This window comes from Triturus cristatus, chromosome 4_1, assembly GCF_964204655.1.
Source record: "Triturus cristatus chromosome 4_1, aTriCri1.1, whole genome shotgun sequence".
NCBI classification, from domain to species: domain Eukaryota; kingdom Metazoa; phylum Chordata; class Amphibia; order Caudata; family Salamandridae; genus Triturus; species Triturus cristatus.
This window is the reverse complement of record NC_140585.1, coordinates 1,213,667,139-1,213,738,884: the sequence shown is the minus strand read 5'-3', so window position 1 is coordinate 1,213,738,884 and position 71,746 is coordinate 1,213,667,139. Positions and strand designations below refer to the sequence as shown.

Sequence of the window (71,746 nt, the reverse complement as noted above, 5' to 3'; positions counted from 1 at the left end):
AGTCCCCTAAGTATTTCCAATACAAGTGTGCAGTCCCCGAAGTATTTTCAATACAAGTGTGCAGTCCCTAGAAGTAAGTATTTCCAATACAAGTGTCCAGTCCCTAAAAGTAAGTATTTCCAATACAAATGTCCAGTCCCTGAAGTATACTAGGTATTTCCAATAAAGTGTGCAGTCCCTAGAAGTGTAGTAAGTATTTCCAATACAAGTGTCCAGTGCCTAGAAGTAAGTATTTCCAATACAAGTGTCCAGTCCCCTAAGTATTTCCAATACAAATGTCCAGTCCCTGAAGTATACTAGGTATTTCCAATACAAGTGTGCAGTCCCCGAAGTATTTCCAATACAAGTGTCCAGTCCCCAGAAGTATACTAGGTATTTCCAATACAAGTGTCCGGTCCCCAGAAGTATTTCCACTACAAGTGTCCAGTCCCTAGAAGTATACTAAGTATTTCCAATACAAGTGTCCAGTCCCCAGAAGTATACTAGGTATTTCCAATACAAGTGTCCAGTCCCAGAAGTATTTCCAATACAAGTGTGCAGTCCCTAGAAGTATACTAAGTATTTCCAATACAAGTGTGCAGTCCCTAGAAGTAAGTATTTCCAATACAAGTGTGCGGTCCCCAGAAGTATTTCCAATACAAGTGTGCAGTCCTCAAAAGTATTTCCACTACAAGTGTGCAGTCCCTAGAAGTAAGTATTTCCACTACAAGTGTCCAGCCCCTAGAAGTAAGTATTTCCACTACAAGTGTCCAGTCCTCAAAAGTATTTCCAATACAAGTGTCCAGTCCCCAGAAGTATACTAAGTATTTCCAATACAAGTGTCCAGTCCCCAGAAGTATAATAAGTATTTTCAATACAAGTGTCCAGTCCCCAGAAGTAAGTATTTCCAATACAAGTGTCCAGTCCCCAGAAGTATAATAAGTATTTCCAATACAAGTGTGCAGTCCCCAGAAGTATACTAAGTATTTCCAATACAAGTGTCCGGTCCCCAGAAGTATTTCCACTACAAGTGTCCAGTCCCTAGAAGTATACTAAGTATTTCCAATACAAGTGTCCAGTCCCCTAAGTATTTCCAATACAAGTGTGCAGTCCCCGAAGTATTTTCAATACAAGTGTGCAGTCCCTAGAAGTAAGTATTTCCAATACAAGTGTCCAGTCCCTAAAAGTAAGTATTTCCAATACAAATGTCCAGTCCCTGAAGTATACTAGGTATTTCCAATAAAGTGTGCAGTCCCTAGAAGTGTAGTAAGTATTTCCAATACAAGTGTCCAGTGCCTAGAAGTAAGTATTTCCAATACAAGTGTCCAGTCCCCTAAGTATTTCCAATACAAATGTCCAGTCCCTGAAGTATACTAGGTATTTCCAATACAAGTGTGCAGTCCCCGAAGTATTTCCAATACAAGTGTCCAGTCCCCAGAAGTATACTAGGTATTTCCAATACAAGTGTCCGGTCCCCAGAAGTATTTCCACTACAAGTGTCCAGTCCCTAGAAGTATACTAAGTATTTCCAATACAAGTGTCCAGTCCCCAGAAGTATACTAGGTATTTCCAATACAAGTGTCCAGTCCCAGAAGTATTTCCAATACAAGTGTGCAGTCCCTAGAAGTATACTAAGTATTTCCAATACAAGTGTGCAGTCCCTAGAAGTAAGTATTTCCAATACAAGTGTGCGGTCCCCAGAAGTATACTAAGTATTTTCAATACAAGTGTCCAGTCCCCAGAAGTAAGTATTTCCAATACAAGTGTCCAGTCCCCAGAAGTATAATAAGTATTTCCAATACAAGTGTGCAGTCCCCAGAAGTATACTAAGTATTTCCAATACAAGTGTGCAGTCCCTAGAAGTAAGTATTTCCAATACAAGTGTCCAGTCCCCAGAAGTATACTAAGTATTTCCAATACAAGTGTGCAGTCCCAGAAGTATTTCCAATAAAAGTGTCCAGTCCCTAGAAGTATACTAAGTATTTCCAATACAAGTGTGCAGTCCCTAGAAGTATACTAAGTATTTCCAATACAAGTGTCCAGTCCCTAAAAGTATTTCCAATACAAGTGTGCAGTCCCCGAAGTATTTTCAATACAAGTGTCCAGCCCCTAGAAGTAAGTGTAGTAAGTATTTCCAATACATGTGTGCAGTCCCTAGAAGTAAGTATTCCCAATACAAGTCCCCAGAAGTGTAGTAAGTATTTCCAATACAAGTGTCCAGTCCCCAGAAGTATACTAAGTATTTCCAATACAAGTGTGCAGTCCCTAGAAGTAAGTATTTCCAATACAAGTGTCCGGTCCCCAGAAGTATTTCCACTACAAGTGTCCAGTCCCTAGAAGTATACTAAGTATTTCCAATACAAGTGTCCAGTCCCCAGAAGTATACTAGGTATTTCCAATACAAGTGTCCGGTCCCCAGAAGTATTTCCACTACAAGTGTCCAGTCCCTAGAAGTATACTAAGTATTTCCAATACAAGTGTCCAGTCCCCAGAAGTATACTAGGTATTTCCAATACAAGTGTCCAGTCCCAGAAGTATTTCCAATACAAGTGTGCAGTCCCTAGAAGTATACTAAGTATTTCCAATACAAGTGTGCAGTCCCTAGAAGTAAGTATTTCCAATACAAGTGTGCGGTCCCCAGAAGTATTTCCAATACAAGTGTGCAGTCCTCAAAAGTATTTCCACTACAAGTGTGCAGTCCCTAGAAGTAAGTATTTCCACTACAAGTGTCCAGCCCCTAGAAGTAAGTATTTCCACTACAAGTGTCCAGTCCTCAAAAGTATTTCCAATACAAGTGTCCAGTCCCCAGAAGTATACTAAGTATTTCCAATACAAGTGTCCAGTCCCCAGAAGTATAATAAGTATTTTCAATACAAGTGTCCAGTCCCCAGAAGTAAGTATTTCCAATACAAGTGTCCAGTCCCCAGAAGTATAATAAGTATTTCCAATACAAGTGTGCAGTCCCCAGAAGTATACTAAGTATTTCCAATACAAGTGTCCAGTCCCTAAAAGTATTTCCAATACAAGTGTGCAGTCCCCGAAGTATTTTCAATACAAGTGTCCAGTCCCTAAAAGTAAGTATTTCCAATACAAGTGTGCAGTCCCTAGAAGTAAGTATTTCCAATACAAGTGTCCGGTCCCCAGAAGTATTTCCAATACAAGTGTGCAGTCCTCAAAAGTATTTCCAATACAAGTGTGCAGTCCCAGAAGTATTTCCAATACAAGTGTCCAGTCCCTAGAAGTATACTAAGTATTTCCAATACAAGTGTCCAGTCCCTAGAAGTATACTAAGTATTTCCAATACAAGTGTCCAGTCCCCTAAGTATTTCCAATACTAGTGTCCAGTCCCTAAAAGTAAGTATTTCCAATACAAATGTCCAGCCCCTAGAAGTAAGTATTTCCACTACAAGTGTCCAGCCCCTAGAAGTAAGTATTTCCAATACAAGTGTCCAGTCCCTAAAAGTAAGTATTTCCAATACAAATGTCCAGTCCCTGAAGTATACTAGGTATTTCCAATAAAGTGTGCAGTCCCTAGAAGTGTAGTAAGTATTTCCAATACAAGTGTCCAGTGCCTAGAAGTAAGTATTTCCAATACAAGTGTCCAGTCCCCTAAGTATTTCCAATACAAATGTCCAGTCCCTGAAGTATACTAGGTATTTCCAATACAAGTGTGCAGTCCCCGAAGTATTTCCAATACAAGTGTCCAGTCCCTAAAAGTAAGTATTTCCAATACAAGTGTCCAGTGCCTAGAAGTAAGTATTTCCAATACAAGTGTCCAGTCCCCAGAAGTATACTAAGTATTTCCAATACAAGTGTGCAGTCCTAGAAGTATACTAGGTATTGCCAATACAAGTGTCCAGTCCCTAGAAGTATACTAAGTATTTCCAATACAAGTGTGCAGTAGGTATTTCCAATACAAGTGTCCAGTCCCCAGAAGTATACTAAGTATTTCCAATACAAGTGTCCAGTCCCTAGAAGTAAGTATTTCCAATACATGTGTGCAGTCCCTAGAAGTAAGTATTCCCAATACAAGTCCCCAGAAGTGTAGTAAGTATTTCCAATACAAGTGTCCAGTCCCCAGAAGTATACTAGGTATTTCCAATACAAGTGTCCAGTCCCAGAAGTATTTCCAATACAAGTGTGCAGTCCCTAGAAGTATACTAAGTATTTCCAATACAAGTGTGCAGTCCCTAGAAGTAAGTATTTCCAATACAAGTGTGCGGTCCCCAGAAGTATTTCCAATACAAGTGTGCAGTCCTCAAAAGTATTTCCACTACAAGTGTGCAGTCCCTAGAAGTAAGTATTTCCACTACAAGTGTCCAGCCCCTAGAAGTAAGTATTTCCACTACAAGTGTCCAGTCCTCAAAAGTATTTCCAATACAAGTGTCCAGTCCCCAGAAGTATACTAAGTATTTCCAATACAAGTGTCCAGTCCCCAGAAGTATAATAAGTATTTTCAATACAAGTGTCCAGTCCCCAGAAGTAAGTATTTCCAATACAAGTGTCCAGTCCCCAGAAGTATAATAAGTATTTCCAATACAAGTGTGCAGTCCCCAGAAGTATACTAAGTATTTCCAATACAAGTGTCCAGTCCCTAAAAGTATTTCCAATACAAGTGTGCAGTCCCCGAAGTATTTTCAATACAAGTGTCCAGTCCCTAAAAGTAAGTATTTCCAATACAAGTGTGCAGTCCCTAGAAGTAAGTATTTCCAATACAAGTGTCCAGTCCCCAGAAGTATACTAAGTATTTTCAATACAAGTGTCCAGTCCCCAGAAGTAAGTATTTCCAATACAAGTGTCCAGTCCCCAGAAGTATAATAAGTATTTCCAATACAAGTGTCCAGTCCCAGAAGTATTTCCAATACAAGTGTGCAGTCCCTAGAAGTATACTAAGTATTTCCAATACAAGTGTCCGGTCCCCAGAAGTATACTAAGTATTTCCAATACAAGTGTCCGGTCCCCAGAAGTATTTCCACTACAAGTGTCCAGTCCCTAGAAGTAAGTATTTCCAATACATGTGTGCAGTCCCTAGAAGTAAGTATTCCCAATACAAGTCCCCAGAAGTGTAGTAAGTATTTCCAATACAAGTGTCCAGTCCCCAGAAGTATACTAGGTATTTCCAATACAAGTGTCCAGTCCCCAGAAGTATACTAAGTATGTCCAGTCCCTAAAAGTATTTCCAATACAAGTGTCCAGTCCCCAGAAGTATACTAGGTATTTCCAATACAAGTGTCCGGTCCCCAGAAGTATTTCCACTACAAGTGTCCAGTCCCTAGAAGTATACTAAGTATTTCCAATACAAGTGTCCAGTCCCCAGAAGTATAATAAGTATTTTCAATACAAGTGTCCAGTCCCCAGAAGTAAGTATTTCCAATACAAGTGTCCAGTCCCCAGAAGTATAATAAGTATTTCCAATACAAGTGTGCAGTCCCCAGAAGTATACTAAGTATTTCCAATACAAGTGTCCAGTCCCTAAAAGTATTTCCAATACAAGTGTGCAGTCCCCGAAGTATTTTCAATACAAGTGTCCAGTCCCTAAAAGTAAGTATTTCCAATACAAGTGTGCAGTCCCCAGAAGTATACTAAGTATTTCCAATACAAGTGTCCAGTCCCTAAAAGTATTTCCAATACAAGTGTGCAGTCCCCGAAGTATTTTCAATACAAGTGTCCAGTCCCTAAAAGTAAGTATTTCCAATACAAGTGTGCAGTCCCTAGAAGTAAGTATTTCCAATACAAGTGTCCAGTCCCCAGAAGTATACTAAGTATTTCCAATACAAGTGTCCAGTCCCCAGAAGTATAATAAGTATTTTCAATACAAGTGTCCAGTCCCCAGAAGTAAGTATTTCCAATACAAGTGTCCAGTCCCCAGAAGTATAATAAGTATTTCCAATACAAGTGTGCAGTCCCTAGAAGTAAGTATTTCCAATACAAGTGTCCAGTCCCTAGAAGTAAGTATTCCCAATACAAGTCCCCAGAAGTGTAGTAAGTATTTCCAATACAAGTGTCCAGTCCCCAGAAGTATACTAGGTATTTCCAATACAAGTGTCCAGTCCCAGAAGTATTTCCAATACAAGTGTGCAGTCCCTAGAAGTATACTAAGTATTTCCAATACAAGTGTGCAGTCCCTAGAAGTAAGTATTTCCAATACAAGTGTGCGGTCCCCAGAAGTATTTCCAATACAAGTGTGCAGTCCTCAAAAGTATTTCCACTACAAGTGTGCAGTCCCTAGAAGTAAGTATTTCCACTACAAGTGTCCAGCCCCTAGAAGTAAGTATTTCCACTACAAGTGTCCAGTCCTCAAAAGTATTTCCAATACAAGTGTCCAGTCCCCAGAAGTATACTAAGTATTTCCAATACAAGTGTCCAGTCCCCAGAAGTATAATAAGTATTTTCAATACAAGTGTCCAGTCCCCAGAAGTAAGTATTTCCAATACAAGTGTCCAGTCCCCAGAAGTATAATAAGTATTTCCAATACAAGTGTCCAGTTCCCAGAAGTATACTAAGTATTTCCAATACAAGTGTCCGGTCCCCAGAAGTATTTCCACTACAAGTGTCCAGTCCCTAGAAGTATACTAAGTATTTCCAATACAAGTGTCCAGTCCCCTAAGTATTTCCAATACAAGTGTGCAGTCCCCGAAGTATTTTCAATACAAGTGTGCAGTCCCTAGAAGTAAGTATTTCCAATACAAGTGTCCAGTCCCTAAAAGTAAGTATTTCCAATACAAGTGTGCAGTCCCCAGAAGTATACTAAGTATTTCCAATACAAGTGTCCAGTCCCTAAAAGTATTTCCAATACAAGTGTGCAGTCCCCGAAGTATTTTCAATACAAGTGTCCAGTCCCCAGAAGTATAATAAGTATTTCCAATACAAGTGTGCAGTCCCTAGAAGTAAGTATTTCCAATACAAGTGTCCAGTCCCCAGAAGTATAATAAGTATTTCCAATACAAGTGTGCAGTCCCTAGAAGTAAGTATTTCCAATACAAGTGTCCAGTCCCTAGAAGTAAGTATTCCCAATACAAGTCCCCAGAAGTGTAGTAAGTATTTCCAATACAAGTGTCCAGTCCCCAGAAGTATACTAGGTATTTCCAATACAAGTGTCCAGTCCCCTAAGTATTTCCAATACAAGTGTGCAGTCCCCAGAAGTAAGTATTTCCAATACAAGTGTCCAGTCCCCAGAAGTATACTAAGTATTTCCAATACAAGTGTGCAGTCCCAGAAGTATTTCCAATAAAAGTGTCCAGTCCCTAGAAGTATACTAAGTATTTCCAATACAAGTGTGCAGTCCCTAGAAGTATACTAAGTATTTCCAATACAAGTGTCCAGTCCCCAGAAGTATACTAGGTATTTCCAATACAAGTGTCCAGTCCCAGAAGTATTTCCAATACAAGTGTGCAGTCCCTAGAAGTATACTAAGTATTTCCAATACAAGTGTGCAGTCCCTAGAAGTAAGTATTTCCAATACAAGTGTGCGGTCCCCAGAAGTATTTCCAATACAAGTGTGCAGTCCTCAAAAGTATTTCCACTACAAGTGTGCAGTCCCTAGAAGTAAGTATTTCCACTACAAGTGTCCAGCCCCTAGAAGTAAGTATTTCCACTACAAGTGTCCAGTCCTCAAAAGTATTTCCAATACAAGTGTCCAGTCCCCAGAAGTATACTAAGTATTTCCAATACAAGTGTCCAGTCCCCAGAAGTATAATAAGTATTTTCAATACAAGTGTCCAGTCCCCAGAAGTAAGTATTTCCAATACAAGTGTCCAGTCCCCAGAAGTATAATAAGTATTTCCAATACAAGTGTGCAGTCCCCAGAAGTATACTAAGTATTTCCAATACAAGTGTCCAGTCCCTAAAAGTATTTCCAATACAAGTGTGCAGTCCCCGAAGTATTTTCAATACAAGTGTCCAGTCCCTAAAAGTAAGTATTTCCAATACAAGTGTGCAGTCCCTAGAAGTAAGTATTTCCAATACAAGTGTCCGGTCCCCAGAAGTATTTCCAATACAAGTGTGCAGTCCTCAAAAGTATTTCCAATACAAGTGTGCAGTCCCAGAAGTATTTCCAATACAAGTGTCCAGTCCCTAGAAGTATACTAAGTATTTCCAATACAAGTGTCCAGTCCCTAGAAGTATACTAAGTATTTCCAATACAAGTGTCCAGTCCCCTAAGTATTTCCAATACTAGTGTCCAGTCCCTAAAAGTAAGTATTTCCAATACAAATGTCCAGCCCCTAGAAGTAAGTATTTCCACTACAAGTGTCCAGCCCCTAGAAGTAAGTATTTCCAATACAAGTGTCCAGTCCCTAAAAGTAAGTATTTCCAATACAAATGTCCAGTCCCTGAAGTATACTAGGTATTTCCAATAAAGTGTGCAGTCCCTAGAAGTGTAGTAAGTATTTCCAATACAAGTGTCCAGTGCCTAGAAGTAAGTATTTCCAATACAAGTGTCCAGTCCCCTAAGTATTTCCAATACAAATGTCCAGTCCCTGAAGTATACTAGGTATTTCCAATACAAGTGTGCAGTCCCCGAAGTATTTCCAATACAAGTGTCCAGTCCCTAAAAGTAAGTATTTCCAATACAAGTGTCCAGTGCCTAGAAGTAAGTATTTCCAATACAAGTGTCCAGTCCCCAGAAGTATACTAAGTATTTCCAATACAAGTGTGCAGTCCTAGAAGTATACTAGGTATTGCCAATACAAGTGTCCAGTCCCTAGAAGTATACTAAGTATTTCCAATACAAGTGTGCAGTAGGTATTTCCAATACAAGTGTCCAGTCCCCAGAAGTATACTAAGTATTTCCAATACAAGTGTCCAGTCCCTAGAAGTAAGTATTTCCAATACATGTGTGCAGTCCCTAGAAGTAAGTATTCCCAATACAAGTCCCCAGAAGTGTAGTAAGTATTTCCAATACAAGTGTCCAGTCCCCAGAAGTATACTAGGTATTTCCAATACAAGTGTCCAGTCCCAGAAGTATTTCCAATACAAGTGTGCAGTCCCTAGAAGTATACTAAGTATTTCCAATACAAGTGTGCAGTCCCTAGAAGTAAGTATTTCCAATACAAGTGTGCGGTCCCCAGAAGTATTTCCAATACAAGTGTGCAGTCCTCAAAAGTATTTCCACTACAAGTGTGCAGTCCCTAGAAGTAAGTATTTCCACTACAAGTGTCCAGCCCCTAGAAGTAAGTATTTCCACTACAAGTGTCCAGTCCTCAAAAGTATTTCCAATACAAGTGTCCAGTCCCCAGAAGTATACTAAGTATTTCCAATACAAGTGTCCAGTCCCCAGAAGTATAATAAGTATTTTCAATACAAGTGTCCAGTCCCCAGAAGTAAGTATTTCCAATACAAGTGTCCAGTCCCCAGAAGTATAATAAGTATTTCCAATACAAGTGTGCAGTCCCCAGAAGTATACTAAGTATTTCCAATACAAGTGTCCAGTCCCTAAAAGTATTTCCAATACAAGTGTGCAGTCCCCGAAGTATTTTCAATACAAGTGTCCAGTCCCTAAAAGTAAGTATTTCCAATACAAGTGTGCAGTCCCTAGAAGTAAGTATTTCCAATACAAGTGTCCAGTCCCCAGAAGTATACTAAGTATTTTCAATACAAGTGTCCAGTCCCCAGAAGTAAGTATTTCCAATACAAGTGTCCAGTCCCCAGAAGTATAATAAGTATTTCCAATACAAGTGTCCAGTCCCAGAAGTATTTCCAATACAAGTGTGCAGTCCCTAGAAGTATACTAAGTATTTCCAATACAAGTGTCCGGTCCCCAGAAGTATACTAAGTATTTCCAATACAAGTGTCCGGTCCCCAGAAGTATTTCCACTACAAGTGTCCAGTCCCTAGAAGTAAGTATTTCCAATACATGTGTGCAGTCCCTAGAAGTAAGTATTCCCAATACAAGTCCCCAGAAGTGTAGTAAGTATTTCCAATACAAGTGTCCAGTCCCCAGAAGTATACTAGGTATTTCCAATACAAGTGTCCAGTCCCCAGAAGTATACTAAGTATGTCCAGTCCCTAAAAGTATTTCCAATACAAGTGTCCAGTCCCCAGAAGTATACTAGGTATTTCCAATACAAGTGTCCGGTCCCCAGAAGTATTTCCACTACAAGTGTCCAGTCCCTAGAAGTATACTAAGTATTTCCAATACAAGTGTCCAGTCCCCAGAAGTATAATAAGTATTTTCAATACAAGTGTCCAGTCCCCAGAAGTAAGTATTTCCAATACAAGTGTCCAGTCCCCAGAAGTATAATAAGTATTTCCAATACAAGTGTGCAGTCCCCAGAAGTATACTAAGTATTTCCAATACAAGTGTCCAGTCCCTAAAAGTATTTCCAATACAAGTGTGCAGTCCCCGAAGTATTTTCAATACAAGTGTCCAGTCCCTAAAAGTAAGTATTTCCAATACAAGTGTGCAGTCCCCAGAAGTATACTAAGTATTTCCAATACAAGTGTCCAGTCCCTAAAAGTATTTCCAATACAAGTGTGCAGTCCCCGAAGTATTTTCAATACAAGTGTCCAGTCCCTAAAAGTAAGTATTTCCAATACAAGTGTGCAGTCCCTAGAAGTAAGTATTTCCAATACAAGTGTCCAGTCCCCAGAAGTATACTAAGTATTTCCAATACAAGTGTCCAGTCCCCAGAAGTATAATAAGTATTTTCAATACAAGTGTCCAGTCCCCAGAAGTAAGTATTTCCAATACAAGTGTCCAGTCCCCAGAAGTATAATAAGTATTTCCAATACAAGTGTGCAGTCCCTAGAAGTAAGTATTTCCAATACAAGTGTCCAGTCCCTAGAAGTAAGTATTCCCAATACAAGTCCCCAGAAGTGTAGTAAGTATTTCCAATACAAGTGTCCAGTCCCCAGAAGTATACTAGGTATTTCCAATACAAGTGTCCAGTCCCAGAAGTATTTCCAATACAAGTGTGCAGTCCCTAGAAGTATACTAAGTATTTCCAATACAAGTGTGCAGTCCCTAGAAGTAAGTATTTCCAATACAAGTGTGCGGTCCCCAGAAGTATTTCCAATACAAGTGTGCAGTCCTCAAAAGTATTTCCACTACAAGTGTGCAGTCCCTAGAAGTAAGTATTTCCACTACAAGTGTCCAGCCCCTAGAAGTAAGTATTTCCACTACAAGTGTCCAGTCCTCAAAAGTATTTCCAATACAAGTGTCCAGTCCCCAGAAGTATACTAAGTATTTCCAATACAAGTGTCCAGTCCCCAGAAGTATAATAAGTATTTTCAATACAAGTGTCCAGTCCCCAGAAGTAAGTATTTCCAATACAAGTGTCCAGTCCCCAGAAGTATAATAAGTATTTCCAATACAAGTGTCCAGTTCCCAGAAGTATACTAAGTATTTCCAATACAAGTGTCCGGTCCCCAGAAGTATTTCCACTACAAGTGTCCAGTCCCTAGAAGTATACTAAGTATTTCCAATACAAGTGTCCAGTCCCCTAAGTATTTCCAATACAAGTGTGCAGTCCCCGAAGTATTTTCAATACAAGTGTGCAGTCCCTAGAAGTAAGTATTTCCAATACAAGTGTCCAGTCCCTAAAAGTAAGTATTTCCAATACAAGTGTGCAGTCCCCAGAAGTATACTAAGTATTTCCAATACAAGTGTCCAGTCCCTAAAAGTATTTCCAATACAAGTGTGCAGTCCCCGAAGTATTTTCAATACAAGTGTCCAGTCCCCAGAAGTATAATAAGTATTTCCAATACAAGTGTGCAGTCCCTAGAAGTAAGTATTTCCAATACAAGTGTCCAGTCCCCAGAAGTATAATAAGTATTTCCAATACAAGTGTGCAGTCCCTAGAAGTAAGTATTTCCAATACAAGTGTCCAGTCCCTAGAAGTAAGTATTCCCAATACAAGTCCCCAGAAGTGTAGTAAGTATTTCCAATACAAGTGTCCAGTCCCCAGAAGTATACTAGGTATTTCCAATACAAGTGTCCAGTCCCCTAAGTATTTCCAATACAAGTGTGCAGTCCCCAGAAGTAAGTATTTCCAATACAAGTGTCCAGTCCCCAGAAGTATACTAAGTATTTCCAATACAAGTGTGCAGTCCCAGAAGTATTTCCAATAAAAGTGTCCAGTCCCTAGAAGTATACTAAGTATTTCCAATACAAGTGTGCAGTCCCTAGAAGTATACTAAGTATTTCCAATACAAGTGTCCAGTCCCTAAAAGTATTTCCAATACAAGTGTGCAGTCCCCGAAGTATTTTCAATACAAGTGTCCAGCCCCTAGAAGTAAGTGTAGTAAGTATTTCCAATACATGTGTGCAGTCCCTAGAAGTAAGTATTCCCAATACAAGTCCCCAGAAGTGTAGTAAGTATTTCCAATACAAGTGTCCAGTCCCCAGAAGTATACTAAGTATTTCCAATACAAGTGTGCAGTCCCTAGAAGTAAGTATTTCCAATACAAGTGTCCGGTCCCCAGAAGTATTTCCACTACAAGTGTCCAGTCCCTAGAAGTATACTAAGTATTTCCAATACAAGTGTCCAGTCCCCAGAAGTATACTAGGTATTTCCAATACAAGTGTCCGGTCCCCAGAAGTATTTCCACTACAAGTGTCCAGTCCCTAGAAGTATACTAAGTATTTCCAATACAAGTGTCCAGTCCCCAGAAGTATACTAGGTATTTCCAATACAAGTGTCCAGTCCCAGAAGTATTTCCAATACAAGTGTGCAGTCCCTAGAAGTATACTAAGTATTTCCAATACAAGTGTGCAGTCCCTAGAAGTAAGTATTTCCAATACAAGTGTGCGGTCCCCAGAAGTATTTCCAATACAAGTGTGCAGTCCTCAAAAGTATTTCCACTACAAGTGTGCAGTCCCTAGAAGTAAGTATTTCCACTACAAGTGTCCAGCCCCTAGAAGTAAGTATTTCCACTACAAGTGTCCAGTCCTCAAAAGTATTTCCAATACAAGTGTCCAGTCCCCAGAAGTATACTAAGTATTTCCAATACAAGTGTCCAGTCCCCAGAAGTATAATAAGTATTTTCAATACAAGTGTCCAGTCCCCAGAAGTAAGTATTTCCAATACAAGTGTCCAGTCCCCAGAAGTATAATAAGTATTTCCAATACAAGTGTGCAGTCCCCAGAAGTATACTAAGTATTTCCAATACAAGTGTCCAGTCCCTAAAAGTATTTCCAATACAAGTGTGCAGTCCCCGAAGTATTTTCAATACAAGTGTCCAGTCCCTAAAAGTAAGTATTTCCAATACAAGTGTGCAGTCCCTAGAAGTAAGTATTTCCAATACAAGTGTCCGGTCCCCAGAAGTATTTCCAATACAAGTGTCCAGTCCCTAGAAGTATACTAAGTATTTCCAATACAAGTGTCCAGTCCCTAGAAGTATACTAAGTATTTCCAATACAAGTGTCCAGTCCCCTAAGTATTTCCAATACTAGTGTCCAGTCCCTAAAAGTAAGTATTTCCAATACAAATGTCCAGCCCCTAGAAGTAAGTATTTCCACTACAAGTGTCCAGCCCCTAGAAGTAAGTATTTCCAATACAAGTGTCCAGTCCCTAAAAGTAAGTATTTCCAATACAAATGTCCAGTCCCTGAAGTATACTAGGTATTTCCAATAAAGTGTGCAGTCCCTAGAAGTGTAGTAAGTATTTCCAATACAAGTGTCCAGTGCCTAGAAGTAAGTATTTCCAATACAAGTGTCCAGTCCCCAGAAGTATACTAAGTATTTCCAATACAAGTGTGCAGTCCTAGAAGTATACTAGGTATTGCCAATACAAGTGTCCAGTCCCTAGAAGTATACTAAGTATTTCCAATACAAGTGTGCAGTAGGTATTTCCAATACAAGTGTCCAGTCCCCAGAAGTATACTAAGTATTTCCAATACAAGTGTCCAGTCCCTAGAAGTAAGTATTTCCAATACATGTGTGCAGTCCCCAGAAGTAAGTATTCCCAATACAAGTCCCCAGAAGTGTAGTAAGTATTTCCAATACAAGTGTCCAGTCCCCAGAAGTATACTAGGTATTTCCAATACAAGTGTCCAGTCCCAGAAGTATTTCCAATACAAGTGTGCAGTCCCTAGAAGTATACTAAGTATTTCCAATACAAGTGTGCAGTCCCTAGAAGTAAGTATTTCCAATACAAGTGTGCGGTCCCCAGAAGTATTTCCAATACAAGTGTGCAGTCCTCAAAAGTATTTCCACTACAAGTGTGCAGTCCCTAGAAGTAAGTATTTCCACTACAAGTGTCCAGCCCCTAGAAGTAAGTATTTCCACTACAAGTGTCCAGTCCTCAAAAGTATTTCCAATACAAGTGTCCAGTCCCCAGAAGTATACTAAGTATTTCCAATACAAGTGTCCAGTCCCCAGAAGTATAATAAGTATTTTCAATACAAGTGTCCAGTCCCCAGAAGTAAGTATTTCCAATACAAGTGTCCAGTCCCCAGAAGTATAATAAGTATTTCCAATACAAGTGTGCAGTCCCCAGAAGTATACTAAGTATTTCCAATACAAGTGTCCGGTCCCCAGAAGTATTTCCACTACAAGTGTCCAGTCCCTAGAAGTATACTAAGTATTTCCAATACAAGTGTCCAGTCCCCTAAGTATTTCCAATACAAGTGTGCAGTCCCCGAAGTATTTTCAATACAAGTGTGCGGTCCCCAGAAGTATACTAAGTATTTCCAATACAAGTGTGCAGTCCCTAAAAGTAAGTATTTCCAATACAAATGTCCAGCCCCTAGAAGTAAGTATTTCCACTACAAGTGTCCAGCCCCTAGAAGTAAGTATTTCCAATACAAGTGTCCAGTCCCTAAAAGTAAGTATTTCCAATACAAATGTCCAGTCCCTGAAGTATACTAGGTATTTCCAATAAAGTGTGCAGTCCCTAGAAGTGTAGTAAGTATTTCCAATACAAGTGTCCAGTGCCTAGAAGTATAATAAGTATTTCCAATACAAGTGTGCAGTCCCCAGAAGTATACTAAGTATTTCCAATACAAGTGTCCAGTCCCTAAAAGTATTTCCAATACAAGTGTGCAGTCCCCGAAGTATTTTCAATACAAGTGTCCAGTCCCTAGAAGTATACTAAGTATTTCCAATACAAGTGTGCAGTCCCTAGAAGTAAGTATTTCCAATACAAGTGTGCGGTCCCCAGAAGTATTTCCAATACAAGTGTGCAGTCCCCAGAAGTATTTCCACTACAAGTGTCCAGTCCCTAGAAGTATACTAAGTATTTCCAATACAAGTGTCCAGTCCCCAGAAGTATTTCCAATACAAGTGTCCAGTCCCCAGAAGTATAATAAGTATTTTCAATACAAGTGTCCAGTCCCCAGAAGTAAGTATTTCCAATACAAGTGTCCAGTCCCCAGAAGTATAATAAGTATTTCCAATACAAGTGTGCAGTCCCCAGAAGTAAGTATTTCCAATACAAGTGTCCGGTCCCCAGAAGTATTTCCACTACAAGTGTCCAGTCCCTAGAAGTATACTAAGTATTTCCAATACAAGTGTCCAGTCCCCTAAGTATTTCCAATACAAATGTCCAGTCCCTGAAGTATACTAGGTATTTCCAATACAAATGTCCAGTCCCTGAAGTATACTAGGTATTTCCATGAAGTATACTAGGTATTTCCAATACAAGTGTGCAGTCCCAGAAGTATTTCCAATAAAAGTGTGCAGTCCTAGAAGTAAGTATTTCCAATACAAGTGTCCAGTCCCTAGAAGTATACTAAGTATTTCCAATACAAGTGTGCAGTCCCTAGAAGTAAGTATTTCCAATACAAGTGTCCGGTCCCCAGAAGTATTTCCAATACAAGTGTGCAGTCCTCAAAAGTATTTCCACTACAAGTGTGCAGCCCCTAGAAGTAAGTATTTCCACTACAAGTGTCCAGCCCCTAGAAGTAAGTATTTCCAATACAAGTGTGCAGTCCCTAGAAGTAAGTATTTCCAATACAAGTGTCCAGTCCCCAGAAGTATACTAAGTATTTCCAATACAAGTGTGCAGTCCCCAGAAGTATACTAAGTATTTCCAATACAAGTGTGCAGTCCCCAGAAGTATACTAAGTATTTCCAATACAAGTGTGCAGTCCCTAGAAGTAAGTATTTCCAATACAAGTGTCCGGTCCCCAGAAGTATTTCCACTACAAGTGTCCAGCCCCTAGAAGTAAGTATTTCCACTACAAGTGTCCAGTCCTCAAAAGTATTTCCAATACAAGTGTCCAGTCCCCAGAAGTATACTAAGTATTTCCAATACAAGTGTGCAGTCCCCAGAAGTATACTAAGTATTTCCAATACAAGTGTGCAGTCCCTAGAAGTAAGTATTTCCAATACAAGTGTCCAGTCCCCGAAGTATACTAAGTATTTCCAATACAAGTGTCCAGTCCCCGAAGTATACTAAGTATGTCCAGTCCCTAGAAGTATACTAAGTATTTCCAATACAAGTGTCCAGTCCCTAGAAGTAAGTATTTCCAATACACGTGTCCAGTCCCTAGAAGTAAGTATTTCCAATACAAGTGCCCAGTCCCTAGAAGTAAGTATTTCCAATACAAGTGTCCAGTCCCTAGAAGTAAGTATTTCCAATACAAGTGTCCAGTCCCTAGAAGTATACTAAGTATTTCCAATACAAGTGTCCAGTCCCTAGAAGTAAGTATTTCCAATACAAGTGTCCAGTCCCTAGAAGTATTTCCAATACAAGTGTGCAGTCCCTAGAAGTATTTCCAATAAAAGTGTCCAGTCCCTAGAAGTATACTAAGTATTTCCAATACAAGTGTGCAGTCCCTAGAAGTAAGTATTTCCAATACAAGTGTGCAGTCCCTAGAAGTAAGTATTTCCAATACAAGTGTCCGGTCCCTAGAAGTAAGTATTTCCAATACAAGTGTCCAGTCCTCAAAAGTATTTCCAATACAAGTGTCCAGTCCCCAGAAGTATAGTAAGTATTTCCAATACATGTGTGCAGTCCCTAGAAGTAAGTATTTCCAATACAAGTGTCCAGTCCCCAGAAGTATACTAAGTATTTCCAATACAAGTGTGCAGTCCCAGAAGTATTTCCAATAAAAGTGTGCAGTCCCTAGAAGTAAGTATTTCCAATACAAGTGTGCAGTCCCTAGAAGTATACTAAGTATTTCCAATACAAGTGTGCAGTCCCTAGAAGTAAGTATTTCCAATACAAGTGTCCGGTCCCCAGAAGTATTTCCACTACAAGTGTGCAGTCCTCAAAAGTATTTCCACTACAAGTGTGCAGTCCCTAGAAGTAAGTATTTCCACTACAAGTGTGCAGCCCCTAGAAGTAAGTATTTCCACTACAAGTGTCCAGCCCCTAGAAGTAAGTATTTCCAATACAAGTGTCCAGTCCCCAGAAGTATACTAAGTATTTCCAATACAAGTGTGCAGTCCCAGAAGTATTTCCAATAAAAGTGTCCAGTCCCTAGAAGTATACTAAGTATTTCCAATACAAGTGTGCAGTCCCTAGAAGTAAGTATTTCCAATACAAGTGTCCGGTCCCCAGAAGTATTTCCAATACAAGTGTGCAGTCCCTAGAAGTAAGTATTTCCACTACAAGTGTCCAGCCCCTAGAAGTAAGTATTTCCACTACAAGTGTCCAGCCCCTAGAAGTAAGTATTTCCAATACAAGTGTGCAGTCCCCAGAAGTATACTAAGTATTTCCAATACAAGTGTGCAGTCCCTAGAAGTAAGTATTTCCAATACAAGTGTGCAGTCCCTAGAAGTAAGTATTTCCAATACAAGTGTCCAGTCCCCAGAAGTATACTAAGTATTTCCAATACAAGTGTCCAGTCCCCAGAAGTATAATAAGTATTTTCAATACAAGTGTCCAGTCCCCAGAAGTAAGTATTTCCAATACAAGTGTCCAGTCCCCAGAAGTATACTAAGTATTTCCAATACAAGTGTCCAGTCCCTAAAAGTATTTCCAATACAAGTGTGCAGTCCCCGAAGTATTTTCAATACAAGTGTCCAGCCCCTAGAAGTAAGTGTAGTAAGTATTTCCAATACATGTGTGCAGTCCCTAGAAGTAAGTATTCCCAATACAAGTCCCCAGAAGTGTAGTAAGTATTTCCAATACAAGTGTCCAGTCCCCAGAAGTATACTAAGTATTTCCAATACAAGTGTGCAGTCCCTAGAAGTAAGTATTTCCAATACAAGTGTCCGGTCCCCAGAAGTATTTCCACTACAAGTGTCCAGTCCCTAGAAGTATACTAAGTATTTCCAATACAAGTGTCCAGTCCCCAGAAGTATACTAGGTATTTCCAATACAAGTGTCCGGTCCCCAGAAGTATTTCCACTACAAGTGTCCAGTCCCTAGAAGTATACTAAGTATTTCCAATACAAGTGTCCAGTCCCCAGAAGTATACTAGGTATTTCCAATACAAGTGTCCAGTCCCAGAAGTATTTCCAATACAAGTGTGCAGTCCCTAGAAGTATACTAAGTATTTCCAATACAAGTGTGCAGTCCCTAGAAGTAAGTATTTCCAATACAAGTGTGCGGTCCCCAGAAGTATTTCCAATACAAGTGTGCGGTCCCCAGAAGTATTTCCAATACAAGTGTGCAGTCCTCAAAAGTATTTCCACTACAAGTGTGCAGTCCCTAGAAGTAAGTATTTCCACTACAAGTGTGCAGTCCCTAGAAGTAAGTATTTCCACTACAAGTGTCCAGTCCTCAAAAGTATTTCCAATACAAGTGTCCAGTCCCCAGAAGTATACTAAGTATTTCCAATACAAGTGTCCAGTCCCCAGAAGTATAATAAGTATTTTCAATACAAGTGTCCAGTCCCCAGAAGTAAGTATTTCCAATACAAGTGTCCAGTCCCCAGAAGTATAATAAGTATTTCCAATACAAGTGTGCAGTCCCCAGAAGTATACTAAGTATTTCCAATACAAGTGTCCGGTCCCCAGAAGTATTTCCACTACAAGTGTCCAGTCCCTAGAAGTATACTAAGTATTTCCAATACAAGTGTCCAGTCCCCTAAGTATTTCCAATACAAGTGTGCAGTCCCCGAAGTATTTTCAATACAAGTGTGCAGTCCCTAGAAGTAAGTATTTCCAATACAAGTGTCCAGTCCCTAAAAGTAAGTATTTCCAATACAAATGTCCAGTCCCTGAAGTATACTAGGTATTTCCAATAAAGTGTGCAGTCCCTAGAAGTGTAGTAAGTATTTCCAATACAAGTGTCCAGTGCCTAGAAGTAAGTATTTCCAATACAAGTGTCCAGTCCCCTAAGTATTTCCAATACAAATGTCCAGTCCCTGAAGTATACTAGGTATTTCCAATACAAGTGTGCAGTCCCCGAAGTATTTCCAATACAAGTGTCCAGTCCCCAGAAGTATACTAGGTATTTCCAATACAAGTGTCCGGTCCCCAGAAGTATACTAAGTATTTCCAATACAAGTGTCCAGTCCCCAGAAGTATACTAGGTATTTCCAATACAAGTGTCCAGTCCCAGAAGTATTTCCAATACAAGTGTGCAGTCCCTAGAAGTATACTAAGTATTTCCAATACAAGTGTGCAGTCCCTAGAAGTAAGTATTTCCAATACAAGTGTGCGGTCCCCAGAAGTATTTCCAATACAAGTGTGCAGTCCTCAAAAGTATTTCCACTACAAGTGTGCAGTCCCTAGAAGTAAGTATTTCCACTACAAGTGTCCAGCCCCTAGAAGTAAGTATTTCCACTACAAGTGTCCAGTCCTCAAAAGTATTTCCAATACAAGTGTCCAGTCCCCAGAAGTATACTAAGTATTTCCAATACAAGTGTCCAGTCCCCAGAAGTATAATAAGTATTTTCAATACAAGTGTCCAGTCCCCAGAAGTAAGTATTTCCAATACAAGTGTCCAGTCCCCAGAAGTATAATAAGTATTTCCAATACAAGTGTGCAGTCCCCAGAAGTATACTAAGTATTTCCAATACAAGTGTCCGGTCCCCAGAAGTATTTCCACTACAAGTGTCCAGTCCCTAGAAGTATACTAAGTATTTCCAATACAAGTGTCCAGTCCCCTAAGTATTTCCAATACAAGTGTGCAGTCCCCGAAGTATTTTCAATACAAGTGTCCAGCCCCTAGAAGTAAGTGTAGTAAGTATTTCCAATACATGTGTGCAGTCCCTAGAAGTAAGTATTCCCAATACAAGTCCCCAGAAGTGTAGTAAGTATTTCCAATACAAGTGTCCAGTCCCCAGAAGTATACTAAGTATTTCCAATACAAGTGTGCAGTCCCTAGAAGTAAGTATTTCCAATACAAGTGTCCGGTCCCCAGAAGTATTTCCACTACAAGTGTCCAGTCCCTAGAAGTATACTAAGTATTTCCAATACAAGTGTCCAGTCCCTAGAAGTAAGTATTTCCAATACAAGTGTGCGGTCCCCAGAAGTATTTCCAATACAAGTGTGCAGTCCCTAGAAGTAAGTATTTCCACTACAAGTGTCCAGCCCCTAGAAGTAAGTATTTCCACTACAAGTGTCCAGTCCTCAAAAGTATTTCCAATACAAGTGTCCAGTCCCCAGAAGTATACTAAGTATTTCCAATACAAGTGTCCAGTCCCTAAAAGTATTTCCAATACAAGTGTGCAGTCCCCGAAGTATTTTCAATACAAGTGTCCAGTCCCTAAAAGTAAGTATTTCCAATACAAGTGTGCAGTCCCTAGAAGTAAGTATTTCCAATACAAGTGTCCAGTCCCCAGAAGTATACTAAGTATTTTCAATACAAGTGTCCAGTCCCCAGAAGTAAGTATTTCCAATACAAGTGTCCAGTCCCCAGAAGTATACTAAGTATTTCCAATACAAGTGTGCAGTCCCTAGAAGTAAGTATTTCCAATACATGTGTGCAGTCCCTAGAAGTAAGTATTCCCAATACAAGTCCCCAGAAGTGTAGTAAGTATTTCCAATACAAGTGTCCAGTCCCCAGAAGTATACTAAGTATGTCCAGTCCCTAAAAGTATTTCCAATACAAGTGTCCAGTCCCCAGAAGTATACTAGGTATTTCCAATACAGGTGTCCAGTCCCTAGAAGTAAGTGTAGTAAGTATTTCCAATACATGTGTGCAGTCCCTAGAAGTAAGTATTCCCAATACAAGTCCCCAGAAGTGTAGTAAGTATTTCCAATACAAGTGTCCAGTCCCCAGAAGTATTTCCAATACAAGTGTGCAGTCCCAGAAGTATTTCCAATACAAATGTCCAGTCCCTAGAAGTATACTAGGTATTTCCAATACAAGTGTGCAGTCCCTAGAAGTATACTAAGTATTTCCAATACAAGTGTCCAGTCCCTAAAAGTATTTCCAATACAAGTGTGCAGTCCCCGAAGTATACTAGGTATTTCCAATACAAGTGTCCAGTCCCCTAAGTATTTCCAATACAAGTGTGCAGTCCCCGAAGTATTTTCAATACAAGTGTGCAGTCCCTAGAAGTAAGTATTTCCAATACAAGTGTCCAGTCCCTAAAAGTAAGTATTTCCAATACAAATGTCCAGTCCCTGAAGTATACTAGGTATTTCCAATAAAGTGTGCAGTCCCTAGAAGTGTAGTAAGTATTTCCAATACAAGTGTCCAGTGCCTAGAAGTAAGTATTTCCAATACAAGTGTCCAGTCCCCTAAGTATTTCCAATACAAATGTCCAGTCCCTGAAGTATACTAGGTATTTCCAATACAAGTGTGCAGTCCCCGAAGTATTTCCAATACAAGTGTCCAGTCCCCAGAAGTATACTAGGTATTTCCAATACAAGTGTCCAGTCCCAGAAGTATTTCCAATACAAGTGTCCAGTCCCCAGAAGTATACTAAGTATTTCCAATACAAGTGTCCAGTCCTTAGAAGTAAGTATTTCCAATACAAGTGTCCAGTCCTCAAAAGTATTTCCAATACAAGTGTGCAGTCCCTAGAAGTATACTAAGTATTTCCAATACAAGTGTGCAGTCCTAAGAAGTAAGTATTTCCAATACAAGTGTCCAGTCCCCAGAAGTATAGTAAGTATTTCCAATACAAGTGTCCAGTCCCCAGAAGTATACTAGGTATTTCCAATACAAGTGTCCAGTCCCCAGAAGTATTTCCAATACAAGTGTGCAGTCCCCAGAAGTATTTCCAATACAAGTGTGCAGTCCCTAGAAGTATACTAAGTATTTCCAATACAAGTGTCCAGTCCCCTAAGTATTTCCAATACAAATGTCCAGTCCCTGAAGTATACTAGGTATTTCCAATACAAATGTCCAGTCCCTGAAGTATACTAGGTATTTCCATGAAGTATACTAGGTATTTCCAATACAAGTGTGCAGTCCCTAGAAGTGTAGTAAGTATTTCCAATACAAGTGTCCAGTCCCTAGAAGTAAGTATTTCCAATACAAATGTCCAGTCCCTGAAGTATACTAGGTATTTCCAATACAAGTGTGCAGTCCCTAAAAGTATTTCCAATACAAGTGTGCAGTCCCTAGAAGTAAGTATTTCCAATACAAGTGTCCGGTCCCCAGAAGTATTTCCAATACAAGTGTGCAGTCCCTAAAAGTATTTCCAATACAAGTGTCCAGCCCCTAGAAGTAAGTATTTCCACTACAAGTGTCCAGCCCCTAGAAGTAAGTATTTCCAATACAAGTGTCCAGTCCTCAAAAGTATTTCCAATACAAGTGTCCAGTCCCCAAAAGTATTTCCAATACAAGTGTGCAGTCCCCAGAAGTATTTCCAATACAAGTGTGCAGTCCCTAGAAGTATACTAAGTATTTCCAATACAAGTGTCCAGTCCCCTAAGTATTTCCAATACAAATGTCCAGTCCCTGAAGTATACTAGGTATTTCCAATACAAATGTCCAGTCCCTGAAGTATACTAGGTATTTCCATGAAGTATACTAGGTATTTCCAATACAAGTGTGCAGTCCCTAGAAGTATACTAAGTATTTCCAATACAAGTGTGCAGTCCCTAGAAGTATACTAAGTATTTCCAATACAAGTGTGCAGTCCCTAGAAGTAAGTATTTCCAATACAAGTGTCCGGTCCCCAGAAGTATTTCCAATACAAGTGTGCAGTCCTCAAAAGTATTTCCAATACAAGTGTGCAGTCCCTAGAAGTAAGTATTTCCACTACAAGTGTGCAGCCCCTAGAAGTAAGTATTTCCACTACAAGTGTCCAGCCCCTAGAAGTAAGTATTTCCACTACAAGTGTCCAGTCCCCAGAAGTATACTAAGTATTTCCAATACAAGTGTGCAGTCCCCAGAAGTATACTAAGTATTTCCAATACAAGTGTGCAGTCCCCAGAAGTATACTAAGTATTTCCAATACAAGTGTGCAGTCCCTAGAAGTAAGTATTTCCAATACAAGTGTCCGGTCCCCAGAAGTATTTCCACTACAAGTGTCCAGCCCCTAGAAGTAAGTATTTCCAATAAAAGTGTGCAGTCCCTAGAAGTAAGTATTTCCAATACAAGTGTCCAGTCCCCAGAAGTATACTAAGTATTTCCAATACAAGTGTGCAGTCCCCAGAAGTATACTAAGTATTTCCAATACAAGTGTGCAGTCCCTAGAAGTAAGTATTTCCAATACAAGTGTCCGGTCCCCAGAAGTATTTCCAACACAAGTGTGCAGTCCTCAAAAGTATTTCCACTACAAGTGTGCAGTCCCTAGAAGTAAGTATTTCCACTACAAGTGTCCAGCCCCTAGAAGTAAGTATTTCCACTACAAGTGTGCAGTCCCTAGAAGTAAGTATTTCCACTACAAGTGTCCAGCCCCTAGAAGTAAGTATTTCCAATACAAGTGTGCAGTCCCTAGAAGTATACTAAGTATTTCCAATACAAGTGTCCAGTGCCTAGAAGTATACTAAGTATTTCCAATACAAGTGTCCAGTCCCCAGAAGTATACTAGGTATTTCCAATACAAGTGTCCAGTCCCCAGAAGTATACTAAGTATTTCCAATAAAAGTGTGCAGTAAGTATTTGCAATACAAGTGTCCAGTACCCGAATTGCAGTAAGTATAGTAAGTATTTGCAATACAAGTGTCCCGTGCAGTAAGTATACTAGGTATTTCCAATACAAGTGTCCAGTCCCAGAAGTATACTAGGTATTTCCAATACAAGTGTCCAGTCCCTAGAAGTAAGTATTTCCAATACAAGTGTCCAGTCCTCAAAAGTATTTCCACTACAAGTGTCCAGTCCCCAGAAGTAAGTATTTCCACTACAAGTGTGCAGTCCCTAGAAGTAAGTATTTCCACTACAAGTGTCCAGCCCCTAGAAGTAAGTATTTCCAATACAAGTGTGCAGTCCCTAGAAGTAAGTATTTCCAATACAAGTGTCCGGTCCCCAGAAGTATACTAAGTATTTCCAATACAAGTGTGCAGTCCCTAGAAGTAAGTATTTCCAATACAAGTGTCCGGTCCCCAGAAGTATTTCCAATACAAGTGTGCAGTCCTCAAAAGTATTTCCAATACAAGTGTGCAGTCCCTAGAAGTAAGTATTTCCAATACAAGTGTGCAGTCCCTAGAAGTAAGTATTTCCAATACAAGTGTCCGGTCCCCAGAAGTATACTAAGTATTTCCAATACAAGTGTCCAGTCCTTAGAAGTAAGTATTTCCAATACAAGTGTCCAGTCCTCAAAAGTATTTCCAATACAAGTGTGCAGTCCCTAGAAGTATACTAAGTATTTCCAATACAAGTGTGCAGTCCCTAGAAGTAAGAAGTAAGTATTTCCAATACAAGTGTCCAGTCCCCAGAAGTATAGTAAGTATTTCCAATACAAGTGTCCAGTCCCCAGAAGTATACTAAGTATTTCCAATACAAGTGTCCAGTGCCTAGAAGTATACTAAGTATTTCCAATACAAGTGTCCAGTCCCCAGAAGTATACTAGGTATTTCCAATACAAGTGTCCAGTCCCCAGAAGTATACTAAGTATTTCCAATAAAAGTGTGCAGTAAGTATTTGCAATACAAGTGTCCAGTACCCGAATTGCAGTAAGTATAGTAAGTATTTGCAATACAAGTGTCCCGTGCAGTAAGTATACTAGGTATTTCCAATACAAGTGTCCAGTCCCAGAAGTATACTAGGTATTTCCAATACAAGTGTCCAGTCCCTAGAAGTAAGTATTTCCAATACAAGTGTCCAGTCCTCAAAAGTATTTCCAATACAAGTGTCCAGTCCCCAGAAGTATACTAAGTATTTCCAATACAAGTGTCCAGTCCCCAGAAGTATAATAAGTATTTCCAATACAAGTGTCCAGTCCCTAAAAGTATTTCCAATACAAGTGTGCAGTCCCCGAAGTATTTTCAATACAAGTGTCCAGCCCCTAAAAGTAAGTATTTCCAATACAAGTGTGCAGTCCCTAGAAGTAAGTATTTCCAATACAAGTGTCCGGTCCCCAGAAGTATTTCCAATACAAGTGTGCAGTCCCAGAAGTATTTCCAATACAAGTGTCCAGTGCCTAGAAGTAAGTATTTCCACTACAAGTGTCCAGTCCTCAAAAGTATTTCCAATACAAGTGTCCAGTCCCCAGAAGTATACTAAGTATTTCCAATACAAGTGTCCAGTCCCCAGAAGTATAATAAGTATTTTCAATACAAGTGTCCAGTCCCCAGAAGTAAGTATTTCCAATACAAGTGTCCAGTCCCTAGAAGTATACTAAGTATTTCCAATACAAGTGTCCAGTCCCCTAAGTATTTCCAATACTAGTGTCCAGTCCCTAAAAGTAAGTATTTCCAATACAAATGTCCAGCCCCTAGAAGTAAGTATTTCCACTACAAGTGTCCAGCCCCTAGAAGTAAGTATTTCCAATACAAGTGTCCAGTCCCTAAAAGTAAGTATTTCCAATACAAATGTCCAGCCCCTAGAAGTTAGTATTTCCACTACAAGTGTCCAGCCCCTAGAAGTAAGTATTTCCAATACAAGTGTCCAGTCCCTAAAAGTAAGTATTTCCAATACAAATGTCCAGTCCCTGAAGTATACTAGGTATTTCCAATAAAGTGTGCAGTCCCTAGAAGTGTAGTAAGTATTTCCAATACAAGTGTCCAGTGCCTAGAAGTAAGTATTTCCACTACAAGTGTCCAGTCCTCAAAAGTATTTCCAATACAAGTGTCCAGTCCCCAGAAGTATACTAAGTATTTCCAATACAAGTGTCCAGTCCCCAGAAGTATAATAAGTATTTTCAATACAAGTGTCCAGTCCCCAGAAGTAAGTATTTCCAATACAAGTGTCCAGTCCCCAGAAGTATACTAAGTATTTCCAATACAAGTGTCCAGTCCCCTAAGTATTTCCAATACAAGTGTATAGTCCCAGAAGTATACCTAGTATTTCCAATCCCCAGAAGTAAGTATTTCCAATACAAGTGTCCAGTCCCTAGAAGTGTAGTAAGTATTTCCAATACAAGTGCCCAGTCCCCAGAAGTATACTAAGTATTTCCAATACAAGTGTCCAGTCCCTAGAAGTAAGTATTTCCAATACAAGTGTCCGGTCCCCAGAAGTATTTCCAATACAAGTGTCCAGTCCCTAAAAGTATTTCCAATACAAGTGTCCAGTCCCCAAAAGTATTTCCAATACAAGTGTGCAGTCCCTAGAAGTAAGTATTTCCAATACAAGTGTGCAGTCCCCAGAAGTATTTCCAATACAAGTGTCCAGTCCCTAGAAGTAAGTATTTCCAATACAAGTGTGCAGTCCCTAGAAGTAAGTATTTCCAATACAAGTGTCCAGTGCCTAGAAGTATAGTCAGTATTTCCAATACAAGTGTCCAGTCCCCAGAAGTATACTAGGTATTTCCAATACAAGTGTCCAGTCCCCAGAAGTATACTAAGTATTTCCAATAAAAGTGTGCAGTCCCTAGCAGTAAGTATTTCCAATAAAAGTGTGCAGTAAGTATTTGCAATACAAGTGTCCAGTACCCGAATTGCAGTAAGTATAGTAAGTATTTGCAATACAAGTGTCCCGTGCAGTAAGTATACTAGGTATTTCCAATACAAGTGTCCAGTCCCAGAAGTATACTAGGTATTTCCAATACAAGTGTCCAGTCCCTAGAAGTAAGTATTTCCAATACAAGTGTCCGGTCCCTAGAAGTAAGTATTTCCAATACAAGTGTCCAGTCCCTAGAAGTAAGTATTTCCAATACAAGTGTGCAGTCCCAGAAGTATTTCCAATACAAGTGTCCAGTCCCTAAAAGTAAGTATTTCCAATACGTGTCCAGGTTCAATGTCCCTAACAAGACCGTATTTTATGTAGAAAATTTCATAACTCCCTAGACGATGGTAGCTTTTGAAGTTGGTATAATTACTCCACAGAGGCACAGCAAGTTGTGGGTCACCTAATAGCAGGAAGCTTAAGTCCATTATTCCATCAGTGCTGCATGGAACATGACCCTGTACATAAGGGGGAATGCTGTGCAACACTACAGCTACTAGTAACTGAAGAGCAGAAAACTTAGTGAAAGCTCTAGGTGAATCAGCTACCCTGGAATGGAACACTTACTGAAAGATCGGGCATGGGTGTATAGTAACTTAATCAGGGGATTGCATATTCTCCTTATACGAGGAACAAAATGTTTTACAAGCTTACTTTGGACAGAGGTAAATGCAATACACCGCATTTCTATACCACCTTAAGGAGCAATCTAAATAGAATGTAAACGGGACACCCTCAATGTGGAACTCAGAGTAAACCTTATGCACACATTACAATGATCACAAATTGAACGGAATTTATTCTATCACTTTTATTAAATAAAGAAAAAGCATCCAGCAGTAGAACGTGACTGGTGACAGGTACAGTGGATCTTCCTTCAAAAATATTCCATATGGGCCACCTATGACAAAGAAGAATAAAAACAATTAGTGGGCTTAGTATACATTCAGCACAGGAAATTCAACGTAGAGGGCAGTGCTATCACATTAATCTAGCCAGAAAATTACGCGGTGCAGAACAAAAGTTAGTGGGGGCAAAAATAACCAGAAGGAGTGTGTTGACCAGGTGAAACTTACACACAGAAGAGGCTTTGTGTGCATTAGCCATCTTCTGAAGCCAACTCAAACACCCCACCATTGCCTACTGCTCTGGCTTTATATTTTAAAACTTCTCTTCTAGATCTCCGGTTAAGACTACTGACCAGACTAAACTACTACACAATCCAAACTTCGGATGGCTAGCATGCACTGCTGTGGTTTTCTTTGTTTTAGGGTGATGTTCCCAAGGGTATAGTGCAATATAAACCTCTACAATGCATGACTTACCTTTACTGAATCATCTCAAGTTATTTCACCAACTGGTTTCAACATGCAACAGAAGCCAAGGTTCCCCCACCACTCAGCTTCAGAAATAGTCACAGGGTGCATTTTCCGGCTCCATGAGTCTGCTTCTAGAAATGTTGGAAAACAAAGACAAAGTTCAGTGAAATAAGGAATAGATTCAAAATCAACCAACAGAGGACAGTGTCCAATCTTATGGAAAAGTCACAACAAATTATAATGTTCAGGGTGGCTTCTAAAGCTACCTATATACTTAATCAGCGTGGTGATGCAGTATTCTTAAAGGCCACATCATGCATGGTCCTCTTCCACCGAGATGCCTGAATAGAGTTTACATCCACCCTCAAGTGCTAAAATGCAGGGACAGCTTCTACCACTTCAGTTTACGCCCGCAGATTCACTAAGTTGGAAAAAAAAAAAAGGGAAAAAACCTGTTTCATACAACTCTGCCTTTAAGCTACTTATACATTCAGGGCATTATTTAAAGGTTGGTGGTGAGGGAAATCAGTCGAAATATGTCAAGTGTCTCGGACACCATATTTACCCAGAGGTTAATGCACTTGTAATATGGGGGACAGGATATCTGACACGGATTGTGGTTCCTGTGCAGATGCCAAGTACGACCCACATTCTTTTAACAAATAAATAGGTAGAAAAGGAGTGAACAAAAAACAAGGTGAAGAACTAGTCTGTTACAGAATATTAAATGATTTTACATGGAATATTCTAAGTTGATGGGTACCTTTTACATATGCTGTTGGGAGGTCTACAAGCCCTGCCTGAATCATTCATCCACCATGACCGGAGTCTCTAGTTCCATCCTTGTCTCATTAGGAAATGCGATTAATTTCCTCTAGACATCACGATAATTGCTCAAAAAGTATCCTCCTATTCAGGGACATTTTGACAACTGTACATAAATCAAATTGCAAATTGTGCATGCTGAGGTCCTCCTGAATTAATCATCAGAAGTTCAAATGGTGCTGGCTGGATACCATGGGTCTGCCAGGGCGAGTGCATATACCCATCATCCAGCTCTTACAGCTCGTGTGGAAAATATATACATTGAAAGACTGGGAAATTTGTGCAGTACTCCGTACAAAAAAACATGTCTGCAAGGATTCACTATGCTTGGAATAGAAAGCATGGGTAGAATTATTAAGGCTAAACTTTTTTTTTTTTAATCTAATATCCTACCAGTGCCCACCACTTCAAGCAGATACTGGAGTCTCAGCCAGATGTTTCATAGCCTCATTACTGTGGATAAGAGACAGGAAGATGGTCTTGCATGTTAGTTTCTCCTGAAGCAAAAGCTCAAACCAACGAATCTGGAAGAAGTCCAGTTTACCATATGGAAGAGGCATGAATAAGGGCAGGTGTGTTGAGAAGCTCTCCCAACCTTTGCCAAAGAATGGCCTAATCTCCCAGTTGGAAAACCAAATGGAATTTTATTTTTTCTTCTAGTGGGTTGAGCGCTTCTTTGGGATGCATGTAGTACATGGCATTGATTCAACAGGTGGTTTTGAGAACTTCAGCTGCCCATGAACTACAAGCAAATTAGAGTAGCAGAGACATCTACATTTGAAGAGGCGAGGGTGGGGGAAGCAAATACACCCGACAAGCCTGCGGTTGTGGTGAGGCTACATCCCATTTTTGGAGGTGTGGTCTCCATCAGTAGACACATAGGTTCTCTTGCCTGCCTATACCCTAAGACTTAGGAGAATGCCTCACTGAAGTAAGCTGGTAGCAAGATTCCATAAAGGTTACTTCACCCTTACATATACAAAAATTGGATTTTCTGCCACAGACATCAAAATCCCTGTTCGAAAGGTAATTGGTGGTGAGTGCCTAATCGAAGTACTAAGGGAAAGTCTGGAACGCTGTTACTCTGTTCACTACTTAGAGTACAGTAGTACCAGATGCCCTAGAACAATTGTAAATAACACTGCCACAATGGATACTAAGCAGTAGCCAATGACTGCATGACGATCGAGAGACGGACACACCTGAAGCCAGATGTATTCTCTAAGCTAGATGGCTGCTGGAGATCTAAGCTGTAAGGTCCTAATCAGCTACACAATAAAGATAGCAGATTGTTGAGACAGTCTGCAGGTTAGGTAGTGATCGGCGGTAGGTTGTAACCACTAGGCAATGAAAACCACCACATTAGGCTGTACAGTTGTCATTGTTCAGTAAAAGAACCCCTGCCATTTGCAAATCCAGATTGTTTTAGCATACAAAAAAGGAGTACATCTACCAGTAGTACCCACAAACATCCAAGACTGCCTTTTATACCTTCAGGGCTCTAAACTGCTTGCTCCATGTCCAAGCCCAAACACACCTTGAGTGGTGCTTGGGCGGACACTCAAAAGAATGTTGACAGCACTTGCGGATGCGAAAATGCTGTGAGATTTAGCCAGGCGGTGGAGCACTGTGCTGGTGATTAGGCTTTGGGGGGAAAGAATCAGCATAAGACTTCAGTGATGCAGTTGCTCTTGACATGTCTGATCTCAAATGTAGTAGGGCCACCACCACAGTAATTGTCAGCAACCTTCAGTAACAAATCCATCCTCGTACACCCAAACATTACATTAGGAGGACACTGATCATACACATGCTGGTGATGGCTTCAAGGCATCTCCATCATCACACTGACCTCAGGAGGATGCTGGAACCGCCAGGAAGCAGGGATTTAAGTGCAGAATTGAAGCTTCCATAAAGGCGGCTCTGGCCCAGCCACCACACGAACAAACCTGAAGAATCTGCATTGCCATAATGACAAGCAAGCAGCTCACCTTATAGTGGGAACCCTGAGATGACAAAACCAGACTTTAAGTGCAAATTATGTTTCCAAAGCATTCAAGACTGGGAGGTTCTTCAAAGATCTACATTGGGCCATATGTAGAGGCTACAGTTCCAATACTGGACCTACAGCAATCTGACTGCTGGAGTGGTCAAGGTACGTTTGTGGGTCGCCTACAAGGAATAAGAGGGGAGTAGCAAAAATGCCACTTTTTAAATAATGCTAATCTTATTAGCCGTCCTCCTTGTGCCATATTCAAAAGCATCAATCTGCAGTTGGTGGCAGGGAGCACACATTAAGCAGGCTATAGGAAAGTCACAAAGTGCAAGACTACATTTTATAGGTAACCTTTTACTCCAAGTTCAAAGTACTCACCTAACATGCTCATTAACGATGCTGCCTCCTTTTGCCTGAACTGCTCTAAAGGAGGGGATATCATTTTACCAGATATTAAAATGCACTGAGGAATCCCAGCCTGGTAGTCTGCCTCGAACGCTCCTCTCCCCCAGCAGCAAGGATTATACCCTCATTTTTAGTAGCTGACATTGCACTGTATGCTACTCTCCAATTGATCCAAGGTGACTGCTCCATTGCTGCCTTGTGGAGACCTCACTGCTGCATTCAGCTTTCACCACAGCAAAATTCCACATTAGTATATGGACAGTTAACAAGTTACCAAGCACTCCAGCATACACTGGGGTGAGCGTCACCAAGCAGTGTGTCGGAATGTAACATCTCAGGAAGTATGAATCCAGCTTCGCCTACAGTTATTAGAGCAATATTCATGGACGGCTATGTGGAACTGGTTAGCCCAGTGCTGAGCAACCCATAAATATCATCCAGCTGCAGAGCAGCGGATTAGCATCGAAGATGTGAGAAATATAAGGTAGAATAGCTACCTAGGGATGGAACACTCAAAGCGTTCAAGGACACAGCTGAACCCAGGGGACCGATAAGCCTCGCATAATAAAATGCAGTGCCCGACAACTTACTACTCCAGGACCAAATTTGTTACAATAAGTCAATCACCCTGTGACTGCCCTGCTGTGGGTCCGGAAGCATCCTCAAGAAACAAGATTAACAATGTGACTCGACAAAAGGTTCTCCATAGGACATTTAGTGGTTCATCGGAGAACATGTAGTGCAAGTATAGAAAATAGTTACAAGGTTCAGAACAGTGGATGCCGGCATAAGTAAGAGCACAACAGCAGACGCTAAGGAAAAAATCATGGTGGGGTGAGGGGGTGATCATGTAAGTTTGCCAGTAGAAGGTTGCAACCACATAGGTTTGATAGTTATTGCAAAGGTTTAGTTCCCTTTCCGAAGAACACCTACCGTATACAAAAAGCATGCTCCACCATCCCTCTTTTTAGGGGAGGGTGAAATCACATGGGTAGCATATATACATAATCCCCACATACCAACCAAGCACAATGGTTCTAAATGCTTTAAAAAAGCTGGAAAGATCAGCGTCTTAGAGGGGGCAATTAGGAGAGAAGAAATTGCAGGAGTAAAAAGCCAGTGTAGGTCTTAAATCAAAACTGTCTGTCCATGATGTTTGTATAACATTCAAGTTACTACTGAAGTCTGAATTTCTCCCAAAGAGGAGCTTACAGATTAGGCCCGCCCTTTCCCCTTCATATCCTTAGTACAACAGATGTAAACAGTGGGGATGCTGTAGTCCTATCTTCTTAACACACGGCGTATTAATTCATCTTTTCCCACAATATCAGCAATGCTTTGTAACAGAGCCTCACAGCACCACCCCCTATTAACTTTACCATTCATTCTTTTATCATCGTATGATTCACTGATCTAGTCTTCCCCCAAACAGTTGCAAGCATCTAAAACCTGACAAAGATCATTGCAGAGCATTCCTGTACTGTCTTGGCTCTGCACACCTGGAGTGGGTGTCTACACCAGCCAAACCAACTTGGAGAAAGTTTTACTTGCAATAATTCAAATCTTCTATGCATATACCCAATCGGCCCCAGCTCAGCATCCATATTCCCACTTCTCTTTTCTCCTCAGAAGTTCTGACACAGAAGATGAGCTAAGTGACCTCATGAATCCATCAAGGTTAGTGTTTCTCAGCAAGAGCATGGACTGCTGCCATCTTGCTTCTGTGAGAGCCTCTTGGCCATAAGACACCATCAGCCTTCATGATCCATGGCCTACCTTTCATGCAGTCTAGTCAGTCGTATGCAATAACGGACTCCAAGTAGAGGCGCAGGAGAGTATTCTACAACTGAGTTTCTGCAATAATCAAAGGCCCATTTCACAGCTCCAACGGTCTGCTTCTAGATCTAGGGAAAAACATCAATGTCAGCTAGGCCTGGACATGGTGGATTACAATTTGCAACATTGTTAAGAGCAATTACATATAAATCTTAGACAGAACAACAAATCAGAGTGGGTGTGGTTATGTACCTTCATACACTACTAGGAGTGAGCTGCAGCTCAATTTTATTAATATCACATTGCCCAATATGGTCCCTTCGGTGGTCAATTTCTGGTGATATCATAAATAGAGACATGTCTGAATTAAGGCATCCTGTTCTCTCTTGGGTGCCAGAATACAGGTCATCTCCAGAGAGGCAGCAGATCTTCAGCACCTCAGTTGATTTCAATGTGGCCAGTTCACCCGGTGGGACCATCTACAGTGCGGAGGTAGACTTTACATTTATAAGGTGGCTCTTTATTTTAATCATTCCCTAACAGCAAAAAAAAAAAAAAAAAGGTAAGAAAAGCAGGAAATTAGGACCAAGAAAAAAAGATTGGTAGTCCCTTACAAAATAGGGTACAAGCCATATAATTTATCAGTTTGCAGACAGGAAAGAAACAGAACTTCCAGTCTGATTAACCTCTAAAGTTGAACACGGCAGATCTGACAGCACAGATTAAAAAACAAGTCTGCTTCATCTCACAGCCATCCCTTCCTGTAGATTTCCAGAGTGGTCAAAACTCCATCCCAGATCCGAATGATTTAGCTTACTCGAAGCCACTTCATAAGAAGGTCTAACCACTGTCCATCAACCCTCTCTGGGGAGGGGGGGGGGCATGCACACACCCTCTTCCCCACCACCACTACTAACCACTGTCAATGCCTTCCTCACTCGAGGCATCTTCCAAGAAGCTCTCAAGACTGGCCAGATCCTCCCCCACCCCTTAAGAAACCTACACTTGATCCGGACTTCGCCAACTACTGACATCACTCACCAATCATCTGCAGGATCATTGAAAAAGCAGTCTATGTTTAACTCCCAAGATCACATCAATTGTAAGCAACCACTGCAGAAATAGCAGTCTGGCTTCAGATCACAATGCAACACAGAGCCCACCACTGTAAACATTATACAGTCCCTCATCACCACAGATGGAGGACCCTGCGCTCTGATATCCCTTAGGATTTGATTTGGTCTTCTGACCACTTTAACCTTTCCATGAAGTCACTTGTTGCTCTAACAGAGAAAAGCAAGAACCACCAATATGCCAATGATACACAACTCTACTGGAAAGACTATTCAGACAGTGCTTGCACGTGATCCACACCTGGATGTCCTGCACATAACTGAAGCTTCACCAAGCCAGAATTAATGTTAATGACCAAGTACAACAAACCAGACAGTACAAACCTACCTCAATGGCGTGAACCATGACAGTTTCAAATAAAAACTCTGAAGATGCCACATTACATGGATGCACCTTGGACACCAACATCCCCCCTCAAGAACACATCGTTAAAAAAACAATCTCACAAATGGGCTGGGACCAGCTCACTTTTTTTTTACTGTTGTTCAAGCTCTTGTACTATTGCATGTAGATGGTGCTAATACCCTATTCCATGGCATCAAAGATGCCACACTGGCAGCCCTCGGTGCATACCATATGCTGTAGCTAACTCCTTCACAGCCTGAAGAAATATGACAAACCCCCCCCCCCCCCCCCCCTACCTGATGAATCTTCATTGGCTCCCCTTGCCAGACTACATCCTCTTCAAAACCATGTGCTTCATTTACAAAGCTGTCACAGCCAGCACCCCCGCCTGCCTTGCAGACAAGCTCACCATCTCTGGTTGTTTTCGAAAACACCCACAGCCAAAATACCATCAGAATGAAGATTAAAAAGCATAAAAAGATAAGACGACAAGTTATCTTGGCACCCATGATTTGGAACTATCCCATTATCTATCAGGACAGACACCAACACTTCAATTTAGTAAAGAGTTGAGGACTCTTCTCTTTAAAGAATACATCACAATGCATCATTAACAGTTCACAACTCCACTTCCTGACCCATTACTCACAGACTTTAAGGTTGCCTTTGACCATGTACAACACGACACCTCCTTTTGGTTAGGTTAACCCTATATAAATACCATATACAAACAGTTTTCTGCAATGAGCCCCATTTCATATACACACAATGAAGAAGCAGCTGAAAGGCTAGGAATGCGGCGTAGTGCTGGCCCCTTACCGTAACAAAAACAAAGCCCAGCACATAGCCAGGAGTAGTTTTAACAATGAAAGTTGCTCATGAGCTACAAACTGACAGATCTACATTGCAGGAGACACATGACCTACACTGTAACTGTTAGCATTGCACATGTGCCGGCGCTGTAGCACTCCATCCCTGCCTGGGGGGGCTCCAACATCCATGTCAACTTGACACATGGTCCTTCCTGCCTTACACCCTGGCTCTTACAACTATATCCCACCACCTGCTGTTGGCCACCAAAAATCTGGTTCATTTGTCCCTTCAAAACGGTTTCTGCTACGCCCGCATAGCTAAATGGACACATTTACACCGCTGGGATTTGGGACTATTCTCCCTTGCACGGTCCCCAAATGGGTGTCAGCACAGATTCTTTCAAATGCAGTTTGCCTTTTCAGTGTAGTGAAATTTTTGGTCAGGATTGACGATCAAGGATACAAACCTCCAGGTTTCCAGTCTTTTACGAGAACCATGAATGCTTTAGAAAATGCAGCAGCCGTCCCAGCTTAGACTTTACCGGGTTAGCGTGCATCACACGATAAACAAGGAAAAAAAATCCGCTAAAGTGCTGTGCGTTTCATGTCTAAAAATAGCTGTCTTGGCTTTTGTTCACTGCACATATTTACCATAAATACCAGGGCAAATGTTAGCGTTGTCATGTACATAATAAACTTGGACAACCTCCATATAATTTGCAAGTCGCGCCGAAGGAGGTCCAAACGTGTCTGTGGTATTAAGTGAGGCAGAGAGTTAGTGTTGCAGAACATTTTCCTTAAGAATCTACTAGAAAGTCAACATGAACTATTGGCTTTGGGAATATTCAACATAGCAAAACGCCTACCTCTAAGACCCCATTGGTATAATCAACCACAGAAAGACTTTAAGATACGTGTTTTTGTGATTTACTTTTGCAGGACACAGTTTTCATATTTTTACTTTTGTCACGTATACATCTTGACAAACCAAATATGGAAACTCAAAAAGCCATTAGTTGACTGTCTTTCAATATGCTCACCTTCTAACTTGCTTTGTTATGCCTTTCAGTATGTGTAAAGCTCATGGTTTGAGCACAGTGCTTATAAGCAATTAATCCTTAAACAATACTAAAAGATGTACATGTATGCACATCCTTGTTTTAGTTAGTTTTATAGTTTAATCTATGCCTAGTGGGGTTTCTCATTCATTTCTACATTTTACACTGTGTTCCCCATGCGCCTGAACAGGATTAAACCCAGTCTAATGTAATCACCAAATTCAGACACTGGTATACCTCAGAAACCCACATACTAGTTTCCAATATTGCTACATGCTTAAAAGAATCTTGCACGGTCTCTGGTGTGTGCATAAATCAGTGCAAATTCAAGGTATTCTCACTGGGGAGGCTCAAAGTGTCTAATGTGGCTCTACGTTGGGTGACCACAAGTTGTTATCTTGGGATACAGTTATCACATGAGGATGCAGAAAGCTACAACCTGAACATGGGAAGGGTGTTGGATGGTCTACGAGCCTCTTGAAAGTTTCTGGAACACTCCAGTGATCAGTGATGGGAAAGGTGGTGGGGCAAAGAGTTATCTTACCTAGATGTCTGTGTTGCAGGGTGCCATGTATTAAATTGCCCGTAAGATATTCGAGGAACTGAACAAATTAATGGTGGAATTAATCTGGATGGGAAAACGGAGTAAAGTTGAACACCTTGAAAAGAAAAGGGGTAAAAGTGGGCATGAGGTTCCAGATAGAGCTACATTATATAGCTGCACGCTGGCTTGGTGAGAGTAACCACTTTGAGAAGAGGATACTTGCAGGGTTCACATGAGAACATCTTGTTCGACAGCTTGCGGATGAGAGAATAGGATACAGACCTGTTAAGTATGGGACACAGCAGGGGGATCCTAAAATGCACAATTTGCTTTGAATATGCACATCCGGAGTATACAACTGTTTTCACAATTTGCTGTTAGCAGGGGAATAGATGGGAATGGAGGAGGGAGAAGCAGATAGCCCTCCTAAGATGCATTGGCACCCACACAAATTATGGTGGATTTATATGAATTCACCAATTGCAGGAGGCCAATATCCATTATATATAGAGCACTGCTTAATTAGACTAGTAACAAGGTTAAAGGTGCAGGAAAAACAGCAGATGTGCGCGGAGTAGCCCATTACGAAGGCAGATTGAGATAAAGTGTCAATAAAGTTTTTAAAAAACATCTGGTGATGCAAGTCTTTAAAATCATTCCATATAATCATGTTCACATGACCTATTGGACCCTAATCACATTATGTAAAATGTATCCAGGGCTGTCATCTAAATGCCCATTTCTTCTTGCAGAAGGGGCCAACTTTGTACATCTGTACAGGCCTGATGGGAGGAGATACTGGGTAAACTAAAGCAGGGCACAGGATGCACAATCCTCTCCACTATCAAACTCAGCTTCCGTGAGCTCATACCAAAGGAAGAAAGGACGAGGAGTAGGAAATTCATAATGTTAGGCTTGGTGCTGACCAAAAAACCCAAAATAGGATTACAATACATTGAATTGCAGCTAGGCCCCAATGATTAATTCCCGGATTAAAGATAGGGTAGCAAGGGCAACTGCTGAGTAGGTCTCAATGAAAGTACCTGGCGGGATGACAAACTAATGGAAGACTTCATGTGGTGGCCCGTCATGTTTAGACTGCCAATACCTCTGAAGCTAGTCCTTTAGGAATTGCACACGGTCTTTAAAAATTGGTAAAACATAATTAGTGCAGTTGCCTAAAGTACTGCGCAGAAGCCTGACCAACACTACTAAATGTCAATGCACAGAACACCAAGACTGAAGTCCTGAATCCACCCCAGGTAACTAATACACTACACAAACACAAGAGGAACGGAGTGCTGAAACTTTAAAACCACTCACACGAGCCATATGCAAATCAGCATTGACCCTGCTCCTTATGGAAACAGCCCAGCCCAAACTGCTAAGCCAGGTTCTCACTGGACCAGAAACCAGCATCCTGGGACCTGATTCAGGCAGGCTTGAAAGCAGTGGCACAGCAAGCAGGGGACCCCCATCTGGTTCCCCCCTACCTCCAAGGGCAATTGTATACACATTTTATGGAACAGACAACGAACCTGTGGGACTGTGCTTATACAACATACATGCTCTAGCAGCAGTAGAATGTAGGTCCTGGTCTCTCAGGCCCACAATACTAGTGATTACGAGTACGTGTCGCTGTAAAATGCCAATAGGCAACCAATCTTCACCATTCATTTGACATCAGCACTGCAGCTGGTTGACCCAGAGGAAGCACACCAATAAAAAAAAAAATAGGTGCTCACATGGGGTCCGACTGCAAAGTGAAGGTTGCAGTTTAAAATGAAAAACTATTTAAAGTTATTCCAAAACAAAGAAAAAGCTAGATGGCAGAACATATATATGTTTGGAGGCAGTTTCAGAACTATACGTTTCAGAACAGTCCACCACCAACACTCCCCAAAACAGTCAAGAAACAAGAACCATTGCTCGGTGGAGGAATCCAGCACTCCTATACCTATTCAACTTTCTGGCCTGTCAAGGTAATCTCTAAACATCACTATTGGAGTCCTCTGGAGCTGCTCTGGGTTTTACTGATGTCCTCCAGCAGAGTACCAATTTCTGGTTGCCAAAGCGTAGCTTCACATTTAGAGGGGGTGGGAAATTCCCCCTCGAACGTGGGTTAGGGGAGAATTAGTTTGTAGACTACTCTGGTTTCAAGTCTACAGATTTTTACATGTGATGGCTGGGAGTATGCATACAAGCCTTACATGATTAAACGTATTCAGGCCACCCCAACAGGGGGCCCATTTACATACATCGTGAGGAAGGGAATGAAATTGGAGTACATTTACACTACCAGGTAACAAGCATTTTGTGAAAAATTCTCCTATTCGGTGGATTCTGTAGACTGAACATGTGAGATGATTCATACATAATGCTGCCTCTGGACAGCTCCTCAGGCATCCAAGGAGGAATATGGAAAACATCCCCTTCCTACCACGCCCAGGAAATCTGCCCAACGACTCTCAAACTCCCCTAGTGCCTCACTATCAGAGAGTAGCTGCTACCTCCGCAATGCAGAGCATAGGGAGAAACATATAGAACAGATTCTAGGTTTAGGGTTACAGGTCCCTCTACATAGCTGCTGGGGAGAAGGTCTATAAGCCCTCCATGTTAACTCAGCCACAACAGACATCTTCACGTCCACCGTGTACGGATGGCAAAGAAGGTGGTGCGATTGTGGAAAAAAAGGTTTCATGTAGCTGGATTGTCCACTGTGGACATAAATCGTGCGTTCTGCTGTCCCCACAAGTGTGCAGCAACATCACTCAAACTCTCCTGTAAGGCAGAAACAGGATAGTGTACCTTATTTTTTACTTCAGGTATTGGTCTAAACTAAAGCAATTCCATGAAGATCGCTGGAGAACGACACCAGCACCTAGAGAAGGTGGTGGGGGGAAGGGGGCGGGTTAACAGACCAGGATCATCACATAACTGACAAGACTACCACTTACAGGACTGAGCAGGGTATAGAGCGCAGAAAAGGATGCTGGAGACACAGAAGAAAAAGACAGAGGGAAAAATAAATGACAAAGTGCAAGACGAAAGCTCGGAGTGATAATGAGGAGGAAAAGAGTCCTTGGGATTGCAGAGCCGGGTGGTGAAGGTGACTGAACCAACCAACACTGCGAAGGAGGGAGGGACAGACGAAGGCTGGTCAGAGAAGTGGTGCTTGCTACTGGCACATGTAAAGAGTACTACAAGAACTCGTGAGAGTTGTGGCTACAGGCCTTAGTGACTGGGGCTTAAAAAGTGTACAAATTGGGTAAAGTGAGAACACGTCTGAGGTAGGAGGGGGTCCACTGTGGTGACGGTACTCAGAATGGTGTTAAAACTCACTAAAAAAGCGGAAATTTATCCCAGTACAGTAGGGATAGTTCAGTGAGCCAGCCAGCCACTACAATACATTGTGGCACATTGCCATCACGAGGGCCTAGCAGGGCCCAAGGGGTTAAATAAAAGGGGGCACAGAACTTGTGGTGCAGTGTGAGTTTCTGGGCAGTAACCAAGAGGTCCAACGGAGGCCTGGGCGTTTTACCAGTTGGGGGTCACCACACTGGCAACAAGTGGGTCGAGCACCTTCGGGTGAGATGGCTACACTGACCGCCCCGCTTTTGGGGCGCAGCAATGCAGAGACAGTGTGCTACCAAGGTAGGAGGAGTGAAGAAATGCTGGGAGGCACATCGCAGCTAGGCCATCAGCCAGCCAGCCTGAAAAGATATAGACCCCTCCCTGGTAAGACTTACGAGGGAGGAGGTGCAAAGAGCCCAGAGGCAACGCGCATACAAAAAAAACTGGCGTTGGAGCCATCCCGTTAATTACGACATTTGACTCTCATCGGCCTCTGGAGGTTCAAGAAACTGTTTTGGGGTGTCTTTAGCAGCCGAAGTATTTCAGGAGGTCATTAGGTAAGCCCTGTCAGGCCTTATAAGTGTCAGTGTGAAGGATGATTCATCTTCTCACCCACGTTAGAAGACAATCATGCCCAGCTGAGAGCAGCCCCGACCAGGATTGTGGCGAGAGGATTGACAATGCATCGTATGAAATGTAGAGTTCTACACCAACTAGGTGGAATTCTTTGGAAATCGATTCTCTCCAGATGGCATACAAGTGGACCTTCAGAAGGTAGAGGCGATCAGGTTGGCAGCAAGTCAGCAGCAGTACCAAAACAATCAGGTGCGCAGCTTCTTGGGAATGGAGAATTATTGTGGGAAGTTCATTCCCAACCTGGCCATGTTTTCTCAGGTCAAACGTTGACCCAGACTCTGCATGAGAGCAGGACTGAAGTTAAGACCAGGGATGCAGAGAGGAGGTCCCAGCATCCGATAAACATTGGTACGTATCAGATGGGAGGATGATCTAGGGGTAGAGGGCTTCATATGACAGGTCACCTTGGCATCATGCCCCCAGGCAATGTCATTACTCGAGATAGTGGAGGCTACGCAAACAGATGCAAGCCTCGGAAGAGTCAAGGAGGTGTTAAAAAGGCACCACTGTATAAACTTTCAACATGAGTTGGGGGATTAACAGAATGACGAGCGGTCCGGAAATACCTTTGCTGGTGTCAAAATGAACTTAGCGAAAGCGATTAAGGGCGTGCCTGTTGTGGTCCCGCACTGTTGAGCTCCCTCATCTGAGACATCAGGGAGTGGCCAAAACCAAAGCACGGCTAAGAAGCAAGGTCTGGATCCCAAGGATGGACCAACAAGTAGAGGAGTGGGTGAAGAACAGTCGATCTATATCCTCACCAGCGGAGTACCCTCAGTGTTCACTGAGGCTCAAAGTACCACGCCTTGGACCAACATGGACTGTGGTAGTTTCCCATACCACCAACTCACACTGGTGCTAATGGACAGCCACTCAAAATTCCCAGTAGAGAAATTAGTCATGTCCACTTTATTTGAATGGGTTAAGCCAGTATTGGACCGCATGTTTGCCTTGCTAGGAATTCCCAATGAGGTCAAGACAAACAATGGACCCCCTTTTCAGGGGCAGGAATTTAAGGACTATCTACACAACCTGAACATTCGCCACAAAGGTTACGCCCCAGTGGACACAGGCCAACAGCAAAGTGGAGAGATTCATGAGAACAATGAACAAAGCTTTCCGAATTGGAGTCAAAAAGGGAGAAGATGTGTCTACAACAGCTCCTAAGAGCTTATTGCCAAATCCCACGCTGCACCACTGGATGTTCGCCCAGCAGTATCCTCAAGAAGCAATTTGGCAGAGACCTAGTACCAGCCAGGCCCTCCAGGACACCGGGGGGTAGTGGACATGAATGCTGCCCAAACAAACAGACAGACAGCGCAACAATGACAGAGCCAGCCTCCGGATGAGGTCGCAGAAATCAGTAAGAGGTATAATAACCACAATCATAGGAAACATGTGTCAAGAAGTCTCCTGGATGAAGGATTCCAGAGAGGGTGGAGGAAGACCGAGCCCTGGGAAGACAGCAGTGGGAGATTGCTGTCTCAGTGAGACGAAGATGGCCCGTCGCAATCTCCTAAGGCTCGGAGAGGCAGGCTGTACCGGATGAGAGCTAACCCCCAACGAGTCTGAAGCGGAGAGACTTTGTATACTGAACTCCCAGGAAGCAGAACTTATAACTTTGGTTGTGTTTAAAACAATTGTCTCTGATTTAGTTTTTCTTTCGATTTAATAAAAGTTAGAATGGATGTAGTGAGGCACCATGCCCCTACAATAGATTATACATGTTGGCATTCCGACTACTGGGCGTGGCCTCAAGGGTTAGATAAAGGAGGACCGGGGGGGGGGGGGCAGCAGGCCACTCTTGGTCAGAGCCCATAACCACCAAGCAGGGTGCAGTGTGTCTTTCTAGGCAGTACCTGAGAGTATCTTCTATCTGTGGCATCACCACAGATAGAAGAGAAAGAAAAATGTTTTGAGTTGAGGCCGAGAGAGTAACAAGGTCTCCCATATGGATGTGAGACACTAAATAGGGAAGAAATTGCAGACTTGTAATTTGTACCAGGGTTCGCTTCGCTAAGGGAAACCAAAAACCCAGAGAGCACTAGGTGTTGATCAGAACCTGAAGGAGTAGAAGATGGCAGGCACGCTCCAGAGGTCCTGTACACCTTAAGAGAGGGAGTGAAGGAGAGTGCGTTTGTAAAGACTAAAGTTTAGCTCCCATTTTCATTACATTGTATTTTATCTTACCCAAATTTTCTTGACTCTTCAGGGGTGCTGGCTGCCTATCCGGACCTGGAAGTGGGAAGAAGAGAAAGGATTAAAAATCCCAACTGTAAACACCCTAGACCTACAACCAAAGACAGGATGGCCCTATGGTACCCCAGTGTTAGACCTGTCAGCCCTTTGGGTGGTCCCTCCTCATTTATTTTGTCCCACTTCTGCCTCAAACCCTATTATAATTTTTCCTTTTTGGAAACCACCAGACTTTAGTGTTGATGCAGGGTCAGGGAGCCATTTTCCCTACCCCTGGAAAATCTGTCTGAGGGCCTGAGACACAAAATGGTGGCCACCCATTGTCACCTGTGACATCATCAGAACCCACTGGAGATTTCTAGAACCTTCCGTAACATTCTGGAACCCTGTGACAGTGAGAGGCAGTTTAGAATGTTGAGAGGCCATCTCAGAGTGGCAGTTGGCATCTGACTAGAGAGGAGAGAGGACCAGTTCAGAAGGAGGTCGGAGTAAGGCAGCAGGGGTGGAAACCAGTGCTTGGAGTGGGGTCCAGAAACCCACCCTTGATGCTAGTCCTTACTTACCAAGCCCAGCCTAGAGCCCTGTGTGGGATCAAGACCAGAAAAACCATCTTAAGGACCTAAATATTGTGAAGAGGCCTTAAAGAAGACCAGCAAGCTCCTGACCTGTTTAGCGGTGTCCTCTTGGAGTCCTGACGTCGAGAAGCCTGGAGACCTGAGGCCTGAGGCGGAGAAGCGGCGCTGACAGAAAGCAGACGTCGTACCCGGAGCCGTCAGAGGTCGAGAGAGGGCGCCAACGGAGGTCGTGGAGAGGCACCGGAGGTCGAGTAAGGAGTCACCGGAGATCGAGGTGAAGCGCGCCGGAGGTCGGGAGTGGAGATCGCACTCCGGAGACACCTGGAAGCGGGGAGACCGTGACCCTGCGACGCCGGAAGGTGACATCGATCCGGAGCAGCGCAGCGACATCGATCCGGAGCAGCGCAGCGACATCGATCCGGAGCAGCGCAGCGACATCGATCCGGAGCAGCGCAGCGACACCGAACCGAGGCCGCCCAGCGACACCGAACTGAAGCCGCCCAGCGACGTCGACCCGGCGCCGATCATCGTGAAAAGGGCAGTAAGTGGTAGAAAGGGCATCTGAGGCCCTGTGGAGCCCTAAAAGACCATTCTAGGGGCTAGAGGGGTGTTAGAACCAGCCTGGGAGTGCCAGGGGTGAACTGAGACTGGTGCAGTGACCTCTGTGAGGGGTTGTGTATTTTGGGAGAGCCAGATCCTTGGGTTACCCTTATTCTACCTCAGTTCAGGCCCAGCCTTGACCAATCTAGGTGGGACACCCCCCCCCATGTCATCCAAATGACCACAAGCTGTACTTGTGCATAGTAAAACCAAACTACCTCAGGAAAGTGATGTGAACTGTAATTGTCATTAATTGTGTTTAAGTTATTGAAGGTGCTTTATTTATTGACTGTATTTATTGTCTGACTGTATTTATTCCTGCATTGTATTTATTTTCTGACAGTATTTATTAGCCATTTGTATTTATTGCACCCCTATTTATTCTGTGTTTATTTATGACCTGATCGTATTTATTGAAACCCCACTGTGGTATTATTTATTTGACCTGCCCTTTTAAAGGAGAATCTTATGGTACTGTATTTATTTTATGAACCCTGCAACTAAGAGAAAATAAGATAAAGACAAACTACTCTTTCATAATTTTTACGGTGTAGTGTCGTTTTTGGAACGGATGAACGCATGGTTATTGTGAGGGTGTGACGTACGCTTAACACGGTGCCTGACCCCCGACCGCTCGAGCCAAGCTACCATTGTGCTGGGAACCTGGTGACTGCTAACCCGGTTGCCCGGTTTCCAACACCCAGCAAGAGATATGCAAACAGAGCTGAAGCATCTAACAGCTGAGAACATCCCCTGTTCATGTGTGACTTTCCTTAACATTATTAAAAGCCACCATATGCAAAGCCATGGAAAAGCCTTATTCCTGACCGTTTGAACAAGGCCTCCTGCACATTTTTCATGCCATTATGGTAGGCATGTAGGGCTACAATCCATCCCTGCTTTTGGAGGCATTCAATTCCATCTTAATAGGACACATTTTTCCCTACCACCTTTAACCTATATATAGGGGGAATGAACCACTAACTGAAGATGATCATTCGAAACGGTTGCTTCTGTCCTTCTACAGAAGGAAGTCTCCACTGCTTCACAAAGAGAACGCTGCCCATAGGATTCTGGGCTATTCATGGTATAGAATCTTACAGTACTAAGGCTGTAATTTCACTTTGTTTTTAATGTCAGGACCAGACGTGCTTGGACCTAGGCTTGGGAACTAACTGCTATATTTGCTTTTGTTCTAGGTACAAGCCAGTTCGTATTTACTGAAGTGGCTGGAAACTGTTTCCAAGTAGACACTTGGATTTTTAAAAACTTTTTTTTATTTAACTTTTTATCACTTATTCAAACAATCAACATTACAGCATATAAGAAGAGTACATTGGGATTTGCGCAGTTCCAGAGGCAAACAGGGCTACAATTCACATCATGGACACTGGTTTTAATATTAAAGTTATAAATCCTTCAATACTTCCAAAATTAAATCTGGACTCCAAGAGCAATATGAAGTAGGTAAGTGCACAAAGGTTGAAGTTGAAGCACAGTAGTTCTAGGGTGGGGACTAGCTTGGTAAGAGACACTAGCATGGATACTCTCCAGTAACCAATTACTACAGCAAAATGCAGAGAGGGCTATTAGTCTCTAGAGGCGGACTTACTGCAGACATCCTTCTGGGGCGATATCAGCGGTAAGGACACAATAGGCGCCAAGTGGGTTTGTGGCAAGTTTAGGATGCAGATTATAGACAGACCTGTGCAAATATTAGTGAGCACTACACCTAGAACTGACATTCAATACACAAATATCAGTCTGCACTGAAATACCCCAGACTTGCAAGTCGGGTTTATGCACACAGCAAACACATGAGCACCACCACCTATAGTAACCAGAAGGTACTAGATACTTCCTACCTCTTCATTACTTTAGACCGGCCCATTTCTTTAAGCTGCAAAAAGCCTTGCAAGTGATGTTTGGGTGGAGAAGGCCTTCCAGGAGAAAGGGTGGATGTAACAAAGACCATGTACTGTGAGACAGCTGCAAAAACAGAAGGCCTGCTTGTGGGGCTGTGCACTTAGTCAAAAAAGACACCAGCACTAAAATCCTATTGTGAAGCAGTTATAAGCTGCTTTTAGCATCAGTCTGATCCCTCAAAAAAAAAAAGAAAAAGCCACATCACCACAGCAAACTTAATGGACAGAAATCAGTCTTCAAACACAAGTCAGTTTACCAAACAATTTGCTGTCCTGTGTAGGAGCCGTGTACAGGCATGCAATGGACGGAGAGAACATTAGTCTGCATTGAAAGGGACATTACCCAAGTCAGATGCCAGCTCACAGATGTGTATTTGAGCAGTTCCCAAGCACATGTTGCAGTGGTCTTAAGATCCCACATATCCATGTGGGAGTAGCACTCAGGAGGATTGAAAAGCCGAGGGAGAGCTGCGATGTCAGAGGACAGATTTGAAAATTGAATCTGGGTACAAGATGGACATGGTGTGTTGGGAGTAACAAGGATTCAGAAGCTGGAGTCTAGTCTAGGTTTGAAATTATGTTAGTCGTCACCCTTCTTTGCAATTTTCTTCTACCATAGACACAGATTCTTACATCTATAAGGACAGAAGAACGCTGCTGCATACAAGTCTCAAAGTAAAAGTGCAACACTAGATGTGTCAGATAGCCTATTACTGAAGTGTGTATAGTCTTTAAGCTCAGAGGACTTACTTAACAGCCACATTAAGAACTAGGTTGTCCCTGGCTGCTCTGAATTACTTAGAACGGGATACCATGCATAATCTACCCTTTGTAGCAACTGCTTAATCTGATGCAGCAATGGGGATGGGAGGAGGGTTCACTATTTGAGTTTCAGAAATAGACAGGGTGCATTTCTGGGCTGCAGCAACCCACTTCTATATCGGTGGGAAAACGTCATGTATAGTCCAGCGTCGACCTAAACAGAGCCAGATACGATACTCAAGACAGTGGCATAACAATTTTACCGAAAAGGAACAACTAATCTGCGGGGTGACGGTGCTGCTATACCTTATACGCACTCTACCAACAGAGAGATGCACCGCCTTGTTCCTTGAAGACCCCACTAAACTCACTTATTGGTAGCCAACGTTTGACGATTTTTAGAGTAGATTTCACTGTGAGATGCCCAAATGGAGGCGTTCTGGGCTCCCTCGGGTGCCAGAATTCAGGCTATCTCGAGAGAGGTGACAGATGGCAGCCAATCTCCGTCACCCCTCGGTTGACGTCAGCACTGCAGCCGGTTCACCCAGTGGGACACCCCAAATAAAGAACGGGGGCCCACATGGGGCCCCGGCTGCAGTGCGGAGGTCTGGCTTTAAAATAAAAAGCCACTTTATTTTAAATTTAGTCATCACATAATAGAAATGAAGGTAAGAGCAGAAGATAAGAGCAAAGAAAGAACAGGAAAAAGCATGAAAGACTAGCATACAAGTCCTATGAACAGTAGTCCCTGAACTCTAAGACCAGTCAATATGGACAAGAATTGTGCTGCATAGTAAATCTGTGCAACCCAAGGTCTTTGTGGCCTAAATGGACATTATTTGAAGACTACATTATAGTCTACTGGAGGTGCTCACGGTTTGTGGTTATTCTCCAGCAGACCACCAGCTGCTGCTGGCTGAGATGTGCCCATCTGTAACCTCACTATTTAGAGGTTTGATGCTGCCCACTCAAAGGAGGCTAGGATGATAAACATTTAGTAGCAGATTCTGTACTCAAGGGTTCAGATCATTTATCATGTGATTGTTGAGATATGGCCTTTATGTCCCACTTAGTAAAATGTAATCTAGTGGAAAAAGAGCAACAAATCATCTATTGTAGAATGCACTATCTTCCCACATGCTCTGGCTACGGGTAGTCTCCTACTCCTTCTTGAAGGAGATCCCACACAACTCGCACCGATTGGTGGCCAACGTCCGATCGATCTCGCAAGTAAATTTCACTGCGAGATGCCCAAATAGAGGCGTTCTGGGCTCCCTCGGGTGCCAGAATTCAGGCTATCTCGAGAGAGGTAACGGATGGCTGCCAATCCCCGTCACCCCTCAGTTGACGTCAGCACTGCAGCCGGTTCACCCAGTGGGACACCCCAAATAAAGAACGGGGGCCCACATGGGGCCCCGGCTGCAGTGCTGAGGTCTGGCTTTAAAATAAAAAGCCACTTTAATAAATTTAGTCATCACATAATAGAAATGAAGGTAAGAGCAGAAGATAAGAGAAAGAACAAGAGAGAATTAAGGACTAGTATACAAGCCCTACGAACAAAAGTCCCTTAACTCTGAAGACAAGTCAATAGGGACAAGAATTGTGCCACCAAGTAAAGCTTAAGACACAATTGATGGACGAAATGCAGAAATAAAATCAAAACATTCACCCCCAGTCAAGAGATCTGGGTTAAATCCATCATTCTTTTGCTCACCATGCCACCAAGTAAAGCTGTGCAACCCAAAGGCCAGCTTTGGGGCCTAAATGGACATCATTTCTAGACTACATTGTAGTCTGCTGGAGGTGCTCACATTTTGTACTTCAGCAGAGCACCAGCTGCTCCTGGCTAAAATGTGCCCATTTGTAACCTCAGAGTTTGATGCCCACTCAAAGGAGGCTAAGGGCAGAAACCTTTAGTATCAGATTCTGCACTCAAGGGTTCAGATCATTTAACATGTGCTTGTTGGGAGGAGAAAAATGTATACAGGCCACTATAACCGGGGTCCCTTTATCATAGTGGGGCGAGGAGGACATACACATCCTGTCACACCCAGGACATCTGCCTAACTAAAGCAACCAAGTTTTCCTGCTCCCCTGTGTGAGGGAGAACTAGCACTGGAGAAACTTAGAACAGGTCAAGTCACGCCGTGTAAAGCAGACACGTCAGCCCTGCCTTCACAGCTAAAGCCCTCAAATGCAAACTGCAATGATTAGCTGTCTGGATTGGGAAGCATGCTTTAATTTAAAGCAGTATTTGTTTGGACCCCGCCCCCCGCCCACTGTAAGTAGACATCAACCCACTTAAGCCAGCAGCCCCCCCCCCCCCCCCACCCATCAGGTGTGCCAGGAATAAGACATTGAATGTTAGTCTGCCAGAGCAAGTCCAAAACTTCGTACTTTGCAAGAAGGCCTACTTCCGAGTACCGCATTGCCAGTTATGCAATTAGGTGCTGGCCACTGAAGAGGAAAAGAGCCAAGACTAGGGGGCATGGCCAGCTGAGGCAAGGTGGCAGACAGGTTTTAGGATCGCTCCGTCACGAGACCTCAAATCCGTAATTGCCCGCCACCATCAGTGCCGGTGTACCTCATCCTGGCTAAGAATTGTAGTGTAAACGCTGGCGGGGCACCATTAACCCTTTTTTACAGCCTCTGCCGAGCACGCAGAAGCGGCCTTGCATGATGAACCCATTCCAGCCTGTGCAGCCTACGGCCATGAGGGAGGCCTCAGGCATGCTGGGGTTGGAGCAGTGTCTGGCGACCAGTGGGGAGCTCCAACACTACCCCGCTGAAGCGGAGGAGCTGCAAGATAGTTCCCCACCTCACAGATTGAAAGTGGTGGATCAAAGTGGGAGAGGATGCGAGGCTGCAGCTGACTATTCAGTCCTGGGGGACTTTGAGGACCACCGTGGAGCATTATAGGGGATCAAAGTGGGAGAGGATGCGAGGCTGCAGCTGACTATTCAGTCCTGGGGGACTTTGAGGACCACCGTGGAGCATTATAGGGGGGGGGGGTTGGTGACTGGTGGAGACAGTTACCTCCCCCTTAAAGCAACTTGTACTTGCCTAGTCTTTGGACACCCGGCACCTGCCGATATGTACCTTGGGGTGATAAGACTAGTCCCCGAGGTGCGCGAGGCTCTGTAAACATGCATACAGCACTTGGAGTTACTGAGCAGCTTTGTGAAGACCACTAAGTCTGTGGTGCCCAGTGTGTGTTGGTGGATGGGGTATGGCAGTGCTAAAGCAGACAATAGCCACCTAGAGACTGGAGCAGAGTTGTGCCTGATTACAGAACAGGGAGGTGGAGGGGTGGAAGAGAAGACCTTGCCCCCCACTTCGAAGCCCCTATTGGTGCAGCGAGTGTGTCTCAAACGGGGTGAAGTTGGGACTGCTCATGCCCCTCTACTGCGTGGAGAAAGGGGTGTGGCAGGTCATACAGCAATACTAGATGGGCTCATCATGCAGCCGAACTAAATGCCTCGCATGGATGAGTGTGTGCAGGGGCTCAGAGACCAGCTGAGATGACCCACAAGCTTGGAACAATTCCTAGAGAGCAGCTCCCATGGAGTCCCGAGTTTCTCCAAGTTGTGGCACTACCCCCATTGGCTAAATCAGGTTTAGGGGGGCCTGGTGGGTTCGGCTTAGCTGATTGACTTTTGTAGCAACTTCCCATATTGAAGGCTTCGCACACAGGGGCCCAGTTGGCCCACAGACAGAGCTTGGTTATGGAGCACAGAGCAGGCCCCAGTAGCAGCAGACTCAGAATAGTGATATGGTGGGTCACCCTGACCAGTACCTGCCACTGGACCGGTCATTGCCAGCGCCACAAACATCTCAAACTCGACAAAATACGTGCCACCATTGCAGACACGAGGCAAGATCTGCACACAAGAGTTTATGCAATAGCAATCAAATTGGGGCTACTACGAGATGATCAGCGAAAGTTGGCAGACTTGGCATGCTTCACATGAGATCAGATTCATCCGACCATGAAGGATCTGGAGGGTCAGATTCACTCCCACACATGAAGGTCCAGGAGCTAGAGGCCTGAGCAGAGGATTCAGAAGGAAACTCATTCTGGAATAATCTCTGTATAGTAGGCCTTCCAGAAGGGGCAAACGCAACAATCATGCGCAGTTAGAGACATGGCTGATACAGAAGGTAAGCTCTGGGCCAATTGTCCTCCCATTTCCCCAATTGATCGCGCAGTCTGAAAATGCACAGGTGTTTATTTTCCCTGAACTATGCCATGGCCATGCAGTACCGCAGGGCTTCCTTGCTGTAGGTAAAGCACACTGCGACAGTTAGGTATTCACTATTCCCTCCTCTTCCTAGTCAGGCTCAAAGTAATGGTCAGGAATACAAGCCATTTCTTCACAGAACCAGTAGATGCTTGGGACCATGCCCGCATGCCAGCGGCATATGTCCAGTACCTCATGCTGAGGGAACCAGAATGCCTGCAGCACTGGTGAGTTCCATGAAGCTCCTACCACAGAACAAGCTAAAGAGGAGCAAGCCCATGCCTTTGACAGCCGTTAGCTTGTGGGCTGACCACAGATCGCCACCTGTCCACACTTCAGAAGATTGCCTGTCTGACATTGAATCCACTCATTAAGCTGACACTGAACTCTGTAGTTCTGCAAGACCCTACACTGCAAACAGCGGAAGAGATCCTGTGATAATCATCAAGTAGAAATAGCACAGTTTGCTCTGGAGAGCTTTTCCTTGATAACTGCCTGATCTTGCATACCATTAACTGAGAAGTAATGGATCTTCCCAACGAACTTGAATTAGGCAAAACATATAGTCCGGAGGCCCAAGGATAAGCTGGATAACCCGCTTGTCTAGCTCCTGGACTATGTTAGAGCACGCTAGTGCACTCTCAGAAACATCCCATTCATGGAAAATGTTTCATTGTTTGGGTGATCACGTGTTCTGGGTTCGTTTGTTGAATCTTGCGGTGTGATGTCATTCCTTTCCACAAAATTTAGCCCCAGTGTCTCAATGCATGGTCAGTTCTGTGGCTTAAAGTTCTCCTGGGGTCTTACTCTTGTGCTGTAATAATTAGACCGCTAAAATTAATAATCCCATAGAAGGTCTGTGGTATGGGCACTACACAGAAGAGGCATGAAGTCCAACAATATCTTCGAAGGAGGGGCGCAGATAGCTTTATTACAAGAGACTCGGGTGTCCTCTCCTCCCGCCACACGACTGCAGAATCGCTGGCGAGGGCAATGTTTTTTGCACCACATATCCTGGATTTGTACTGGGTGGGTTGGTCTGGTCAGTCCGGCAGTCCCCTTCCGCCTCATGGTAACAGATTGACCCGGAGGGACGTTGTGTTGGTTGAGGGACAACTGGATGTCAGGGGGGACCCTATTCAAAAGCATTAGCAGTCCCAATGTACCACAACTGGTCTTCTCATCAGGTCTCTCTACAATACTTACTAAACGGGTCCACATACGGTGTATACTTTGAGTACTCGATCCATACCTTGACCATTCACCACACAACTGCTCCAGTAGCGACATCTGCGGTCCATCTTTATCACTGGCTGCCACAGTTCTTAATTGGACTGCTGGAGATTGCTCCACCCCGGCTCTAGAGACCTTTTATTCCCCTTGCACGACTTGCATGTCCCACTAGCCTGGATACTTTGTGACCCAGCTACCAGGCTTCTGGCAACAGAAGAAAAATATTTAGGGAGAACCTTCTCGGATCATAATCCTTTGCAGATACAGTTGGAGTGGGGAAGCACCACAAACCCCAGTCTCCACTTGGCAGTTGCAGCCTACTATGCTGGAAGGTCAGGTTTTCTGAGACGAAAGACAAGTCTCTCCCAAAATCTGTCAGAAAACTGGAGTACTTCTTAGTCAATAGAATGGGAATTAATGAAGGTTGTCCTAAGGGGCCATTCTATGTGTAGTTGTGGGGCGAGGGATGATCTTTTAAAGGACCTGGTTTGCACAGAGACATCCTTGAGTGCACTAGAGGCTGATGCTCGAGCTGACCGTGCAAAGGGTGCATTAACGGAGGCACTAGGTAGGCATTACCAGGTCATTGAGCTGCTACACCTGCATTTCCATGTGTAACAAGAAAAAATATGCATGTGAAAGGGGACAAATCAGCTGAATATTAGCCAGGCTTGTGTAGTGCCACTCAAAACTTGCCGATCACAATGGTCAGGCTTTCCTTGGGGCATATGGCCACAAATTAGGTAGATATCCATAAGGTATTCACCGCACATTACCAAGCCCTAAAAGATCCACCGCTTTTGGACCAGCAGGATGCCATACAATCCTTCCTGGCTCCATAGACCTACCAGTGACTCCATTGGACAGGGAAGTTCTAACATCGCCTGTCACCTTGCAGGAGATAAGGGGGGGGCCCAATAGGGGAGCAGCAACCAGCATGAAACCAGTGCTAGATAGGTTCCCCATCACATTTTATAAGGCATACAAACACCAATTTGCTCCCAAACAGCTAGAATTACACCATGATGCCCAGACGGAGGGCAGACTTCTGCCCATTGTGTGAATCCCTCTTCCAAATCCAGACAATACCCGTTGGAGCTTGCCTCTTACAGTCCGGGGCTATGCTGGAATTGGATTATAAGATTGAGCAAGGTCATCGCGGGCAGGCTGTATGAACATATACACCCAGACCAAAACTGCTTTGTACCTGGACGGTCCATCTTAAATATCCACCGCCTGCATAGAGTGATTGAACAGTCTTCAGTCCAGTGGCCATATGATGCGTTCATGGTGCTTTAATTGGATGACCGTTTTTGACACGATGGATTGGGGAGAACTGTTCGGACAGCCTTTAGCATTACAGGACAGCTGCAAGGTTTAATCCAGCTCTTATATGATGAACCCTCAGCGTGGGTGAAAATTGGTCATTGCATCTCCCCTCCTTTCTCGGTAAGCAGGGGAGACGTGGCACGATTGTCCCCATTACTTTTCGCCTTAGCAATGGCGCCTTTGGCCCAGAGACTCCAGCAGCAAGGTCAGGATTTGAGTATCCCACTTAATGAAGGTCCATGTTGTCTCGTATGCGGCCTATGTACTAATCTACATAGAGAATATCCAGGAGGGCAGAACATAAATACAAGCCATATTACAGGAGTTCCATGCTGCTGCTGGACTAGGGGTAAATTGGACTAAGTCTGGTCTGCTTCCACTAAATCCAGAAAGCCCTCAGTAGTATTTCCTAGTAGTTTCTCACCAACTGTGATGGGAGTCCTGCATCTTTCGCGATTTAGGAATAGACAGTGAACGGTAGTCTTACTAGAGACTTAGTATTGGTGTCCCCAAATGGCTTTCAGTAGCACTTTACCGCTTATATACAGAGTAGAGTATTTTTATCCAAGATGGTTATGCTCCCTCGTATGCTCTATTACTTTCATAATCTTGCTGTCCATATTCCCAAATTCACATTTCACATATGACATTCACTGCTGGGAGCTTCATTTTGATTAAGGGGAGGCAGCGGGTTGCGCTTAGTAAGTTGAAACTGCGTGGAAGACAAAAGGGGGTTGGCAGCCCTAAACTTTGAACATTATCAGCGCAGAAGCGTGCACATTAGCTGGTGGGAGACTCACTGAGGAACTGGATCTTCCAGTAACTGCCCGTGAACATCCGATACTCCAACAGGCCATCCTACCCCATATGCCAGACTTCCACCAAAAGCTAATGGGACGTTACAGATAGCATAGGGAAGTCTTTATTGTAGTCTGCGACTCATCATGCAAATACTCCCCTGAGATCCCATTGAGCTCTATCACTTCATGCAGTGACATGTTGGACAGGGCCAGTAAAGAGACCTGGGAGGCAGTGGGAGTAGGCACATGTGGTGCGCTGTTCCAAGATTCAGCACTCCTGGCCTATGATTAATTACAAGAAGAGCATGAGCTACTGGCAGGCCATTTTCTAGCTCATAGCAGTTTGCTGGCATTTAAGAATTTGTGCATCACAGACCGAGCCTGACCAACATCCTCGGATTAATACGCTTTGCATAATGGGTAGTGGTCGGAGACTCACTGCATGGTCTGTTAGCGCTTTAGCGTACACCATACATGACCCGCAAGGTGCGACCCGCAGATGTAGAGGGAGGGAATGTGGGAAGAGAACACAGTATTCCGCTACCCTTTCCTGGGATAGGAGTGCCCTTCCCCAATAATCTAAATTTCAATACATCCAGCATAATACCCTTCATAGGGCCTACCTAACCCTAGTGACACTTCATTAAATGTTTGGGTCCGCCTCTAATTTTCCCAGTTGTCAGCAAACAGGAGCAGACATGATGCATATGTTCTGGAGCTGCCCGAAGGCCTCGGCACTATGGGAAGCTGTATCTACTGCACTAACAGGGGTGACTGGCCGTGCAGGTACATGCACTTTGGAGGGCCCATTAAGACTGTTCAAACACCCGAAAGCTGCAAACAGGTTCACTGATATACATGGATGGATACACGTGGACTCAGCCATGAATTGGAAAGCCCAGACGTTACCAAGTAATAGCTCATAGGAAACACAAATGAGGGCAGTCAGAGGCACTCAGGCAAGAGCAAGCTTGTGGTCTGCAAAAATATCCCATAGTGGCAGAATGGGAAGTTCCGTTAGACTTAAACCTACAGTGAGGGCCTGGTTTACTAACTCACATTTACCAAGGAATTAGGGCACAGATCCTAAAACTTAAACTCTGGAAGACTTTCATTAGCCAGAACAGGCATCACATTCAATCTATGAAAAAATTGAACCCTGCTTAGGTATTCCTGAGACAAATTCAAATTTCACAGGCCAACTCTCATGCTTTGCTCAGTAGACATATCCCCATGTAACTCTCCCTGCACTGTCATTTGGAGGCTCTGCTTAATCCGTTGCTGTTCCCAGAATATGGAACAGTCGTCTTCCATATATTTGGGTCCCTTCTCTCCTTAAACATTTTGGAGAGATCTTAAGACCTCTTTTAGCCTCTGCATTTCTATTTGGCCCCTAGTTTTTATCCATAAGTTTCTTCAATAGCATCAAGAAGTCCATGGGGCGCATGCACTGACAAATTAGTGTTTCTCCATTGGACCATTAACTCACATGGAAGAGAACGTATCCTTTTCAAAAGTAGTAATTACGGTGTTGAACTAAAGGATAGCTTAGCAGGTGTGTAGAAATGGAGGTCTGATAATCCACCATAAAGGTTTGCACCCCACGCAAGAATGGGGTACAGCTCAAGTTAGGCGGTTCAGGAGCCTCAATATCTAGGCAGACCGATACGGATCACTAGGTTACTCTGCACCAACCCAAATTAGAGGGCAACAAAAGTAAGGTTACAAAACGCCAATCATCCAGTGGGATGGATACCATGCATAATTTACCAGTCATAGCATCCGCTCAATCGGACGCAGCAATCGAGAAAAGGTTCAACTGAGCTTCAAAAACAGTTACAGGGTCCATGACTGGGCTCCAGTAACGCACTTCTAGAACTGTCGGAATACTTCACGTTCAATCAAGCCTGCAACTAAACAGATTCAAATTGGACAATGCAAAGATAATTGCATGCTAATCTATTGGAAAAAGAGCAACTAATCTAGTGGAGAATGCACTTCTATCTTCACACAAACTCGACAGGCAGAGGCTCCTACTTTTTCTTGAAGGAGATCCCACACAACTCGCACTGACAGGTGGCCAGCGTCCAACGATTTCGCAAATAAATTTCACTGCGAGATGCCCAAATGGAGGCGTTCTGGGCTCCCTCGGGTGCCAGAATTCAGGCTCTCGAGAGAGAGAGGTGACAGATGGCAGCCAATCTCCGTCACCCCTCAGTTGACGTCAGCACTGCAGCCGGTTCACCCAGTGGGACACCCCAAATAAAGAACGGGGGCCCACATGGGGCCCCGGCTGCAGTGCTGAGGTCTGGCTTTAAAATAAAAAGCCACTTTATTAAATTTAGTCATCACATAATAGAAACGATGGTAAGAAAGAGAAGATAAGAGCAGAGAAAGAACAAGACAAAGCATGAAAGACTAGCATACAAGTATTACGAACAGTAGTCCCTGAAATCGTAGACCAGTCAATAGGGACAAGAATTGTGCCACCAAGTAAAGCTGTGTAACCCAAAGGCCAGCTTTGTGGCCTGAATGGATATTATTCCAAGACATTATAGTCTGCTGGAGGTGCTCACATTTTGTAGTTCTCCAGCAGACCACCAGCTGCTGCCGGATGAGATGTGCCCATCTGTTACCTCACCATCTAGAGTTTGGCCGATGCCCACTCAAAGGAGACTAGGGTGAGAAACGTTTAGTAGCAGATTCGGCCATCAAGGGTTCAGATCATTTAACATGAGCTTGTTGTGAGAAGGCCCATACGTCCTGCTAAGAAAGATGTAATAGTGTGCAAAAAAGAGCAACTAATCATCTAGTGGAGGACGCACTATCTTCACGCTTGCTCCAGCAACAAGCAGAGGCTCCTACTCCTCCTTGAAAGATCCTACACCACTCGCACTGATAAGTGGCCAGCGTCCGATGGTTTCGCAAGTAAATTTCACTGCGAGATGCCTAAATGGAGGCGTTCTGGGCTCCCTCGGGTGCCAGAATTCAGGCTCTCTCGAGAGAGAGGTAACGGATGGCTGCCAATCTCCGTCACCCCTCAGCCGGTTCACCCAGTGGGACACCCCAATAAAGAACAGGAGCCCAAATGGGGCACCGGCTGCAGTGCTGAGGTCTGGCTTTAAAATAAAAAGCCACTATATTAAATTTAGTCATCACATAACAGAATTTAAAAAGGTAAGAGCAGAAGATAAGAGCAGAGCTAGAACAAGAGACAGAATTAAGGACTAGTATACAAGTCCTACTAACAATAGCCCCTGAACTCTTCGAAGACAGGTCAATATGTACAAGAATTGTGCCACAAAGCTGTGTCACCCAAGGGGTTTGTGGATTGAATGTACATAATATTCGAGACCACAATATAGAGTCTGCTGGAGGTGCTCGAGTTTTGTAGATATTCTCCAGCAGACCACCAGCTATTGCTGGCTGATGTGCCAAACAATAGCCTCACTATTTAGAGGTTCGCTACCGCCCACTCTAGGTGGTGCTCTTTGGTCAGCGCCTGAATATTTCATGAGTAGATTTCACTGCGAGATGCCCATATTGAGGTGTTCTGGGATCCTTCTAGTTCCAGAATTCAGTCTCTCTAGAGAGTGAGAGAGAAAGAAGGAACAGATGGCAACCAATCTCCATCAACCCTCAGTCGACGTCAACACTGCAGTCTGTGAGACACCCCAATAAAGAACAGATGCTTACACAGGGGGCACTGGCTGCAGTGCGGAGGTCTGACTTTAAAATAAAGCCACTTTAATAAATATAGTCATTCCATAATACAAATACAAGTAGTAAAGGCTGATAAAAAGAAGATGGATAACAAGACTGAATTACTGACAAGTCCTACATCAGTCATCCCTGACTACTAAGCAGAAGTCTGGCAAACCGGTGCAGATCAGGCCCTGCCTTCAAAGCAATAGTTGCAAATGAGTTCTGCAGTGATTCACTGTCTGGATTGCAAAGAATGGATTAATTTAAAGAGGGTATATTTGTTTTGACCCAATCTCATGCTGTGGTCCACTTCAAGCGAACACCAGCCCAATTGAGCCAAAGTGCTCTATTTTCGGCCGATGAGTGCCAGGAACGAGAGTGCAGGTTTGTCAGGCCCAGAGCTAGGACTCTACAAGAAGCTCCATTTCTGGTTCTCTTACATGAAGCTCATGGTCCTACCAAGTGTGCGGCGAGGAGCTAGCCACTGACCAAACGAAGTGTAAAGCACAGCAGATGGCAGGTCATATTGAAAAGTGAGCTGACGATAAGCACCATGTAGAGCAGTACAAAACAGCTTAACTTGCGACACGTACAATGCAAGATTGTAGAGATCCTGGAGTGGACATTGCAGCACTGCAATTGTGGTGGTCCGCACTGCTTCGTCCCCATTCCAGTGTTTGGTGAAACCTTCATTGTCCCATCATAGCTCTAGACAGATGGTCCATCCTGACCTACACCCCAAAATTCCAGAAAGGGTACTCCAGCCCTTTTAGGGGTAGAGATTAATATTTGCAGCTTCTGACCTCAAGATCTGGTCTTCAAAATCTTCACTTTTAAAGTCACAATAAAAGTTAATCAGGACCTACTTTTTGCCCTAACAGGTAACCTGCTTCTTCATAAATTAGAGAACCTTCTGAGTAACAAGTGAAGTTTATGAGAGGTTATGAAGTGTGAGCAGCATGAGGTCAATATGGTCAATGTTTGAACTTGGGGTTGTAATGTTCATAGCTGATCAGGTGTTAAGGTTTGTAGAAACTGATGGGGATTGAAGCATACAAAGCCCCAAAAAACCTACCGCTTAACACTTCCGTTCCGAACCAAAGTTGGGCTTGTATGTGCAAGAGACTACAGTGGCCAGATGGCTGGTGCAATAGTCACTGTATACTTGAAGAAACATACTTTGAATACATGCTTCACCTAGGTGCTTACCTGACAACGATGAATTGTCACAGAAGCCAACCCAGGATGCATAGTCTTGAGTCCACCTGGTTATATTGAGTGTTGAAAATAGAGAAGGCCTACTCATGTCAATGAAACCACCAGCAGAGAGAAGTGTTCAGTATTAAAAGGAGAAATACAGGCTCAAGCAGTCTTCGGTAGCAGATTATGGTGACCAGACCCCGTGGGGACGGGCGGGACGGGGGGTAGTAGTGAGCTTCTGTAGAATAGGAAAATACCATTAGGCATAGGACAGATGGAAGGTCGCAGGCCTGCTTGCAAGAACATGACGTATCTGAGAAACAGTATAGAAACGGTAGTTCAGAGGCACAGAATTGTGGGGGGTTAGGATTTTCCAGGCAGCAGTTGTGTAGGGAGTATAGCATGGTTTGGCTTCAAGTATGCGACAAGTCAAGGATACTGCTAACTAGTGGTAACTGATAACATGTGCACCTGAATCGTTTCAGATATACTGTCAACAAAAACAGCTAGTCGCGTGTAACTTGATAAAGTGTTCTGCTTTATCAGGAGTTCATTACCATACAAATGTATGACAGAAGTCATGCATTAAAGATGTCCGTTGAGCTCAAATGCCAGTTCCACAGAGCCGAATATTAAAAAACAGCAAGCGTGGAAGATCAAAGTCTGTACTATTTTGCCAGGAGAAGTTGTGTTGTCTGTCTTCTGCAACAACCCGATGCCTTTTTAATGCACCAGTAGATACTCCCTGCCCCTTTATCTCACTGTTGCAGGTTTTTTTCTCCTGTCTAGTTTCTCACGGTCATGATTTTTCCGTCTTTTCCTCCTACACCCAGTCACCCATCCACCGTTTTTCTTCCCTTGTTCAGGAAGAAAGTCTGATTAGGAAAAACAAATCCTGACCGACCCCCAAAATGAGTGCTGGGGTGTTCCATCTGCAACCGCTGACTCAAATTCAGCCCAGGGAGGGGTTTTGAAACCAGCATTCACTTAGTAATAGCTTGAAACCGTGTATTCAGTCTCAAACTTTGGCAAGGAGTTGAAGAGGCAGCAGTGGAAAGAAACACCAAGCTGTCCAAGTAGCTTCAGTAAAAAGCAGATTAGGCCCTGCTCCGCTCTCCAGAATTCAGAAGTGTCTCTAGACAGTCCTTTTAGCATCTGATTAAGGAGGTCACCCGTGTTTAATCCCTTTCGAGATTTACACCCTTGCGATGAACCCCAGAATCTGGAGCACAATGGCAACAGCTGGTCTGAGTCAGAGCCAGCACCATTTGGTACCAAAGAGATGAAGCCAGCAGATTTATCACCAGCTCCAAAAATGGAGACAATGTTGTTCAGAGTAAGCACTGAGTGTAACCTGTTCGGACCGCAGTTTATAGTTCACTAGAGATCCTTTCATTTAGACTGGAGTAGTGGATTTCAATAGGTCCAGAGACTCCACGTTAAAGTAGGAGCTGTGAAACCGCGCATGTGCAAACCCACCAACGCAAGGATGACAAATCAAGTTATGGGGCTCAAGAAGCTTAATATTAAGGCAGACTGGTCTGCACCACTATGTTGCGCGGCATCTCTGCAGCAGCCTAAATGAATCAGGAAACAAAAGCAAGAATTTAACACATCAACCAAATAGAGCCATCACACACAGGACGTGGAGTGCAGAGCTAGTGCTGGCCAAGTGGAATCATGCAAAACATACGGTGTGCAAGAAAAGTGGGTGGTAGAGCGCATGGCAACTGTAGAAGGCCGACTTCAGGAAGCCAAGTCTCCTTCCACGCAGCCAACCAGGCAGTTCCCTGACCCACCACACTGGACACAGAAAGCATCAAGAGGACCACACTTCAGTTTGCGGACAGCCAGCACAACACATCACCTACACAAGAGTAATGTTCTATGCTCAAGCAGTCAAGACAGCAAGTGTGTGCTCCACAACGTTCTCGGAGCCAGCTACAGTCACCATCCCAAACTCTTCTGCACCAACCACCGGCTGCCCCCCGAAACAGCATTCACCCACACAAAAAAAAAAACCTTCCCTCTTCCCCTACCATTCATCCACGATACCAGGAACACACACGAGGTGAGAATCAAGAAAACTTACCATGTTGTGCCCTCCAAGCAGGTCCTTTCAGGAGATGCCACCTGCACAGAAAGTTTCAGCAGGACAGTTACGCAACATACAGATTCACAAACCCCCAAAACAACCCTAAATAATTAGCAATCCTTCTAGGAGCAACGTGTAAATCCCATTCCTTAAGAAAATGCAGCCTCAAAACACTTCCCATGTACAATGGACTCGAGTTACACATCCTGTGTATCTGGGTTTTACCTTTCACATAGCGCCCCCCACTACACCAAACTCGACCGAAAAGGCCAGATGCGTTTAGAACGGAGAGCTTTTATCCGCCTACCGCAAACAGTACAGTTATCCGTAAAAGGAGGATTAAAACGCCCTTGCCACCTGGAGGCTAGATGAAACTCGTACTCCATACAGCGTCCTCGATGCTTGCTTCGGTCCCTTCCTGGAAGCGCCGAGAATATGATGCGTCCTGTTTAAGAGGAAAACAGTTAAAGCGACCCTCAACCAACTCCGTACCCAGCAACATAAAAGATTTGTTTACAAAGGCCAAGCCTGAGATTTGCCCACCCTACACAATGCATGCAGTTAAACCCCATGCACACTGCATGCAGCACCTACCGCTTGTACGACTCGCCTCCCCCCCCCCCCAGCCCACGTAGTACATACAGAGTGAGTACCGCAAGGGACTCTGACCATTTCCGGGGAAAGATGCGGAGGCGCAAATTCAGTTTAAATCTACCCGGGGGGGGGGGGGGGGGGGGGGGGGGGCGGAGGCAACGCAACCGCTGATGGTTTTTATCGTTGTAACCAATCTCTACCAGAGCCAGCTGGCCTGTAGACCACCAAGAGCTATTCCCGTATCATCACCCCCAATGACCAGCACCATCGACCCCTTGCAGCAGCCTCCAGCGTCGCCGTGCGTGTATAGCTTTCCCATCCACAAAGGCCAGCCGGAAGTGCGGCCCTCGAGCACGGCCATATTACGCCATTACCGAACCTGCATAGAAATAGACAAATATTAACCATGGACACCTGAACAAAAATTCGGTTTAAAGGGGCACCTGATTCCACGAGATAGTAACGCAACCTGAAGGGCCCCAGGTAAAGTAAAAAAAAAACAAAATTAATGCCGATCTGCACTTAAACTGTACCTGGGCTTTTTTATGCTGCGCCGTTACCTGTAAACTTAAAATTTCGAGACTGCTCTAACGCATTTAAAGTGCACATACAAAAATATACGGCTTCTGTTCAATTTATAAATCCAAATTAGAAATAAATAGAGTTCCATCCGGAATTAAAATTGTAATGCCTGAACAGATTATGAATCTCGACACCTTTAAAGGTTTGTCGAGTGTGGAAATAAGATGCGTAACCCTAGATTAGCCTGAAAAAACAGCATTTAATATTGGGCAAATTAATTTAAAAAAAATAAAATAATAATAATAATAATAATAATAATAATAATAAAGTGGAGGGGGGCTAAACTTCTTAAACAAGGGCAAATGAGAAACGCAAGCTGCACACCAGTTGAAACAAACTAGTTTAGGGTAATTGGATCAACTTGTAAAATTCCGTAGTTCAACCTAAGTAAGAGCCCGTCACCCTATGACCACATTCGCAAATATGGCTTCAAGTGGCCCCAGGTCTTGTTTGACACATGTATCCAGGCCTGACCTGTTCGCCAACAAAACGTGGCATTCTCAGTTCATAATAACTAAAGAAAGTCACCGAACGGGAGGGTGTTATGTAAAAAGCAGGACTAGCTAAAAGTGTCCAAAGCAGAAACTCCCTCGCTCAGCATTGCTAGGCAGAGATACTCACCTTCACCCTAGATTCGGCTTGGCACAATTCAGTACACCAGCAAACGAAGGGCTGCAAACAAAAAGCAGATATCAACCAACAACCGGAACTGTTATAAGAACACCACTATACGATTTAGTAGAAACACCCTTGGGAAATAACCCAACGAAACCTCGCTCCCATAGGTAAAAACCACCCAAAAATAAAAATTCACTCAACCCTCCAGCAGCAGCACACTTTCAACTCCAATCCTACTCACGCACACTTACAAAACTCGTCTCTGCCCTCGTTTAAAATGCAGATGAGTCTGTGGTCACATGACTTCATTTGTCCTAATCAGAGGCCCCCTTAGATAACAAACAACACATGTCCAGGCTACTTGTTCACTTCTCAGCCAGTCGGAGTCCCTTGATAGGGGGGAGCCACATCCCCCGCCTTTCAGTCAATCAGATGTTGAAATGAGATATCAAGCCACGCCTGTCATTGACACTTGACCAACGGATAGCCAACCAGAGTCCAATATGGGGACGAGGCACCCATGCCCTTATGAGTTCGCCATTCTAACCCAATCAGATGAAACAAATGGGATAAATATCCACACCCTGGGGGCAACTTGGCCTCCCAAAAACAAATTAGAATTCCTTGTTGGAAAGCCTACCGCCATCCCAGCCAGTCAGTGCCCTTCCCTCCAGCCAATCATCAAAGGAGGCTTTATCCTCAGTGTCCAGTTACAATGGAGCAGCAGCCAAATTGCATTCTGGAACTGGTAGTGTTCTTTTATTATACGATTAAAGGCAACCAAGTCTACATGTCACAGAATGCAAAACACCTGGAATGGAGTAGCTTGTCACAGTGAATTTCTGAAGGAACGAATCCTGTACCTGGGCAGTGATTTACATACTGGGCAGTGGTTTTATTAAATTATGTATTTATAATCCACTTACGCAGGTCATGGATGGTACAGAATGCCAGCCGCATTTGAGAGAGAATGCAGTCTAGATGAAAACTCATTTGAGACAAAGTGCCAGGTTTACAATCATTTTGTGCTGGGTTTGTGTTACAAAGGTGACACAGAACTGCACCAAATGTTTTTTTTTTCACTTTACTTTCCAGCACACAACCTGTTTTGCCTGGAATGTTGCCTGAAAGTTACATAAAGCATCGCAAAGTGCTACATCAAAGGGGCGTTCCTTGTGTTCTGCATGGACGTTCCAGTGCGCCACCCTATGACACAAAACCTATCTGCTAACTACAGTACACAGGGTTATGCACCAAAAATAACACCATTTGAAAGCAGGCATTAAAAAGGAGAAATGTTTATACTTCTAACTTTACCTAGTTTGCATGTGTGTTGCACTGTACAGCACACATCAGAAGTGGGAAAAGTTTTAAAGTTTGTCTAGGCATAGTTATTTGTATGCTAGGCTCATGCAGTCACTTTTGTGCTATGGTGCAAAGGTGTGTGGTGCTAACCAGCCTGTGCGCTAGCGCTGAGAGAGCTCGATAGTGCCATATCTTAGTACATATGGCACCTCCCTGCTCTCTTCCTGTCACGCAACACGGCGTGGCCACTTGGGGTGCTGCGTTGCATTGTGCGACAGTTTGGTAAATCTGGACCATAGTGCTTAGCAGAAGCGTTGTCTGTGGTTTGTGGAGTGATTTCATGTTAATTTCCAGACAAAGACAGTTCCAGAGGGAGGAGCCAGAGTGCGCAGAGTTCTGCCTAATACAGTTTTGAGGCAGAAGTGGGAGGCTGAAATCAAGAGTCCGGCCGTAAGGGGTGAAAAGTTTACACAGATGATGAGGTACTGTCAAAGACCTTGTGAAATAGGCAAAGGGGGTTGTATTCAACACTTTGGCTGTCTGTCAATAAGAATATACTTTCAAGTAAAGAATGAGTTTATCATTAGCATTTTCTGCTTTTCAGATTACATGCTTTTTTTTGCTGAGCTGCCCCGTAAGCATAGGATTGAAGGTGTGACTTCGCGGGGAAAAGTAAGCTATGCTTTGCAGTCTGGAACTGCAGAACCCCCTGTTGTTCTGGGACATAAACCCACACATAGGAATGCCTTTGTACCTCACAACTGATCTGCAGTATTTAGTGATGTTCCAGTCGTAAAATCCACAAACAGCTCTGTGAGTGCAGCTCATTCCTGAACTCCCTTGTATAGCACTATTCTAATCTGCATGCCGCTCTTCCAATGCACGTCAGTCCTGTACTGCAGAATCTTCTGTAACTCCAGGCAGTGAACCCGCAACAAAATCTATAAACTAATCTTTGTTCTGCATAGTACCGCCAGGGGCACCCTTCAGTCCCCCCTCCCCCAGCATGCATACCCAAATAACACACACACACAGACTGTTGAGTTGGGTAAAGTTTGCTGCAGGTTTATTACATATCAAAAATAAAAGAGAGGGGTCCCACTACACCAAGGGGAACAGGACACCAAATCAAGACACTATGTCAAATAAACAAGACCCCCTTGGGTATCTTATGTAGCATACATCCGTTCATTCACATTCACTCACAAGAGCCAGGTATTAGCACCAATAGGAGTCCGGAAAGATAATGTATATAGAATAATCAGTGTATTTATTTTATATCATAAAAACATTAAAAAAACATTAAAAACAGTTTATCACAAAATCCATGAGGGAGACAAAAAGATTTTAAGGGAAGTACACAAGCAGCGATGTCTTATAGTATAAATCTCTCACAGGCACTCAAAGATGCATAGCTCAAAAACCGATAAGTTCATAAGTGCATATTTCATAAATATGTCAAGTTTCTTTTCCAATTATATCCAGAGATATTGCCTGTGCCTTTGTGAACCTGATACTTTCTCGATGTTCAGAATCGTTGTGTAAGTCCTTCCCAAAAAGTCTGTACAAAAAAGCGACGCGTTTCGGTGGTATCTTATGATTCCCCACCTTCTTCAGGCTAGCACAAATGCTTGTAACACAACTCCCACAAAAGACTATATCTAGTTGGGGGTGTGCCAGAGACTTCAGATTGTCACTTCTTCATCAGTAACATCTTTCAACCACAGAGTATATCATATTATTTTGCTTTCAATAATGGGGGGTAATCTCCTCCCTTGTGAGATCCTTCAAGGTGGCACATGTGTTGCACTCGATAAAAAGTTGTAGAAACGTGCCTTGCCGCAATAGTTGCACTGACTGCTAAGGTCCAAGTTATATACCCCACAGAGGCTATGGGACTCCTTCTGTCACAAGCTTAGGTCCAAGAGAAACGCCGTGTTTGATTAATGGTCCACTTGGAATGCTGGTTGTCGGGACTAAAAAGCCTCACGACCTGCCTCTAATCTCCGTCCGATGCTTCGGACGGAGATTAGAGGCAGGTCGTGAGGCTTTTTAGTCCCGAAAGCAAAATAATATGAAAATGCTAATGATAAACTCATTCTTTACTTGAAAGTATATTCTTATTGACAGACAGCCAAAGTGTTGAGTTGTGTTACAAGCATTTGTGCTAGCCTGAAGAAGGTGGGGAATCATAAGATACCACCGAAACGCGTCGCTTTTTTGTACAGACTTTTTGGGAAGGACTTACACAACGATTCTGAACATCGAGAAAGTATCAGGTTCACAAAGGCACAGGCAATATCTCTGGATATAATTGGAAAAGAAACTTGACATATTTATGAAATATGCACTTATGAACTTATCGGTTTTTGAGCTATGCATCTTTGAGTACCTGTGAGAGATTTATACTATAAGACATCGCTGCTTGTGTACTTCCCTTAAAATCTTTTTGTCTCCCTCATGGATTTTGTGATAAACTGTTTTTAATGTTTTTTTAATGTTTTTATGATATAAAATAAATACACTGATTATTCTATATACATTATCTTTCCGGACTCCTATTGGTGCTAATACCTGGCTCTTGTGAGTGAATGTGAATGAACGGATGTATGCTACATAAGATACCCAAGGGGGTCTTGTTTATTTGACATAGTGTCTTGATTTGGTTTATTACATATTACAATATGTAATGGGTGGGTTATCTTATGGGCGATCCAAGGGCAGGCAACCAACTGGGCCGCCTGATGAGCCGGGCAGCGCTGGAGCGAACCCCGCCTTTGCTGCCATCCAGGTGATTCTTTTCTAGGATCACGTGCCGTTGGTCACTTCTACTCACGCCCCCCCTCTCGGGGCGGAGTGTCGCATAGCAAACCCCCGGTTGTTCAGGCCCACAACCGCCCGCAGGACTAGCGGGGCACCGACACGGCTTCCGGGACCCTCCCCTGAGGCTCCTCGGTTTTGGCTCAGGCACCCCCTATGGTGCCGCGCAGAGGTACCCTTGGTACCGGCCTGCTTCCAGATCGCCCTGTAACTCGGCCACAGCCCTGGAGGTGGCTCACCATCGCCGCCAGGGCCCCCCACCGCACTTTGCTCTACCTGCAACCTCTCATCTCTAACGCCTTGCTCAAGTCTAGGAGAAATAGATCCATGCCCACCTGAGACAGGTGCACCCCATCTATATCAAAATACCCCTTCACGCTCCCCTTGATCATCTCATGTCGTATAAAACCTAAGCCTCTTTGCTCCGTGAACTTCCGCATTGCCCCGTTAATACGTCTCCTAGAATGCTCTTCTGCCTCCGCTGATTTGGCCCCCCGCCAAGTTCTGCCTGGGATAATCTCTGACCAGATGACTTCGCACTGCCCTAAGTGCTTGCATATCTCCCCCAGGTCTCTTTTCATGGCTAGCAGCAACAGCCTTCTTCCTAGGGTGAGGAGATCATTCCCCACAAGGTGAATCACCAAAGTGTGGGGGAGGGTGGAGCCCTGCGAAACCAGCCTCTGGTCCAACTTGTTCCGGAGCTCAAACCATCTCATGCCGGGGAAACTAATCCACTCAACATGTGTCTGTGGAAAGTGCTGCATCCATATTTCGGTGCAACGCCCATCAGGCCGCCCTGGAGATAAATGAATGCCCGATCACCCACACCAGTCGCCCTAGTAAAACAAGAGACATGGTTCACACTCATGGTTATTTAATCAAACTGTAGATTATCCACATAATAACAAAACCACTACAAATCGTGGCACACAAAAAGGGGGGGGGGGGGGTTGGCCACTACTTCAGGGGCGAACATACCTTTTGTAACAGTCTGACTCCCGCCGCCCCACTTTTTTCACCTTGGCGGGCGCTAAACCTGCTAGGTGGGTCGCCGTGGCTGCTCCAATCTTAAAAGAGTGGCTGGAGTATCTCTTCTCTGGCTGGTTCAGACCTGCCCTGGACAAGCTGGCCCTGATCATTCTCTCTATCTGGTATCTGGTCACCGGGGCCTGGTCCCTGTGTACAAGCAAGTAACCCGGGGCGGGGGGGCGGCACCCCAGGAGCACCTTCACCCAGTGGACTGGGCAAAACCTGGGGTCGCCAAGGGGCCAGAGAACCACGTCAATACCCCGCCCCGCCTGATCGGTCTTTGACCTCCGGAGGCGGATGGTCAAGGAGTCGGTGACGGACACATCTGAGATGGCTAGAGCATCCCCCGAGCTGTCGTTCTTGGACCTGGCCACCAGCTCGCTGATTCGAAATGCGCTGAAAAATGCTAGGCAAAAGGCAGCAGAGAATAACGTGGCCTCGTATGGTGAATAGGTGACCACCTCCAGCACACCCAGCATGCCCCTCAGTATGTCAAAGTCAATGGGGGCTCGGTTGTCCGGCACCCTGGGCTCGTCCCTTGCCCAACCCTTCATGGCGGCCCGTATGGCAAAAGAATTGGTGGGGTCTGCTCCCCCGGATAACCTGGTGTCGTGACTCACCGCCGCTAAGTGGCTACCAACCCAAGAGTGGCTTTTCCCCTGCTCCCTTGCCCATACCACAAATGCTCTGACTTTAATCTCCATTGTTGCCCCTGAAGTGCCCAGCGCCAGGGACACCGCCCTAAAGGTTGCCAAGTGTGTACCATAACGTTTCCTGGTACCTGGGGCCAGTGCTCTCTCCCCCATCGATTTCAGCTGCTGTCCCACTGCAGGATCCTCCAAAGGTGCTCCGGGAATGGGGTCATCTGAGCTCTCGCCCGCGGCCAGGCCTCCCTGAAGCGGAGCCACTGAAAACGAGAAAGAGCATCAGCTGCCACATTTTTTACACCTTCAATGTGCCTGGCCCTAAACTCAACATTAGCGCGCAGGCAGACCCTAACCAATTCCCTCAACAGGCATAGTACCAACCGGCACCTGGCTGTCTGACCGTTGATGGCCTGGACGACCGCCATGTTGTCAGACCAGAATAGGACCTTTCTGTCCGACAACGTCTCGGGCCATAGGTGCAAAGCAACTACAATGGGGAAGAGCTCAAGTACCGTGATATTTTTGTGATCTTGCGCCTGCGCCAAACGTTGGGCCATTCCTGAGCACACCAGTCTTCGCCAAGGGTCGCCCCAAAGCCCTCTCTACCAGAGGCATCCGTAAATAAGCACAGCTCCTGACTGCCCACCCACGGTTGCCGCCATATTACTGCTCCATTGAACCGGGAAAGGAAGTCGTCCCACACGGCCAGGTCTTGCTTTAAACCTGAACCTAGCTTGACCCAATGGTGCTTCTTTTTCACCCCCGCTGTGGCCCTTGCTAGTCTTCGAGCAAAAACCCTTCCCATGGGGATGACCCTGGCTGCAAAGTTAAGTTTTCCTAACAAGCATTGGATTTCACCCAGGGTAGCCTTGTCCCTACCGAGCAAACTGTGAATATCCTGACGCAGGGCCTGTACCTTATCCGCAGGGAGTCTGGAATCACCCTTGACTGTGTCCAACTCTATGCCCAAGAATACCAAGACCTGCGCCGGACCCTCCGTCTTGCCCGGAGCTAAAGGCACACCCAAGTGTCCTGACAAATCCTGGAAACACTGCAGCGCTCTAGCGCACTCCTGTGTGTCAGCTCCCCCCGATGAACAGGAAATCGTCCAGGTAGTGGGTCACTCCCTCTACCTCGTACCTGCTCATTAGAGCCCACTGGAGGAAGGAGCTGAATGCCTCAAAGTACGCGCATGACACTGAGCAACCCATGGGCATACATCTGTCATAGAAAACTTTGTCCTCCCACTTGAAGCCCAAGAGGTGTTGGCTATCTGGGTGTACCGGCAGCAGTCTGAATGCCGACTCTATGTCTGACTTGGTCAACCACGCTCCCTTACCTGCCCTCCTGATCATGTCAACCGCTAGGTCTGGAGAGCAGTAGGACACCGAACACCTCCCCTCATCTAGTCAAAAGTTCACTGAGTCCCCCTCCGGGTACGACAAGTGCTGTATCAGCCGAAACGCCCCAGGTTCTTTCTGTGGCACCACCCCCAGGGGGGAGATTACAAAATGCGGCAGGGGAGGGTTGACAAACGGGCCCGCCACCCTGCCCAGGGCAACCTCCTTCGCTATCTTGGACCGTACTATCTCTGGGTGGTCCCTTGCGGATTTGAGGTTCTCCGCATCCCTGCTCACGAGGGGGCCCTGGTATGGAATGCGGAAACCTTCTACAAAGCCCTCCGCAATGAGGGTACCGTCTTTGCTATTGTGGTACCCATGGAGGAAGGGCCTTTTTTCCAGTCGTGCGGGGCAGGGGCCAACACACTGGGAGTTGCGTCCGCAATGGGCAACTGGGGGTCTGAGGGGTGGGGGGCCTGAGCCTGCCGGGGCTTACTTGTCCTGTCTGGCAGTGGGTTGGCCCGGGCTGTCATGCTTGGAGCATGCGGTCGCAGTATGGGGAGCCCCACACTTGCTGCAATTATGGGCGAACCGGCACGCTTTGCCCCATGAACATGACCCTGCATTGAACAGCCTGCAGGTGCCGTTGGACTGTGCTCTAAAACCCGGCTTGCGGCTCCCCCCCCCCCCCTCCGGCCGCCTCGAAAGGGTTTCCTAGTCTGTGCCCTCCCTTCCTGCTTAGTCTCTTTGTTCTTCTCACTGTTGGGAGTGCCTGGTTTGGCTGTTGCTTCTACCGCGTGCTTACCCATATGCATGACCCATAACCTGACCTCCAGCTGATCCCACTCGAGTTCCGGACAAATAGCCCTCTTCTTTCTAAAGTCGCAATCCTATCGGTACCATCCCATGCCCCCGCTCTTGGCGGCCTCCTCCGTGATGACACTCGCATACTGAAATAAACCTGGCCCTTCATCTGGGAATTTTTCCATTATAACCGCTGCCATTATGGCAAATGCCTGGCCCCAAGTGACAATGGTCTTCTCAGGCCAAGATTGGAAGCGCACCTTCCTGTCCTCCTCCTTGGTGCCCATCCTCCTAGTATCCACCCCCTCAGCCCGTGCATGAGCAGGGTGAAAATGTCGATAAACTCCCTACGCCATATACCCTCCTTGGCCACCAGGGGA

General features: G+C 44.0%; 1 protein-coding gene across 12 annotated transcripts; it reads right to left on the bottom strand.

The window, feature by feature from the left end:
• Positions 1–27,494: 27,494 nt before the first annotated feature.
• Positions 27,495–63,807, bottom strand: LOC146856420 (uncharacterized). 12 transcript variants are annotated; one of them, XR_014980948.1, is made up of 10 exons: positions 63,623–63,664; positions 63,425–63,475; positions 62,422–62,600; positions 61,935–62,072; positions 61,625–61,665; positions 43,157–43,201; positions 33,336–33,619; positions 33,084–33,211; positions 28,088–28,212; positions 27,495–27,663 (listed from the first exon to the last, which is right to left on the bottom strand). XR_014980948.1 is itself a non-coding variant. In XM_085650737.1 (10 exons), exons 3-7 carry the CDS (start codon positions 62,580–62,582, stop codon positions 33,609–33,611), a joined length of 297 nt encoding a protein of 98 aa, XP_085506863.1. In that variant the 5' UTR covers positions 62,583–62,600; positions 63,425–63,475; positions 63,623–63,664; the 3' UTR covers positions 27,497–27,663; positions 28,088–28,212; positions 33,084–33,211; positions 33,336–33,608. The 12 variants fall into 12 exon arrangements, 7 of the variants coding, with proteins under 7 accessions (XP_085506863.1, XP_085506862.1, XP_085506864.1 ...); XM_085650737.1 differs by having other exon boundaries at positions 27,497–27,663; positions 61,985–62,072; positions 62,471–62,600; XM_085650736.1 differs by having other exon boundaries at positions 27,500–27,663; positions 61,985–62,072.
• Positions 63,808–71,746: the final 7,939 nt, after the last annotated feature.

What these genes read in the sequence shown, in the direction of transcription:
- LOC146856420 (XM_085650733.1), bottom strand. Translation starts at nt 62,582, where the DNA reads ATGGCCGTGCTCGAGGGCCGCACTTCCGGCTGGCCTTTGTGGATGGGA. An exon ending in TGCTTGGAGGGCACAACATG is followed by an intron (nt 43,202 to 61,624) that starts GTAAGTTTTCTT and finishes TCCCACTTCCAG; the next exon opens with GTCCGGATAGGCAGCCAGCA. An exon ending in GAAGAGTCAAGAAAATTTGG is followed by an intron (nt 33,212 to 43,156) that starts GTAAGATAAAAT and finishes GTTTTTCCCTAG; the next exon opens with ATCTAGAAGCAGACCGTTGG.